The sequence below is a fragment of the Lissotriton helveticus genome, chromosome 3_2, assembly GCF_964261635.1.
Source record: "Lissotriton helveticus chromosome 3_2, aLisHel1.1, whole genome shotgun sequence".
In the NCBI taxonomy this organism is placed as follows: domain Eukaryota; kingdom Metazoa; phylum Chordata; class Amphibia; order Caudata; family Salamandridae; genus Lissotriton; species Lissotriton helveticus.
The window spans coordinates 234,763,036-234,835,124 of record NC_136062.1 but is presented as its reverse complement, the minus strand read 5'-3'; positions in this window follow the sequence as shown (position 1 = coordinate 234,835,124).

Here is a 72,089-nt window from a genome sequence, read left to right as displayed (position 1 = left end):
TAGGTGCTCCTTCATCAGATGTTATGAATCTGTACGATAAGGTAATTGTGTGGTTGAAAAACAAGATTCCCCCGAAAGAAGTAGATTGGGTTAAAATAGATAGAACAAATCAAGAGCCAAAAGAATCAGTACATTCATTTTATGAAAGATTGGTATTTAAACAATACAGTGGTTATGAAAAATTGAGTGAAAAGAATATGAGCCATTTTATATACAGATTTGTTTATGGCTTAAGACCTGAAATTGGTGAAATGATAAAATCAGGAATAGTTGGTTGGCAATCGCTCTCAGTAGATGACATTTTGAGAAAAGCAAAATACTGTAGTGATGAAATAGATGCTAAACAAAAGAAGCTAAAAGAAAAAGCTATGTGGGCACAGGTGAAAGTGGCTGAACAGCAAATAGCAACTTTAGAAAACAAAAATGTTAATCAGAATCAAGGGAAATTTAAAGGTAATTTTAATAAGCCAAGATTGATGGGGAATATTGAAGAATTAAAGCAAAAACTCCCATGTTTTGATTGCGGCGAAATTGGACACTGGAAGCGCGAATGTAAGAATCCGCCCAGAAATTTTAAAAATGCATCATTAAATCCACAGATGCAGAATGAGATAAATCTGCAGCAACAGCTACAGCGACAGGTAGTGAATCAGCAAAGTCAGATTCCACAACCGCCACTTCCAAACTGTGTAAATGTGCAGAGATACAATACAGAAACAGGATTCTGCGGAGGTGAACAGGTAAACAGATCGCCAAGAGTGAATGTGTCAAATGTTTCTCAACAGTATTGGTTAAAAGAAAATGGAGGGAGTGATTCTGAGGATTACTTATGACGGTGCCCGAGAGAGGAGGAAGAGTGTGTGCTTGGAGCCACTCTTGAAGTGGATCAGGCTGGTCCATTTGTAAATGGTAAAGTGAATGATGTAGAAATCACTTTTCTAGTGGACACTGGTGCTACCCGTTCTACTGTTAGATCAGTGGAAATAGAAAACCTGCCTCTCTCCGGGGACAAGATCCAAGTAGTTGGAGTAGCTAATCAACAAATTAAAACAGATTTAACAGAACCAGTTGAAGTTGAAATTGGTAAATTTAAGGACATGAATAGATTTGTAGTTTGTAACAACAGTCCTGTAAACCTGTTAGGAAGGGACATCCTTTGTAAGATGAATTGTAAAATATATTGTTCACCGGATGGTATTGAGCTCCAAACTCAGGAAGAAGATGTGCTTTATAAGTTAACTATGTTAATGGTTGAAGCAGAAGAAAATAAATTATTTCCTGTATTTGATAAAAATAATCTACCTGAAGAATTAAAAGAGACAGTCAATGCTAAAATTTGGGATTTCACTGGAAACAAAATGGGTTTGATGAAAAATGTAGACCCAGTAAAAATATCAGTAAAACAAGGAGTAGATTATCCAAACATTCCTCAGTATAAAATAAAAGCAGAAGTTATTGAAGGTGTTATTCCTGTAATTGATAAATTCATAAAACAAGGTGTTCTAAAAGAAATTGAGAGTAGTCCATGTAATTCACCGATCATGGGAATCAAAAAGCCAAATGGAACTTTCAGGATTGTTCAAGACCTGAGAAAGGTTAATAAAATAGTTGTTCCATGTTGCCCTGTTGTGCCAAACCCAGCGGCAATTCTTTATCAGATTCCGCATGATGCAGAATGGTACACCGTTATAGATCTTTGTAATGCATTCTTTACTGTTCCATTGCATCCAGAGAGCCAACAAATGTTTGTGTTCAGGTTCCAAGACCGTATCCTAGCATGGTGTTGTATCCCTCAAGGGTATACAGAGAGTCCATCTATTTTTAATCAGTTGCTAAAGAAATCCTTGGAAAATCTAGATTTACATGGAAAATCAACGTTAGTGCAGTATATTGATGATCTCCTTGTAGCTGCAAAAACACGAGATAACTGTGTAACAGATACCATTATTCTTTTAAATCATTTGGCAGATGAGGGACATAAAGTGTCTCCTGCAAAATTACAGTTTTGCAAACAAGAGGTAAAATACCTTGGTCACAGAATTGCAAAAGGAATCAGGCAAGTGACAACTGAGAGAATTAAAATGATTCAGGCAATGCAACCTCCAAAAACACAAAGACAGGTCAGAATGTTTCTAGGAATGGTAGGATATTGTCGCCAATGGATTAGTGGATTTTCAGTAATTGCAAAACCAGTGCAGAGACTGACAAAAGCAGACATAAAAGACCCGATTATCCTAACAGAAACAGAGTTAGAAGCTTTTGAGCAGTTAAAGAAAAGTTTGTGTGAAGCTCCAGCATTTGGAATGCCGGATTATGAGAAGGACTTTGAGCTGTATTGCAGTGAAAGAGAAGGATGTGCTTTATCAGTCCTGATTCAAAGACATGGAAGATTGAGAAAGCCAATAGCATATTTCTCAACTGTTTTTGATCCTGTTGCAAAAGCATTACCAGGCTGCTTAAAAGCAGTAGCTGCAACAAGTGTAAGCCTAGAACAAAGTGAAGGGATAATAATGGGATTCCCAGTAAAAGTATAAGTACCCCATTCAGTTGAAATTCTCCTCACTAGAAGCAAAACGCAGCATTTGACAAGTAACAGGTTAACAAAATATGAAAAGGTTATTCTTGGATCAGATAATGTATCGATTGCAAGATGTGTGAATTTAAATCCATCCACATTATTGCCTGATGGTACTGTAACAGAAATCAGAAATGAAAATGATATTGATCATGAATGCTTGGATGTATTAGAATATTGCACCAAACCCAAACAGGACATAAAAGATGTCCCACTAACTGAATCAGATTATGTTTATTTTGTTGATGGTTCATGCTTAAGAACAGATGAAGGTGTTCTGAGTGCAGCATACTCTGTCTGCACAGTTGCAGATGTAATTGAAGCCTCCTGTCTCAAAGGAATTCGTTCAGCTCAAGTAGCAGAATTGATTGCTTTGATTCGTGCATGTGAAAAAGGAAAATAATTAAAAGTTACTATAGTGACTGATAGTCAGTATGGTTATGGCGTAGTCCAAAGAGGTTATTTAACTTCTGCGGGAACTCCTATCAGGAATGCAAAATTGATCAAAAGGCTGATCGATGGTATTCAGCTACCAGAGAAAATTGCTGTTGTAAAATGCACAGCTCACAAGAAAGGTGACGATTACATGACAAAAGAAAATGCATATGCTGATGAAATTGCAAAATTTTGTGCAAAGAATAATATGTCCATTAATCGGGAAAAAGACAATGAACATGTTTTGAAATCACTTATGCTAACATCTGTAGTTGAACGAAACAAAAGCCAATGCTGGAATACCTATTCATCAAACAATATCCTTCAGAAAAAGCTGCTTTGAATTCAAGCAAAAACAACCTGTTTTGATTTAACACCATACGAATTTATTCTATTTTAGTAAAGTTCTTTTTTTCTTTTTTAAGCACACTATTTATCGTGCATGGAAAATACAAAATACAAAGTACAACAAATTTTATATACAATATATACATACACATGAATAAACAAGTTCATACACACTAGGCCATACATTCACACACAAACCATTCAAAACAGCTGGAAATAAGAAAACAATGCGTCCACGCATCGGTAAATAATTCGATGGAAAATACTTCTTTTCGTGATTTTAGAGTCTATTATAGTCGTAGTTTTCACAAAATCACTCATGAAACCACATAAATGCAAAGACTGTTCCAAGATAATAATGGTAACCAGATGCGGGACAAAAAACTGGTCGACGCGTTTCAAACCCCTTCACTTTGGTGGGGTTCTCCTCAGGACCGGATTGGTTCTGAAACAATAGAAATAGCTAGCTTAGGAAAGTTTATTCAAAACGTGAAAAAAAGGGGGAACCCCCTATGTCCTGCTGCGGCTCCCTACCTTAATCCGATAGTCAATAGTCACAATCAGTGGAAGGCGGGTGAATTCCCAAAGTGGAATTTGTATTTCCCAATAGTGGTGATCACAGAGACTATGCGGGGAAAACAACACAAAAAACGACATTCAGTGTTGTGTCAAACCATCTCAATTCATTCATACTGATCATGTACAGCAAAGGGAAGGGGGGAGCTTCCTACTCACCCGCGGGCGAACAGCTTCTAACTGACTGCTCTATCCTTCTTTACTCGTGGGCGGCCGCTCCTTTGCTGGAAATAGAAGGAAATGATTGTTAGTAGTCTTGCGTTTCAGACGCGATGGCGGTTGTTCTCAGTCTGGCGAGACAACGTACCAATGTGGGAACAAGGCGTCCGTCCTTCTCCTTAGGTGAAACTCATGATTCACGCGAATGGAGCCCTCGGTTGGAAGTGTTGTAATAGGACTTCCTGGTTCAAGACAGAAACCGGGATTTCTGGGACTTGTAGTTCTGAGACAAAATCCTCATGCAGATTTTTTAGTAAATGCCAATTGGACATAATGAGCTTCCTGTGTAAGTTTGCAGCTGGACAGAAGGTGGTGACACACACCATCCTTCTTACATCCGGTTTGATTTTTTTCTCCAGTAAAGTCTCTCGTGGAGTCCACCAGGCTCGTTTGAGGGAATTTTTTAATAGTTTTTTAGGGTAGCCTCTCTGAATGAGTCGGTTTTTTAGATGTTCAGCATGTATGAAATATTCTTCTTTACTGGAACAGTTTCGGTGAATTCTCAAAAATTGCCCATATGGCAAATTTTGTTTCAAACTGCGAGGGTGATTGCTGGTAAAATGCAAAGCTTTATTCCTGTCAGAGGGTTTCCGGAATAATGTTGTACTTAAGCCTCCCTCAAAAGGTTCCACTTTAACATCCAAGTAGTTGATGGATTCATTGGATGCTGTGACAGAGAACTGGATGTCAATCGTTCTCGAATTCAGCCAACAGACGAATTGGCCCAGGTCTTCATGTCCTCCTGTCCAAACCAGGAATATGTCGTCAATGTACCGCATGTAATGGGAAATGCTACTGCCAAAAGGGTTAGCTTGGTATATGAATTTTTCCTCAAATAGCCCCATGAACATTATGGCTAGCTCTGGGGCAAAGGGGCAACCCATCGCCACCCCTTTTATTTGATAAAAAAAATTCTGCATCAAATGTAAAAAAGTTTTTTTGCAGTGCAAACCGTGCAAGGTCAAGGATGAACTTAGTGGGAACTCTTACTGGTCTCTCTCTCTTGTCCAAGAACACAGTCAAGGTTTCCAGTGCTTGTTCTTGAGGGATTTGGGTGTATAGAGACACCACATCCAGTGTCACTAGGAGCTGTCTGTTATGATCGAATTTGATGGTGGAGATTCGATTTAGGAAGGCAGTGGTATCTTGGAGATGAGCAGGGATGGTCTGAATAAAGGGTTTCAAAAAATAATCAATATATTTAGCAATGGGTTCAAACAGAGACTCACACCCTGAAATTATGGGTCGCCCTGGTGGATTCCTTTCGTCCTTGTGCAATTTGGGGAGCACATAGAATACGGGCGTCCTGGGATTTTTATTTTGTAGGAAAACTAACTCCTTTGGTCCTATAATCCCTTCGTCAAAGCCTCTTTGGATAATGTCGAATAATTGGTTCCTTATTTCAGATGTAGGATCTTTCCCGATGCGTCTATAGCAATTCTGATCGTTAAGCTGGCGGTGTACTTCTTGTTTGTATTTATTGATGTCCCAAATTACCACTGCTCCGCCTTTATCGGCCTGTTTGACTACAATGGTATTATCATTCTTCACCGCTACTAATGCATCCTTTTCAGCTTTAGAAAGATTGAACTTCACAAATGTCTTCTTTTTTTCTATTGAAGAAATCCCAGATAAAACAGTACTTTCGAACGTTATAACTTCCTTTGGGACTTTGGGTCCTTTTGGACAGAACGTCGACTTCCTCTTAAGACCTGTAGTTTCCTCATGAATATTTTCAATAGAGTCTTGAAAAAATGTTTTTAGGCGGATCTTTCGGCAGAATTCCAATGTCTCAAGTTTCATTCTGATGAAATCTGTAGGTCTTGATGGTACGTAGTTGAGTCCTTTGGTAAGAATGGATGTTTCTGCTGCTGAGAGCGTCCTATTTGATAAATTATAAATAGGTGAAATTTCTAATTGTTGTAGGATTTCTGGCGCGTCCTCATTTGCCATGGTTGGGTGTAGCGTACTCGGCCTCTGGATTTCTGTTGGCCCCGTCCTAAAAAAGGCTGTTGGGTTTGAGGTTGTTGTTGGTACTGGTTTGATCGATTTCCTGCCCTATTTGGAAGAGGTCGATTACTGTTGTCAGGTTCACTCCCAGACGATGATGTAGTATCCGAGAAGGTTAGAAATTTTCGGCGTGATCGCCCTTGGTTATTGTAGGAGAGTAGGGTCTGCAATCCTATGATCACCCAGATTTTTGCTTTTTGCTGCACTGGTTTACGACTTTCCCTGGCTGTGGGCCTGCTAATCAGACCCACAGCCTAGCTGTTCTCTCTATCCAAATTGTACTCAGGTACTGAATTGGCACTGGGCCCTCTCCAAGTCCCTGTACTCAGGGCTGAGGTGTACCCAGGAGTCTCCCAGGGGCTGAAGCATGTATTATGCCACCCCTGGGCTGACTAACTAAACTGACACAACTGGCTGCACGACAGCTGGGGCAAGGTGGTGTACTCACCCTTTGCTTTAGATATAGTATACCTATATCTAACCCTAAAAATGGACACACAGAGCTCCTATCAGTCACTCCTATGGCAGGCCTTAACAATCCTGAAGGCAGAGTGCTTGGAATCGTGTGAGATGGTGCTCTGGCATGAGCTGAGCCTGTCTACGGCTTTCGGGATCCATCCCTTAGCCGTTTCCATGATATCGCATACCATATACTCTTAAGTGCATTATAATCCTCGCGGTTATATGCCAACTCTGGTATCGCTTTATCAAAACATGTCGAGTAAGGTGTCATACGAATTGGAATACTAACCCCTCGCCAATTCTGGCGACGGGGTTAGCATTCCACCCTTCTAGAGGGACACGACATGTACCCCGGTTAAAGTCAAACAGAGCCTCAGCTCCACAAAATGGATGCTGCCACCGAGACACAAGTCTGCCCTCCTGCTGCTGGGAGTCCTCCCAGAGCAGGAGATAAAGACAAAGGGTTTCCTGCCAGGGGCGGTGCCAGCACCGTCCCAGACAGGGTTTTGTGTATTGTAGGTAGGCAGGGCTTTAGAGGAAGGTGACTGCACGTGGCACCCCGGTGCTCACTGTGCATAGGCTGGCTGGAACCAGTTCCAGGGTCACTCCAGACCCTGTGCTGGGGAAAAGCCCGCCAAGGAAGTGGGTGTAACCACCCCCCTCCTAGTCCCACCCCTAGGGCAGGACTTAGTCGCGTGCCAGCCCCTTTTTACAGGATAAAGGTAGGAACTGGCCCCCTTCCAAATCAGATCATCTTTGAATCCTGAAACTACTTTCCACGAAAGGAACTCAAGACTTCTTCCTAAGATTTCTCCCTTGTGACTAAGGAGTAGTCACCCTGCATCCGCAGGCACCATCTTAAGAACACTGCGGTCTGCTGCAAGTCTCTCCTCCGGATCAAGACTGCCCAGCTCGACGAGAACCGGCTTCCCTGGCACCTCTGACCTCTACCTGCATCATCAGTCACGCTGAGATTCGTGGGTGTGACGAGACCTCGAGGGACCGGCCATCTTCAAGACTGCACGACTTCTTTCCAGCAAGCCCGCCGAGTAATCTCCTGGTGAGTGCTTTGGGGTCCGAGAAGCCCCGACCCTGAGCAGCTCCAGCACCGAAGTGCAGCCTCCCAGCATCGCCACGATCTGCGTGGGGCCCTTCTGCTTTTTGCTGCTCACCGCGTTGTTTGGCTACTAGCCCGCTGGCTTGTGGCCTTCTGAACGACGCCCGACGACATTTCTGCTGCTGGTCTGGTTGCTCCAGGCTGGCCCTTGCTCCCTTCCAAAAGAGGAGCACCCCGGACCCTCCTGGTCCACTCAAGACGCCATTTTGAGTCCACCGCGTGGGCTTGAATTAGCCAAGGCTTGTTGCCCAATCCTGGGTAACTTCGACGCCGACAGCTTCATCCATCGTGGGACAGCTCGCCTCTCCATCCTGGTCGCCGACAACGCCTCCTGGTCCGTGAGATCTGCAGAGCCAGCGTCGCCCACTCACCTAGTCGAGGTGACTTCGCCCGGTGCCATCCTGGTGCCCACTTAATCACTGGCTAGTGATTCAAGAACTTGGTCCCCTCTGCTTTCAGGTTTCTTCTTCCTTGATCCAGGCTTGGATCCAACGAACTTTCCTTCACTGGTCGCCTGCCAGCAACTTCCTTCTTCCAGGCTCCTGGTCCGGCAACGAGATCCCCGACGTCTTTTCAGACCTATGCAGCTGCAGCCCCTGGGCTAGGTAACTTCGGCACTTCGGTGTCCCAGCATAGCCTCACTATCCTAGGGTCAGGATCCACTGTCGTTTTCTTTCTACCAGGTCGGGTTCGCCCGTGAACACTAACTTTGCCTTTACTAGCCTCCATAGACTTTGTCCCGCATCCCGCGTGAGAGTGCACACTCTGCACCCGAGTCCCCTAGGTCTCCTAGAAGTAATCTAACGATTCTATAGTCAAGTCCTAGCGATTCCAAAGCCTATTAGTACTGTACTTACCTGCTAGTAATTTCGCATTCCACTTTTAGAATATATGGTTTTTCGTGCCCCTCGGGCATTTGTGTATAACGTGCTAACTTAAGTATTTTCGTAAGAGTTTTGTTGTGTGCCTAGCATCCTGTCCTCATAAAGAGTATAGGGTTGTTGTGATTCTAATAAATACACTGTTTATTTTCATAACACTTGTGTGGTGTCCTTTCACTGGGTGTTCAAGGGGTAATGTGATGGTAAAACAGCTGGCTTAACACGCCCTCTAGAGTCTTAGCCTTAGACTGCTCGTATCCATGCTACTAGGATAGCTGGTCTATAAGGTTGACTTACAACCAATCATCAATAAGGGTTGTTTGGACTGATATATAGTGATCACTAGAATAGTGAGCACTGCACATCAGGCCAACTTCTCACATTGGTGGGCAGCGGTTGGGATTTGAGCTTGCTGTTGTTTTACCACACATGCCCTAAGAATATCTTGTGAAAGATCACATAAGTACTAAAGGTACATATAACTTAGCTTAGAATACTCTGAGTTCTACTGAACCAGCTGTTGTAGCTCCTAGGGCCTAGCACACCCTAAACTACAACTCTAGCAAGGGATCAGTAGGCAAACACATAGTGTAGGTAAGTGCACCACTTACACCTCACTAGAAAAGCATGTCTACCCAGGGAGATTCTACTGAGACTCCCCTGGTCAGTGTTGACCCTCCACAGGTCACTTCAAGATATGCAGCTCTCAGTTTCCAGGAGATGAGACAGATCTGTGTCTCCAGAAAACTGAAGCAGGGGTCTAACCCCACCATTCCCTTTCTGATAGGTCTCTTAGAGACATATGATGCCAGAAAGCTTTCTCAGTTACATGAGAACATGCCAGCCTTAGAGGGAACCTCTGGGGATCCAGATCTCCCCAGCATTGCTACTGCAGTTGAGGAGGAGGATCAAGAGGAACTCTCTGGGGATGAGGTAGACAAAGGTCTTGAGGTAGTCAGAAGGCTAACCAGGGCCAACTTAGACTTACTTGGGCTAGGATCTGGGGGACCCCCAGTACTAACCCGAAGTGGGCCTAACCTTGGAGTTAGGAGAGATAGATCTCTTTCTAGGGACTCCAATAGATCTCTGCACTCTAATGCCTCTTCTCAGGGGAGAAGGAATCCTCCACAGAGGAGATTTACTTCCCCTCAGAGAAAAGAGCATGAAGCTAGAATGAGACAAGCTGAACGTAGGATTGAAAGGGAAGAACTTGCCCTGGCCAAAGAGAAGCTTGCCTTTGCTAGAGAGCAGCAGATGAGTGGGCTAGCTCCCACTGGTGGCAGCAATCTCCCAAGAGATAGAGAGAAGGGTTTAGATACTAAACACCTGACTAAAATAGTGCCCCCCTTTAAGCAAGGGGATGATATCCAGAAATGGATGGCTGCTCTGGAGAGGGCCTGCACTGTGCAGTGCATTCCCCAGAGTCAGTGGGCAGCTATACTGTGGCTCTCCTTTGATGGTAAAGGTAGAGATAAGCTCCTCACTACAAGAGTAGAGGATGCTAACAATTACCAGGTCCTGAAGAATACACTGGTTGATGGGTTTGGTTTAACCACTGAGCAGTACAGGTTGCTGTTCAGAGACACCCAGAAAACTCAGTCTCAGGACTGGTCTGACTTTGTGGATTGTGCCACTAAGGCTTTGGAGGGCTGGTTGCTGGGTAGCAAGGTTACAGATTACACAGGATTGTATAATCTAATGATGAGAGAACAAATTTTAAACAATTGTCAGAACCAGTTGCTGCACCAGCACCTTGTTGATTCAGATCTGACCTCTCCCCAAGAATTGGGAAAGAAGGCAGACAAATGGGTCAGGACAAGGATCAAGCAGAACCAGAACCAGAACCAGGGTGGTCAGAAGAAAGCAGACCAGAAGGGTAATGTTAAGAATGAGCAAAATGACCAGAAGTCTTCACCAGGTCCCCAACAAACCAAAGAGGGTGGGGGTCAGGCTTCCCAGAAGAAGAAGACTCAAGAAGGCCAGTCAAAAAGGTGGTGCCAGTACTGTAAAAGTAAATCTCACTGGTTTAGTGAGTGCACCAAAAGAGGAGGACAAACTCCTGCCACTACAGCCCCTAAGGCAACTGCACCCCCTAGTACAGTCAGTAGTGGTAGTGTACCTCCCAAGGCATTAGTTGGGTTAACCTTGGGTACTGAGGGGTCTGACAACTTAGTTGGCACACTCACTCAGGCTTTCCTTGTCTGTACAGGGGATATGGATATGTCCCCTGAGATAAGTCCCAATACTTTGGGCAAATACAGGCAGACACCTTTGATAAATGGCAAAATGGCTCAGGCCTATAGGGACACTTGTGCCAGTGTCACCATGGTGACACCTAACTTTGTGGACCCTGGACAGATCATGCCAGGTACTGATTTCCTGGTGACCAATGCCAGCAATGTCACTACTAGTCATAGTGTGGCAATTGTGGCTTTCTCCTGGGGTGGAGTGAAGGGACAAAAGAAAGTTGTAGTCAGCTCAGACCTCCCAGTGGATTGTTTGTTGGGCAATGATTTGGAGTCATCACAATGGTCAGAAGTGGAGCAGAGGACTCACATGGAAATGTTAGGCTTGCCAGCACATGTGCTTGCTGTGACTAGGTCACAGGCCAGAAAATGCCCCACTGAACAGGTGCTGGATCCTGAAATGATGGACCAGACACCTTCCAAGAAGAAGAGCAGTAAGGGTAAGGCTTTGCCTTCCCCCTTACCCCAGGTTGAGGATCAAGTCTCTGAGGAGGCTGATCTGGAAGAGCTGAGGGAAACTGAGCCTAAAGAGCTTGAACTTGATCAAGTTGAGTTTCTGGGCTCAGGGGGACCCTCCAGAGCAGACCTGGGGAAGGAACAGTTGAGCTGCCCTTCCCTTGAACCCCTCAGACAGCAGGCTGCTGCTGAGGCTGCAGGGAATGCCACAGGTGCCCACAGGGTATACTGGGAAGATGGACTCCTGTACTCTGAGTCAAGAGACCCCAAGCCTGGTGCAACCAGGAGGCTGGTCATCCCCTTGTCTCTGAGAGGTTTCCTTCTCACCTTGGCCCATGAGATTCCCCTTGCAGGTCACTTAGGTCAGACAAAGACTTGGGACAGGCTTGTCTCACACTTTCACTGGCCCCATATGAATGAGAATACCAAGGAGTTTTGTCGCTCCTGTGTCACTTGCCAAGCCAGTGGTAAGTCAGGTGGCACAACAAAGGCCCCCCTCATACCACTACCTGTGGTGGGGGTTCCCTTTGAAAGAGTGGGGATTGACATTGTTGGTCCAATGGAACCCCAGACAGCATCAGGGCACAAGTTTATACTGGTGGTAGTGGATCATGCCACCAGGTATCCTGAAGCTATTCCCCTTAGGACCACTACAGCCCCTGTGGTGGCAAGAGCCCTAGTTGGAGTGTTCTCCAGAGTGGGTTTCCCTAAGGAGGTCGTTTCTGACAGAGGTACAAACTTCATGTCAGGATATCTGACTGCAATGTGGAAGGAGTGTGGTGTGAACTACAAGTTCACCACACCCTACCACCCACAATGCAATGGGCTTGTTGAGAGATTCAACAGGACCCTGAAAGGGATGATTCATGGACTACCTGAAACTCTTAGGAGAAGATGGGATGTCCTGATCCCCTGCCTCTTGTTTGCTTACAGAGAGGTCCCACAGAAGGGGGTTGGCTACAGCCCTTTTGAGCTTCTGTATGGGCATCCTGTAAGAGGACCCCTGTGTTTGGTGAAGGAAGGATGGGAGAGACCTCTCAAAAAGCCTGCCACCAACATAGTGGACTATGTACTTGGTCTCCGCTCCAGGATGGCTGAGTATATGGAAAAGGCATCCAAAAACCTTGAGGCCAGCCAAGAACTTCAAAAAGCTTGGCATGACCAAAAGGCTGTTCTGACTGTGTACCAGCCAGGACAGAAGGTGTGGGTGCTGGAGCCAGTGGCCCCAGCAGCTCTGAAAGACAAATGGTCTGGGCCCCACACCATCATTGAGCAAAAGGGAGAGGTTACCTACTTGGTGGACCTTGGAACTCCCAGGAGCCCTCTCAGAGTGCTCCATGTTAACAGGCTCAAGGCATATGTTGACAGGAAGGACATGAGCTTGCTCATGGCCACAGATGAGGGACAGGAGGAAGAGAGTGACCCTCTCCCAGACCTGCTCACTCAGAATCCTGATGATGGATCAGTTGATGGTGTTGTCTTTTGTGGCAGCCTCACTGAACATCAGCAACAGGATTGCAGGCAAGTCTTGCAATCCTTCAGACATATGTTCTCTCTGACACCCAGCCAAACTGATTGGTGTACCCATGATGTTGACACTGGAGACAGTCTGCCTGTCAAGAGTAAAATCTACAGACAGCCTGATCATGTTAGAGACTGCATCAAAACTGAAGTGCAGAAAATGTTGGAGCTGGGAGTCATTGAGCCCTCAGATAGCCCTTGGGCTAGCCCAGTAGTTCTAGTGCCAAAACCTCACACCCAGGGTGGTAAGAGAGAGATGAGGTTTTGCGTAGACTACAGAGGCCTCAATGCAGTCACTAAGACTGATGCCCACCCAATACCAAGAGCAGATGAACTTATAGATAAATTGGCTTCTGCCAACTTCTTAAGTACATTTGATTTGACAGCTGGGTATTGGCAAATCAGGTTAGCTGAGGAGGCCAAACCCAAGACAGCATTTTCTACCCCTGGAGGGCATTATCAATTTGTGGTAATGCCCTTTGGACTGAAAAATGCCCCTGCCACCTTCCAAAGGTTGGTGAATCAAGTCCTCACTGGGCTGGATGACTTCTGTGCAGCTTATCTTGACGATATTGCTGTCTTTAGCTCCACCTGGGAGGATCACCTGGTCCACCTGAGGAAAGTGTTAGAGGCCCTGCAAAAGGCAGGCCTCACTATCAAGGCCACAAAGTGCCAGGTAGGGCAGACACAGGTTGTATACCTGGGCCACCTTGTAGGTGGAGGCCAGGTTCAGCCACTGGAGAGTAAGATACAGGCCATCAGGGACTGGACTCCTCCAATCACCCAGACTCAGGTTCGAGCTTTCTTGGGCCTGACTGGGTACTATAGGAAGTTTGTCAGAAATTATGGGTCCATAGTGACCCCTCTTAATGACCTGACAAGCAAAAAGATGCCAAAGAAAGTTCAGTGGACAGCAAGCTGTCAGAAAGCATTCGATGACCTAAAGCAGGCCATGTGCACAGCACCTATCCTAAAGAGTCCAGATTACTCCAAGCCATTCATTGTCCAAACAGATGCTTCTGAGTTGGGTGTGGGGGCTGTTCTGTCTCAACTGAATTTTGATGGTAATGATCAGCCTATTGCTTTCATTAGTAGGAGGTTGACACCCAGAGAGAAAAATTGGTCAGCTATTGAGAGGGAGGCCTTTGCTGTGGTCTGGGCCCTGAAGAAGCTGAGGGCCTACTTGTTTGGCACTCACTTCACCATTCAGACAGACCATACGCCCCTCTTGTGGCTAAATCAGATGAAGGGTGAAAACCCCAAACTGCTTAGGTGGTCCATTTCCCTACAGGGGATGGATTTTACAGTGGAGCATAGACCTGGTACTGATCACAGCAATGCTGATGGGCTCTCCAGGTATTTCCACTTAGAGCAAGAAGACTCACCTGGTCAAGGTTAGTTTATTGTCCCAAAGTTTGGGGGGGGGTCATGTAGGAGAGTAGGGTCTGCAATCCTATGATCACCCAGATTTTTGCTTTTTGCTGCACTGGTTTACGACTTTCCCTGGCTGTGGGCCTGCTAATCAGACCCACAGCCTAGCTGTTCTCTCTATCCAAATTGTACTCAGGTACTGAATTGGCACTGGGCCCTCTCCAAGTCCCTGTACTCAGGGCTGAGGTGTACCCAGGAGTCTCCCAGGGGCTGAAGCATGTATTATGCCACCCCTGGGCTGACTAACTAAACTGACACAACTGGCTGCACGACAGCTGGGGCAAGGTGGTGTTCTCACCCTTTGCTTTAGATATAGTATACCTATATCTAACCCTAAAAATGGACACACAGATCTCCTATCAGTCACTCCTATGGCAGGCCTTAACAATCCTGAAGGCAGAGTGCTTGGAATCGTGTGAGATGGTGCTCTGGCATGAGCTGAGCCTGTCTACGGCTTTCGGGATCCATCCCTTAGCCGTTTCCATGATATCGCATACCATATACTCTTAAGTGCATTATAATCCTCGCGGTTATATGCCAACTCTGGTATCGCTTTATCAAAACATGTCGAGTAAGGTGTCATACGAATTGGAATACTAACCCCTCGCCAATTCTGGCGACGGGGTTAGCATTCCACCCTTCTAGAGGGACACGACATGTATGTAACCCCTAACCCCGGTTAAAGTCAAACAGAGCCTCAGCTCCACAAAATGGATGCTGCCACCGAGACACAAGTCTGCCCTCCTGCTGCTGGGAGTCCTCCCAGAGCAGGAGATAAGGACAAAGGGTTTCCTGCCAGGGGCGGTGCCAGCACCGTCCCAGACAGGGTTTTGTGTATTGTAGGTAGGCAGGGCTTTAGAGGAAGGTGACTGCACGTGGCACCCCGGTGCTCACTGTGCATAGGCTGGCTGGAACCAGTTCCAGGGTCACTCCAGACCCTGTGCTGGGGAAAAGCCCGCCAAGGAAGTGGGTGTAACCACCCCCCTCCTAGTCCCACCCCTAGGGCAGGACTTAGTCGCGTGCCAGCCCCTTTTTACAGGATAACGGTAGGAACTGGCCCCCTTCCAAATCAGATCATCTTTGAATCCTGAAACTACTTTCCACGAAAGGAACTCAAGACTTCTTCCTAAGATTTCTCCCTTGTGACTAAGGAGTAGTCACCCTGCATCCGCAGGCACCATCTTAAGAACACTGCGGTCTGCTGCAAGTCTCTCCTCCGGATCAAGACTGCCCAGCTCGACGAGAACCGGCTTCCCTGGCACCTCTGACCTCTACCTGCATCATCAGTCACGCTGAGATTCGTGGGTGTGACGAGACCTCGAGGGACCGGCCATCTTCAAGACTGCACGACTTCTTTCCAGCAAGCCCGCCGAGTAATCTCCTGGTGAGTGCTTTGGGGTCCGAGAAGCCCCGACCCTGAGCAGCTCCAGCACCGAAGTGCAGCCTCCCAGCATCGCCACGATCTGCGTGGGGCCCTTCTGCTTTTTGCTGCTCACCGCGTTGTTTGGCTACTAGCCCGCTGGCTTGTGGCCTTCTGAACGACGCCCGACGACATTTCTGCTGCTGGTCTGGTTGCTCCAGGCTGGCCCTTGCTCCCTTCCAAAAGAGGAGCACCCCGGACCCTCCTGGTCCACTCAAGACGCCATTTTGAGTCCACCGCATGGGCTTGAATTAGCCAAGGCTTGTTGCCCAATCCTGGGTAACTTTGACGCCGACAGCTTCATCCATCGTGGGACAGCTCGCCTCTCCATCCTGGTCACCGACAACGCCTCCTGGTCCGTGAGATCTGCAGAGCCAGTGTCGCCCACTCACCTAGTCGAGGTGACTTCGCCCGGTGCCATCCTGGTGCCCACTTAATCACTGGCTAGTGATTCAAGAACTTGGTCCCCTCTGCTTTCAGGTTTCTTCTTCCTTGATCCAGGCTTGGATCCAACGAACTTTCCTTCACTGGTCGCCTGCCAGCAACTTCCTTCTTCCAGGCTCCTGGTCCGGCAACGAGATCCCCGACGTCTTTTCAGACCTATGCAGCTGCAGCCCCTGGGCTAGGTAACTTCGGCACTTCGGTGTCCCAGCATAGCCTCACTATCCTAGGGTCAGGATCCACTGTCGTTTTCTTTCTACCAGGTCGGGTTCGCCCGTGAACACTAACTTTGCCTTTACTAGCCTCCATAGACTTTGTCCCGCATCCCGCGTGAGAGTGCACACTCTGCACCCGAGTCCCCTAGGTCTCCTAGAAGTAATCTAACGATTCTATAGTCAAGTCCTAGCGATTCCAAAGCCTATTAGTACTGTACTTACCTGCTAGTAATTTCGCATTCCACTTTTAGAATATATGGTTTTTCGTGCCCCTCGGGCATTTGTGTATAACGTGCTAACTTAAGTATTTTCGTAAGAGTTTTGTTGTGTGCCTAGCATCCTGTCCTCATAAAGAGTACAGGGTTGTTGTGATTCTAATAAATACACTGTTTATTTTCATAACACTTGTGTGGTGTCCTTTCACTGGGTGTTCAAGGGGTAATGTGATGGTAAAACAGCTGGCTTAACACGCCCTCTAGAGTCTTAGCCTTAGACTGCTCGTATCCATGCTACTAGGATAGCTGGTCTATAAGGTTGACTTACAACCAATCATCAATAAGGGTTGTTTGGACTGATATATAGTGATCACTAGAATAGTGAGCACTGCACATCAGGCCAACTTCTCACAGTTATCCTGTAAGAAGCGTCGTGAATCGGAATGTGTATAGAAATCCTTGTTGAGATATCGATTTTGTCCAGGAGTGTTTTGGAATCTGTAATTGATTCCAAAACACTCCTGGACAAAATCGATAAAGAAATCTTGGAATTCAAGGACTTTACAGTGACTCAAAAAAACAACAAATTCGAATTGGACAAAAAAAACTTCTCCTTAGAATCAATTTATCCATATCTCAACAAGGATTTCTATACACATTCCGATTCACGACGCTTCTTACAGGATAACCAAGGGCGATCACGCCGAAAATTTCTAACCTTCTCGGATACTACATCATCGTCTGGGAGTGAACCTGACAACAGTAATCGACCTCTTCCAAATAGGGCAGGAAATCGATCAAACCAGTACCAACAACAACCTCAAACCCAACAGCCTTTTTTAGGACGGGGCCAACAGAAATCCAGAGGCCGAGTACGCTACACCCAACCATGGCAAATGAGGACGCGCCAGAAATCCTACAACAATTAGAAATTTCACCTATTTATAATTTATCAAATAGGACGCTCTCAGCAGCAGAAACATCCATTCTTACCAAAGGACTCAACTACGTACCATCAAGACCTACAGATTTCACCAGAATGAAACTTGAGACATTGGAATTCTGCCGAAAGATCCGCCTAAAAACATTTTTTCAAGACTCTATTGAAAATATTCATGAGGAAACTACAGGTCTTAAGAGGAAGTCGACGTTCTGTCCAAAAGGACCCAAAGTCCCAAAGGAAGTTATAACGTTCGAAAGTACTGTTTTATCTGGGATTTCTTCAATAGAAAAAAAGAAGACATTTGTGAAGTTCAATCTTTCTAAAGCTGAAAAGGATGCATTAGTAGCGGTGAAGAATGATAATACCATTGTAGTCAAACAGGCCGATAAAGGCGGAGCAGTGGTAATTTGGGACATCAATAAATACAAACAAGAAGTACACCGCCAGCTTAACGATCAGAATTGCTATAGACGCATCGGGAAAGATCCTACATCTGAAATAAGGAACCAATTATTCGACATTATCCAAAGAGGCTTTGACGAAGGGATTATAGGACCAAAGGAGTTAGTTTTCCTACAAAATAAAAATCCCAGGACGCCCGTATTCTATGTGCTCCCCAAATTGCACAAGGACGAAAGGAATCCACCAGGGCGACCCATAATTTCAGGGTGTGAGTCTCTGTTTGAACCCATTGCTAAATATATTGATTATTTTTTGAAACCCTTTATTCAGACCATCCCTGCTCATCTCCAAGATACCACTGCCTTCCTAAATCGAATCTCCACCATCAAATTCGATCATAACAGACAGCTCCTAGTGACACTGGATGTGGTGTCTCTATACACCCAAATCCCTCAAGAACAAGCACTGGAAAGCTTGACTGTGTTCTTGGACAAGAGAGAGAGACCAGTAAGAGTTCCCACTAAGTTCATCCTTGACCTTGCACGGTTTGCACTGCAAAAAAACTTTTTTACGTTTGATGCAGAATTTTTTTATCAAATAAAAGGGGTGGCGATGGGTTGCCCCTTTGCCCCAGAGCTAGCCATAATGTTCATGGGGCTATTTGAGGAAAAATTCATATACCAAGCTAACCCTTTTGGCAGTAGCATTTCCCATTACATGCGGTACATTGACGACATATTCCTGGTTTGGACAGGAGGACATGAAGACCTGGGCCAATTCGTCTGTTGGCTGAATTCGAGAACGATTGACATCCAGTTCTCTGTCACAGCATCCAATGAATCCATCAACTACTTGGATGTTAAAGTGGAACCTTTTGAGGGAGGCTTAAGTACAACATTATTCCGTAAACCCTCTGACAGGAATAAAGCTTTGCATTTTACCAGCAATCACCCTCGCAGTTTGAAACAAAATTTGCCATATGGGCAATTTTTGAGAATTCACCGAAACTGTTCCAGTAAAGAAGAATATTTCATACATGCTGAACATCTAAAAAACTGACTCATTCAGAGAGGCTACCCTAAAAAACTATAAAAAAATTCCCTCAAACGAGCCTGGTGGACTCCACGAGAGACTTTACTGGAGAAAAAAATCAAACCGGATGTAAGAAGGATGGTGTGTGTCACCACCTTCTGTCCAGCTGCAAACTTACACAGGAAGCTCATTATGTCCAATTGGCATTTACTAAAAAATCTGCATGAGGATTTCTCAGCACCACCACTTTTTGCTTATAAAAAGGACAAAAGCGTGGCTAATTATGTTGTAAGGGCGGCATTACCAATTGCCAAGGCACCAACATTACAGAGCCTTTTCGGATTACCTCCGCCTAAAGGACACCACAAGTGCGGCACATGCACTTGTTGTAATGAAACCATCGAGGATTCAGTTTTTACATTTGAAAATATTCATTGGAGGCACGATACCTTTACGAATTGCAAATCTAAAAACGTCGTATATGCCATCATTTGCCCATGCCCTTTAGTCTACATTGGGAAAACCACACAAGAAATCAGAAACAGGATAACGCAACACAAATCACGTATCTGCAGAGGAGTGGAGAATGCCCCATTAGTCAACCACTGGGCTAAGTGTAAGCATGAAAATACTGAATTGCGCTGGACAGTATTGTCCAAAATTGAAAAAGACCCCAGGGGCGGTGACTCCTATGCCAAACTGTCACAACGCGAAGCAATGCTTATAATGAAGTTCAATACCGCCACACGGGGATTGAATGAAATATCTGAAATTTATAAGCCTAACGCCTAAGCTGTGCTGGTTATATAGACCGAAAAGTCCAGTCCAGCCTTTTTCAATTACTCTGTGACTTTGTCTCAGAACTACAAGTCCCAGAAATCCCGGTTTCTGTCTTGAACCAGGAAGTCCTATTACAACACTTCCAACCGAGGGCTCCATTCGCGTGAATCATGAGTTTCACCTAAGGAGAAGGACGGACGCCTTGTTCCCACATTGGTACGTTGTCTCGCCAGACTGAGAACAACCGCCATCGCGTCTGAGACGCAAGACTACTAACAATCATTTCCTTCTATTTCCAGCAAAGGAGCGGCCGCCCACGAGTAAAGAAGGATAGAGCAGTCAGTTAGAAGCTGTTCGCCCGCGGGTGAGTAGGAAGCTCCCCCCTCCCCTTTGCTGTACATGATCAGTATGAATGAATTGAGATGGTTTGACACAACACTGAATGTCGTTTTTTGAGTTGTTTTCCCCGCATAGTCTCTGTGATCACCACTATTGGGAAATACAAATTCCACTTTGGGAATTCACCCGCCTTCCACTGATTGTGACTATTGACTATCGGATTAAGGTAGGGAGCCGCAGCAGGACATAGGGGGTTCCCCCTTTTTTTCACGTTTTGAATAAACTTTCCTAAGCTAGCTATTTCTATTGTTTCAGAACCAATCCGGTCCTGAGGAGAACCCCACCAAAGTGAAGGGGTTTGAAACGCGTCGACCAGTTTTTTGTCCCGCATCTGGTTACCATTATTATCTTGGAACAGTCTTTGCATTTATGTGGTTTCATGAGTGATTTTGTGAAAACTACGACTATAATAGACTCTAAAATCACGAAAAGAAGTATTTTCCATCGAATTATTTACCGATGCGTGGACGCATTGTTTTCTTATTTCCAGCTGTTTTGAATGGTTTGTGTGTGAATGTATGGCCAAGTGTGTATGAAATTGTTTATTCATGTGTATGTATATATTGTATATAAAATTTGTTGTACTTTGTATTTTGTATTTTCCATGCACGATAAATAGTGTGCTTAAAAAAGAAAAAAAGAACTTTACTAAAATAGAATAAATTCGTATGGTGTTAAATCAAAACAGGTTGTTTTTGCTTGAATTCAAAGCAGCTTTTTCTGAAGGATATTGTTTGATGAATAGGTATTCCAGCATTGGCTTTTGTTTTGTTTAATAGTATTGGTTGGACTCAGCCTTGCTGAGTTAGGAGTCAAGACCCTTTTTTGATTCTTAAACATCTGTAGTTGAGACATGGCAAGGAGTAAAAGATTTACAAGATGAGGCAAGTGATGAGGAAAAAGACATATGGTTAAAAGCAGGTTGCAGACAGAGAGAAGAAGATGAGATTTGGGTATACAAAGATGACAGACCAGTAATGCAGATAGCATGATTGCTGACATGGCTCGAATGTATCATGGTCCAGGACATATTGGAAGAGGTTCAATGATCAGATTATTTAGGCAGACATGGTACAATCCAAAGTTCAGACTAATTGCAGAATCTTTTTGTCAAAGATGCTTGATCTGTCAGCAGATTAATCCAAACAGAAAAACAGTTGTGAGCATGGGAACCATAGGACAGGAGGGTGGTCCTTTTACCAGACTACAGATGGATTTCATTGACATGTCACCCCATAACAAGTTGAGATACGTTTTGGTGATAATCTGTCTGTTTTCAAGATGGGTGGAAGCATTCCCAACACGTCACAATGATTCAGTTACTGTGGCAAAATTGCTTTTGAGAGAAATCATACCAAGGTATGGATTTCCGGTGACGGTCGAGACTGATTGTGGCACACATTTTGAAAACAGATTGCTACAAATGATTTGTGAAGCTTTAGATATAAAGCAAAAGTTACATTGTGCCTACAGACCAGAAGCATCAGGTGTTGTTGAACAAGTAAATGGTACAATCAAAAATAGAATAGCAAAAATGTGTTTAGCTACAGGAATGAAGTGGACTGATGCACTTCCACTTGTTTTGATGTCTTTGAGAAGTACTCCAGATAGAAAAACATGTTTGAGTCCTCACGAAATTGTTATGGGCAGAGTTATGAGACAGGCATTTGTTCCAGTTGGTAAACTAATGAGCATTAATGATAGCGTCATATTGGATTACTGCAAGAATCTATCTGACGTGGTGACTTCTGTGTTCCATCAGGTGGGAACTGAAGTGATAACCAAAGAGAAGGAACAAGCTCATGATTTGTTACCAGGAGATTGGGTGAGAACAAAAGTACGCCGAAGAAGAAATTGCCTAGTACCCAGATGGCAGAAGGCAAGACAGGTGATACTTGTCACAACAAATGCAGTAAAGTGTAGAGGATTGAAGAGATGGATTCATGCTAGTCACACCATACGCGTGCCAGCTCCTGAAAATCCTGACGAAGGTGACACTACAGCTGATTCAGATTCTGAAGAAGAACCTGAAAGAAATGCAGATTTTGAAGATCGACAAGGAAGTCGACGTCTGGAAAATTCAAATGCGAATGAGGCATTGAATGAAGAAATTGAAGAGATTGTGATACAAGACTCTGAAAATGATGAAGATCTGCTAGATCAAGAAGCAGAAAAAGAAGTTGAAAAAGTGGTGATTCAAGATCAGGAGAGTATTGAAAAGCAGATTGGGAGCTCTGGAAGAAGGAACAGAAATTCTGAAACTGGGAAGTTGGAAGTAATTGAAGAAGAAGAAGAAGACGAAATTCCGAGTACCAGCTGTAAGGATGATGTTCCTTACAGAGTGAAACTGCAGAGTAAAGAAGTACCTGAATCTAGAGTTGTCATTTCAGAAAGTGAATCGGACGAAAGTGATGATGAATCCAAAGTAAAAAGTTCAAGGAAAAGAGCTTGGAGAGCAGAGTGTAATCTGACTGAACCAAAGAAGAAATTATTTAGAAAAGGAGATAATTGGCCAGCTGAAAATGAGAGTCTAAAATTCAAATTAGTGAACAGATCAAAAGAGCAAGTTAATGAAGTCTCAAGCCAGAAGGGAGGAGATAAGAAAAATCAAGCAGGAAAGAAAATAGAAGTGATTAGTAATAGAGCAAAAAGTGTAATAAAGCCAAATCAGAAGTACAAGTCACATGAATGGACCTACATAATTATTCCACCAGTAGTTGAAGTGAATAGTAGTAGCCAAGAAGATTTAGATGATACAAGTGATAATGATTGATTTTGTTCTGACACAAGGTTGAAGAAATTGTGTTAGGTGACACAAGGTCGAAGAAATTGTATTAGCTGGAAAAAAACACATCAATGTAAGACATAAGGTCGAAGAAAAGCTGTTAAAAAATAGGGTTTTCTCTAAAAAAAAAAGTAAAAAAGAGGAGTATATATTGTGATTTTCAAATTTCAAATTTTTTTAATTTAGTTTTTTGTTTTGAAAGGCTCTTGTTTCAAAGTGAAGATACCTTCTTCTAATAATAATTCGATATGCTCTATTGTAAGGAGATGTTGCAAAATGTCTTCCTTTTGTGTAATCCTAATCATTTTGGTTTGGTTAATTTTAGCTGTTATTTTTCCTTTTGGAATTGACAAGGAGGAGTATAAAACTAATATGACTAGTAAAGTTGTGGTTAAACAAGATAACCATGATATAGAAGGCAAGACTAATAAAATCATTGAGCATAAACCAGAGATTCACCAAGATAGATCTGTTGGAGATTTTTCTAGTAATACCTTTTCAAGACTTTTATCTGAATATGTTAAGGTAATGGATGTGAAAGATTGTTACATTTGTGTGAAATTACCCGCTTCCGTTTCTGAGGGGGGTGACCTATAATATGCTTCCCCTTACTTATGGCATTACTTGTAGCGTAATAGCTAGTTTGTTTTATCAGACAGGTCGTTTAGAGTACTACTACTCTAATTTCGATAAAATATTTGCAAATTTAAAAGTTGATAAAAGCTTGAATAAGCATAAACATACTAAACAGATGAGGGAATTTTTCATAGTAACTAATGAACTTACTTATGAGTATGCTTTTAGAAACAATTTAACTTGTAAATTGAGGTCGGAATAAAAATCTTTCTTAAACATGGTAGAAGAGAGAAGAGCAATTTATAAGCGAAATGAGATGCTGAAACAAACCAAATCTAAGTTTTGGCAGATTGAAGATGAAAAGCTCAATGGTAGAACTGAGAATGTTGCAATTCATATAGATAAACCTGTTAGTGGAAAGCTTTGTATTAGAAGAGATAATACTCTGTTCGATAATTATTTTGTAGGTGCAAGCCAATGTGAAGATACTTATCAAATCTTAGGGGTTTGGGGATTTAAAGGAGGTAAAGATCCAATTTTTCCCGGAATTTATTTTGTCTGTGGGACCAAGGCTTATTACAATCTTCCCGATCACTGGTATGGCACTTGCTATATTGGATTAGTTTTTCCAAAGATTCTTCATGTAGATAGAAATGTAAAAGGTTCATTTGAAATCAGTAATCACATGAGTAGAATTAGAAGGGACAGTTTTTCAGAAATTTTGGGAAATATTTTTGGTGCAGTAATACCTTTGGTGGGTATAACCCTGAATGCAGATAAAATCAGAAAAATGTCTACAATTGTTGATAGATTGTCTACTGATACTGCTAGTGGATTCCAATTAGTAAATACGGAACTTATTGCTATGAGAACGATGGTAATGCAGAACCGTCTTGCACTAGACATTCTGCTAGCTAAAGAAGGAGGAGTTTGTGGAATATTACACGTCCAGCATTGCTGTACAAGAGTCAAAACATTGAGATGTATATTAAAAATATTACAGAATTACATTCTGAAGTTGTACCTTTAGAAGATGAAGATTTTACAGAACGCTTGAGCAAAAGATTTGCAGCAATCAGAAACTGTTTTTTAGAAATTGATAGTTCAATCTTAGGTAAAATACTGTGTCCTCTTATAGTCATAGTTATAGTGATATTTTTGTTAAACATTAGTTGCATGTTACACAAGAGAAAGAAATATCTAAGGGAAAAGAAAAGAATTTACAAACTCAGAAAATAAAAATAAAAATAAATAGAATTAGAAGAGTTTCGTAGATCTCAATATGAGAGTTGCAGACAAACAGCTGAATCGAAAGTTTAGAAATACTAATATTAAGAAAGTCCAAAACATGTTCAAGGGTTGAACATTTTTCTAAATTTTGGGTGTTGTTTGGTGATTTTGAAATCACCAGATGAGGGAGTTGATGGAGCGAGGTACTGAATGACATTTTGTTCAAACTCGCAAAGTTAAACTTCCATAAAAAATGTAACATTATTAACAAGTATGTGGTGAATTATTAATCAACTTAGTTCTAAAATGCATTTACACAAGAAACACGAGGGACTAACTTATGTGGTCTATGTTACAAGTATGTAGAAAATAATAAACTAACCCTGTCTATTGTCTTTGTCAGTATTAAATGCGGCTGTTTAACTAATGGCATGTGCTTATATGTGAGCTTATGTTATGTCTTTTCTGTGACAAAAGCTCGTGGAGAATCCTTGCGGCCTAAAAGAAGAAGGTAGATATAAATGCTGCTTTCTGTGCTCAGCTAGGTAACATAAATTAACGGGTTAATAATTAGCAAAGGGGGTGGGTAACAGAATGGGTCTCAATTCTTTAATTAATTGATGTCTTGTGTTTGTTTGAATAATAGTTTCCAAGTGAGGCCTGAGGCTTGCTAAGAAATGGCGCTTCTAATCTTGTCCAGAGAAGAGCCTTGCACATTTCAGAAGTGGAAAACTTTTACCACGTTGACATTCTTTTTGTCAGAAAAATGTAGTTAAATAAATTGCGCTAACCGTACTCTTGGAGAAAGGCTCAAGGACAGGAAACCAGCAAGATTGCCAAGGCAAGGAAGTTGAACTGTAACACGAGAGAAATGTTTCTTTTTCGAGGAAGCCAAATGACACGAAAGCAAAAGACAATGGGGCTTAAGAAAAGCCTGATCATGGTGTTGAAACGGTGATAACCTGAGGTGAACTGACATAAGCCAGCCAATGGGAAGTCTGGATTTGCTTGGAGAAATATAAAATGTAGACAGTTTAGCTAGATAGAAAGGTATAAAACCTGACCTCATGGGCAGGAGGGCGCTGCTCGCTTTCCGATTCCTGATTGACGTGAAACGCTGTTGGACATTTGACTCACGTAAGGACAGCAGTCTTGATTTGATTTTTCCTTTTCAGGTGGAGCAAGAATAGTCAGGGAAATAGTTTGAGGGAATGGAAACTGTTATTTTGCTTTAATTTGATTCATGTTTACTGATTTGCCTTGAAGATTTGAAGATGTCAGTCTAATAAATCATTTCCTTAAATGCAGCTTTCTTATTGCTAATAAATAAAGATTCTTAATAAAAATGCTCTTTCTTGAATAAAAAGTTATAATAAAATTAGATTTTGAAACAACAAACTGGTCTTGTTTATTCATGGTCTAGTTACCATCAGTTGATCCATTTGCCTAAGTGGCTTAATTAAAATGATATATGTTTAAAACCATGGTGAGAAATGATAAACTGCAGTTATATATAAATTTGTAAATAGTTTGTGAATAGTTCTGTTTAATTAGGTCACATGATTCAGTCGTCCAGAAATTGTCTCGATTTATGATTAATGGTAAGTATTGTGGTGTTGGGTAGTGTTGGTGAGACAGTTTTTCCTTAGAGGCGCTGGATCAGGGTCAAAGAGAGGGGAGACAGATGCAAGGAAGAAGACATTTTAAAGGCTATTACTGCGGTAACATTGGACATTTTATTACTGAATGCCGTTTTAAAAAGAGTGATGAAGCGCAGGAAAAGATAGGAATAAGCAGAGGAAGGGGAAGACAACATTTTAACACATCAGGGCCAGCACCTCAATATGATCCTTGTCAGTATGTCCCCTAGCCTCAACAACAAATAACTCCACTACCACAGGTTTATATGCCACAACAGCAATTTGCTAATGTACCTGTTCAGGGGGCACCAGCACCTGTTGCACAGACAGGAGGCAAGCATCAGGTCCAGGCTACTGCATTGGTGAGCACAGGGAGTCAAGGGGGAATGATTGTTCAAGGTGGAAACCCCTTTTATCATACAGCCTGATGGAACGCACCAGGGAATCCTAATTGTCTCTGGTAGTTAGGACTCTAGACCCATACAAAGAACCAATGGTAGAAATGATTATAATGGGAAGGAGGTATGCTTTCTTGGTTGATACAGGGGCAACAAAATCTTGCCTCTCAGAAGGAAATGTTCCATTGTCCTTTGCCACCATGGATACATAGGGCTTCTCTGGTGAAGTACAGCGCATTCCATACCCAACACATGTGCCCATAGAGGTGGCAGTAGTGCGAACGCAGGAGCGCCTCTTTAATTCACCAGAAAATGTATTAGGAAGGGATATCAGGTCAAAATTAAACATGACATTATGGTTTTCCTCTGATGGGCCCATGACATGTGAAATACAAGGGCAAGCGAAATGTGGGATACATCTGCTAAGAATACCAGAGGAAAATGTGGTTGGAAGGGCAGAGCCAGTGCATTATAAATTGCTAGCAGATGCAGTACTTGCGGTTCTGAAGACAGAGGCAGTACTTTTAGGGAGATGGATGGAATTGCAACCTCAACTAATTTTCAGGAGACAAGCTGGTGTTGATGAACTGGGACAGGTAAATACCCTTTTGCTTGAGTGCATGGAATTATCCAGTAGGTGGGGTGCTCTGGTGGCATCAGATAATGATGGAGGAATTTGGAAGGTCCTGATTATTCTTATGCCTGGTCTGAGACCATGAGATATTTCTGAATCAGAACTCTTTTCAGACGATCCCACCAGGACTGAGATAGTTTATAAACACACTGCAACCTTGTTAGTGCGTGTTTACAGTGCACAGACCACGTTACCAGTTGTGCCATCCCCCTTCCATGATATTGAAGCACTTGCAGCGGTCCCACCTTGTCTCTGGACATCAGCTCTAGATGAGGTAGGAATTATATTATCTGCAGAACCATTTAAGATAAAGTTGAAGCCAGGTACACAATTGCCACGTGCAAAACAGTATCCACTGTCTAAAGAAGCAAAAGAAGGTATTAGAGGGACAATACGAATATTGAAGGATCAGGGAATCCTGTATTCCTGTCCATCATCTTGTAACATGGCAATTTATCCTGTGAAAAAATCTATAGGTAATACTTGGAGGATGGTTCAGGATGTTCGCCCTGTAATGCTATAGCATTAGCAGAGTACCCCATTGTGTCACATCCATCTGTGATATTGACTAATATACCAAGTGGCAGCATATGGTTGTTGTAGTGGATCTAAATAATGCTTTTTGTAGCACACCTCTACAGCCTGACAATCATTATTTGAGAGACTTCAGTTTTGATGGCGAACACATCTAGTACTCTAGACTCCTACAAGGTTATTGTGAGTCTCCATCTGTGTTTAATAGAGTATTGAGAGATGGTTTGTTAAATTCCCAGTCAGACATCACAGTCTTGCAATATGTAAATGATTTACTAATATGTAGTAAAACAGAATTTGAATGTGTTCGGACACAGCCAATCTTTTAACGGTACTTGCTACTAAAGGATGCAAAGTGGACAGGAAAAAATTACAGTTTGTGCAAAAAAGAAGTGCTGTATTTGGGCCAAGGGTTGTCTACAGAAGGCAAAAAGATGGCAGGTTCTAGAATACAAACTATACGTGATCAGCCTCAGCCCAAGACAGTAAAAAATATGCAGAAATTTCCAGGTCGTAATTTTGTAAGTCAGTGGGTATTTGATTATGCTACCATCATAGCACCACTATTATACACAATGAAGCAAGCTAAAACTGACAACACATGCATACAGTGGAGTGATGACAGTGTAAGTGCATTTCAGACATTGAAAGAAGCAATGGATTCAGACCCAGTGCTAGCAAATCCAGACTATGTGACAATATTTTTTCTGTTTTCTGCTGCCACAGAGGATTCCATGATATCAGTCCTTACTCAAAAATATCCGATGGGTCACAAACCCATCACCTATTTTAGTGGACTATTAGTTCTAGTAATGACAGGTCACTTTCCTTGTGAGGGAGAGCTCTCAGGAGCCAACTTTTGCAGTAGAAAAGAGTAGTACTATTACAACAGGATGCCCTGTGACACTGTATGTTGAGCACACTCCATTCGCTGTGATGCAGAAAAGTAAAAGTACATTGGTCAATTAAAGAGCGACAGGTTATGAAGTAATACTGTCAAACCCTTCTATCTGCATTGAGAGAGTACACTCAGTCAATCCTGCAATTTTTTTAGTGCACCCACTAGAGCCCACTGAACACGACCGTAGTGTAACATTGAAGGACTACAATCACCTGGCACATGATGACTCCTTGTCTGATGGCTGACAATTGTTTATTAATGGTTCCTCATGGATAGACCAGAAGACAGGCAAAAGACATAAAGGTGCGGCTGTTGGAGAGGCTATTGGTACACCTACTGATTATACCTTACACACATTGCACCTCTAACCCTTGCCATACCAAGACTCAGCCCAAGTGGCTGAATTAAAAGCCTTGATAACAGCCCTACAGGCTCGTCAGGGTCAGCCAGTAACAATATACACTGATTTAGCATATGTGGCTTCCACCGTTCACTCAGGGCTGAAGAGATGGGAACGGCGAGGATTTCTTAAATCTGATGGGACACCAGTAGCGCACCAACATCTTTTAGCTGACCTTAGTGCTGCATTACAAATACGATGTCAAGTAGCAGTGGTTGAGTGCCAGGCACACACAAAAGGAACAGATTTGGTGTCTAAAGGAAATCAAGCTGCTGATACAGCAGCAAAGGAAGATAGTTTATATACAATGAAAACATGCAGTATGTACACTCTAGATGCAAACAATGAGGTTGAGATACAACACTAGAAAATATTTCTACAGAGGCATTATAAGACATTCAAAATGCAGCACCACAACTTGAGAAAGATCTCTGGAAATCAAAGGGGGTCGGGGTGACTGGATTTCCAGATCTCCTTCATAGATCAGCAACTTCAGGTAAAGTTATAATGCCTCAGTCACTACTTATAACAGCCCTTCGACAACTTCATTTACCAATTCACAATTCTAAAAGGGTAATGATGGATGAATTGAATAAAAGCTGGTTTATCCCTAATCTAGGACCATTAGTTGTTGCATTCCTAGCTTCATGTCGTGTGTGCTATCAGTACTCTAATAAGAGGTCACCAGAATGCCTTCATACTCCATTCCAAGACCAATAGGTCCTTTCATAGAGTTACACATAGACTTTGTAGATATAATACAAAAATATAATCGGCATAGGCATTTGTTAGTAGTGGTGTGGCCATTTTCACGATGGATTGAAGCAGGACCCTGCTGCAGGTGTGATGCTGACCAGGCAGCCAAATTCTTTGTGAGAGAGGTCATACTGAGGTGGGGGATTCCGGCGGCAATATGCAGCGATAATGGTAAACACTTTGCTAACACAGTATTTCAGCAAATTACTACACTATTAGGAGTGGAACACCAGTTTACCTCAGTTTACCACCCACAGAGTAATGAAATTGTTGAGAGGATGAATGGATTATTGAAAAGCAAAGTGTTAAAAACTTGTGAGACACTGAAAATGAATTGGCTTTACTGCCTTCCCCTTGCTCTTTATGCATTGAGAAACACCCCTTCAAGGGTTCATCATATGACCCCTCACCAAGTCGTAACAGTTAGGCATTCAAGTTTTTCTTTTAAACAACATCAAATGATTCGTTCTGATACTAAATCTGCATCAGATAGTGTTTGGCAAGAAATTAATGCATACATGTCTGCCTTAACAAAAGCTATACAGGTTTATTCTAAACAGGTTCAGCTGCAACAGGCCGACACTACTGCGCCACCCCTGCCCTTGTCTACAGCCATCAGCATCGGTTCCTGGGTCTTCGTGAGCAACTTTGTGAGAATGTGGAAATTTTCTAGGTCCCAACCAAGTAAAACAAAACACTCCAAAAGCAGTAAAAATGGAGGGGATGCGGAAGTAGGTGCACTACGAAACTTGGGTGACGTAGTGGGCAAAAGAATGATGGATTTAACCCAGATCTTTTGACTGGGGGAGAATGTTTGCATTGTCAGCGTTCCATCCATCTTTTGTTTGCTGTAACACTTTTCGCCCTAAGTGGGATTGGTATGCCCAGATGTGGGTCCCTTGCTCACTGTGCCACTGGACTCAAGCTAGCCAGGGTGAAGAAGGGTGACATACCCTAAAACCGGTCCCAGGATACTTGTTTCCGGTCCAGGGAGGACCTGGCCTGGCAGTTCGGTCTGGACTGTTCCCATGGGGCACAAGGTCAAGACTGATTTGCATATGGCTGGGTCCAAACTAGGTTGGCGTAGAGGGCAAAAGAACAATGGATTTAACCCAGATCTTTTGACTGGGGGAGAATGTTTGCATTGCCAGCATTCCGTCCATCATTTGTTTGCTGTAACACTTTTTGCGCTAAATGGGATGGGTATGCCCAGACGTGGGTCCCTTGCTCACTGTGCCACTTGATTCACGCCAGCCTGGCTGAAGAAGGGTGACATACCCTGAAACCGGTCCCAGAATGCTTTTTTCCGGTCCAGGGAGGACCTGGCCTGGCAGTTCGGTCTGGACTGTTCCTATGGGGCACAAGGTCAAGACTGATTTGCATACGGCTGGGTCCAACCTGGATTGGCGTAGAGGGCAAAATAATGATGGATTTAACCCAGATCTTTTGACTGGGGGAGAATGTTTGCATTACAAGCATTCCATCCATCATTTGTTTGCTGTAACACTTTTCGCCCTAAGTTGGATGGGTATGCCCAGACGTGGGTCCCTTGCTCACTGTGCCACTTGATTCAAGCTAGCCTGGCTGAAGAAGGATGACATACCCTGAAACCTGTCCCAGGATGCTTTTTTCCGGTCCAGGGAGGACCTGGCCTGGCAGTTCAGTCTGGACTGTTCCCATGGGGCACATGGTCAAGACTGATTTGCATATGGCTGGGTCCAAACTGGGGTGGCGTAGTGGGCAAAAGAACAATGGATTTAACCCACAACTTTTGACTACCGGAGAATGTTTGCATTGTCAGCATTCCGTCCATCATTTGTTTGCTGTAAAACTTTTTGCCCTAAGTGGGAGGGGTATGCCCAGACGTGGGTCCCTTGCTCACTGTGCCACTGGATTCAAGCTAGCTTGGCTGAAGAACGGTGACATACCCTGAAACCGGTTCCAGGATGCTTGTTTCTGGTCCAGGGAGGACCTGGGGTGGCAGTTCCGTCTGGACTGTTCCCAGGGGGCGCAGGGTCAGAACGGATTTGCATATGGCTGGTTCCAAACTGGGGTGGCGTACTGGGCAAAAGAACAATGGATTTAACCTGCATCTTTTGACTGGGGATAATGTTTGCATTGTCAGCATTCCTTCCATCATTTGTTTGGTGTACACGTAACCAACCATATTCCATTTTTGGCCTCACTCCCACAGAGAGGGGAGGAAGCAATGGTCCAAGAATAAATGATAAAATGAAGAGACAGTTGAATGATATTTTTCATAGTATGATAATGAGTTCAGGGTTATGATTATTACTCTGATAATTTCCTTTTGTATTATGTGTTATGTAGATGCAAAAGATCCCACCCATAGGTAAGAAATATTACGCTTTCATAGAGCTGTTTTCAATGAAACAGATATACATCCTCTGCATGATTCTTTATTTGATAATTTGTGGTATAAAAGCATGTATGATATAGGTACCAATACACAAAATGATAGTTGTTATGTAGGTTCTCTTATTCCCCATGCCACAGAAACACCACCTTTAGTGTATCCTAAAGAAGTGCCTGTTAATATGACAAAGTGTTTATTGCACCTTTTCTTGTGTAGGATAAATGCACAGTTACAGCCAACTCATGTTAGTTCTTTGACTGCTAGAGTTAATAAAACAAGATTTGATACACCCCCTGAAATCTTGCAAATTCTGACAGATAAAACAGAGATAATGAAAGAGATGTCCAGAATGAAGTGAGCAGGGCAGTAATATTGGGGCATATGTAGGTAATTTTCATTTTGCGATTCTCAAATTGCGATTTTTAGGGAATCGCAATTAGAGAATCGCAAAATGAAATGTTGGTAGGATTAGCACATTTTATTGCGAATCCCACTTATTCCTTATTTGCAAATCGCAAATTGCGTTTCGCAAATAAGGAATACCTTCTCATTCATTCCTATGGGCTAGAAGGCCCATAGGAATGAGTGGGAAGACATTCTCAATTTGCGATTCTCAATTAGAGAATCGCAAATTGAGAATGCAATTTCAGGGTTGTAAGGGTGTCAATAGGACACCCTTTTACACCCCCCCTGAAATTGACATGTGTGCACATGTGGCCCACATACATGGCACTTTGAAAAATGCCGTAAAGTGCATTTTCAAAGAAATTGCAAAATACCACCAACCTGAAGTTGGTGGTACTTTGCGATTGATTAAGCCAAAAGTCGCACAACTTGGGTGCTTCCTACATTGCATTTAAGGAATCGCAATTTGCTATTCCTTAAATGCAATAGCGAAATCAGGAATCGCAAATTTTGCTCTGGCCGGGGTGTTGGTGAGGATCCGGGCCGCCGCATTCTGGATTTTCTGAAGTTTATTTAAGGTTGCTTCAGGTGCACCCAGGTAGATTGCATTACTATAGTCGAGCCTGGAAAGTATGAGACCTTGGATAAGAAGTCTTTGTGATATGGGTGGAAGTAGGGGCAGGATCTTTCTAATAGATTTCAGTAGCCCGAAACAGATACCGGCTACTTTTTTGGCCTGCGTGGTGAATGAAAGATTAGTTTCGATCCATACTCCCAGGCTTTTTACTTCCTGTTTTGGGTCTGGGGGAGGACCACGGCAGGGTGGCCAGGTGTCCAGGGGGAGAGTGAGTCCTTTCTGACCCAGAAGGAGGATGTCCGTCTTTGATCCATTCAGCTTTAAATCTGAATTATTCATCCACCCTTGTATCTGCGTCAAGCAGTTGAATAAGTCCGCCGGTTGTTTACTAGGGTGGGATAGGGAGACGACTAGTTGTGTGTCGTCCGCATAACTGACGATGCTCACTCCGAACGGGGTGACGACCTCCTCCAATGGAGCCATGTAAATGTTAAACAATGCTGCATAGCACACTGCCCTAATTGCGATCGCAAATGCTGAAAATTCTGCGAATTTCAGCATTTGTGAGCGCAATTAGGCTTCCTACATATGTCCCATAGTTATGTAAATTGGGAGGAAGCAGTATTGGAACGAGGTATTCTAGGGAGATCTAATCCACCATCAACCTGTAATAATTATTCTGCCAAACCACTGCCCCCATATTGGGCAGCCAGGCCACTATTAAGTATTGAAGCATCAATATTTGCCAATAATAAATGGTGTACTGGAGCTAGGTTTTCATGTAGGGCCTTATCTTTATGGAACGGCACAGAAACAAAAAGTAATTTGAGATTTGATGATGTAAAAGCATCATGTCAGCAAGTATGGTATGAAAACATACAGAGATGTACATGGACTGGAACTAAACATCATAGTAAGCTGGCTGTGAAACTAATGAGATTTTCTCTTTGCTTTCAGGGAAATTAGATTGTTAAAGTGGAACGGAATCTCAATTGCAGCGCAACTATTTACAATGCCGATATGCAGGGCGGTACCTCCATCCCTTATGGATTTTTTCTGGCAGTGTGGAGCTAGAATATATACTCAATTACCCCCGACTGGAGGGGAATCTGCTCTCTGGTGACTATTCATACCCCATCTATGATAATACCAACAAAAGAAATTAAAGATTTGCATTTGCATTCCATGAGTAAAGCATCAACGTTGCTGCATCATCACAGAAGAAAAAGGATGGCTGAGTACTTTGGAACTTCAATCTGGCAGGATTTGCCCAAAGAGTATAGGTTGTTCAATGACGCCCAAACATTTTTTGGGAGTCTGATACCTATGTTTCAAGCAAAAGCAACTGCTCGCTGGGTTCAAATCACCCTGTGGGAATTAATGAAAGCAATAAATGCTACTGAATATGGCTTTAATGCAATTAAAGAAGAGCTGCGTTCAATCAGACTTATGGTGATGGCAAACAGATATGTCTTGGACTTAATGACAGCAATCGAAGGAGGAGAATGTAGAACAATTTATTCAGTGTGCTGTACTTTCATACCGGCAAATGATGAAGATGAAGGAAATCTAACTCAGGCCATATTGACTTTGCATTTGGATACACAGATGAAGAAAGAAGGGGGTGCTCCAAATGAGTAGTTCACTGGCTGGTTTGATTGGGTGCCGTCCTGGATGTCTGGGTTGTCTAAGGCCTTGTTGCCTATTATAGGTTTTTTTGCTATTGAAGTGCCTATAGTATTTAAGGTTATCTTAGCATGTTGCAAGAGGGTTACAGCTAAAGTGGGAGGTATGTTTCCTATAATAAGAAATAAAGAGATGCAAAATACAGAATTGGAAGAAATGCACAGGGGTAGTGAGGAAGTAGCCGAAGAATCGACTAGAGAGTGGAATGAAAGGAATCAAAACCCTAATTTAGATGTAGGCCCTAATTATTGTGTTCATTATTCTGTTTTACCTCTCACTTGCCCATAAACTGTAAAATATTATGTAAAAAAGGAAAACAGTATAATGTGTGTCACGTGACAAATGACACAGAAGCCTCAGGTGGATAGAAAAGGCTAAGCCTTTATTGAATACTGGCTGGTACGGTGGGTGGTGCGGCAAAGGGAGGTGTCTGTTCCGTGGCCACTCCTGCTGCATTGACTCCGTTCGCTGGGCCGTCTGTGACGTCAGTCTTCCCCTCGGGTAAAAGACAAGAGAAAGTAGATTAATAACCCATCCGGTAATCCCTGTTAGTCCTTAACTGCTCCCTTCCCAATTCACGCACCAGTGTTATCGCTGCTATGAACCGTGTTCTCTCACATGGTATAAGGGTCTGTTGGTTGTGCTGCAGGAAACGGTGTTACCTCAGATGGCATGGGGGTCTGCAGGGAGCGCTGTGGTGAGCCGTGTTACTACCCACCGTACAGGGGTCTGCTGGGAGAGCTGTGGTTAGCCGTGTTACTACACATGGTATAGGGGTCTGTGGGGTGAGTACTTAGTGTAGGGTGATATATCCCCTCCTCTTCTTGTTAACTCCTGTCCCTTCAATGCCTCGCTCTTGTCCTGTAGAAAGGGAAGGGGAGAAAACCCCAAAACGTGGGTATTACGGGTTACGTTAGTGGCCGTAATTACACACTTGGGTAAAAACCCATCCCCTCATCACTCTTCTGACTGCACTGGTGACTTGCCTGTAGCCGTGGCCCTGTGAAGGAACCACGGCTGCCTCATCCCGAAAGTCTTCCCTCAGGTTGACATCCGTCTCGACGCAGCAGTTCCAGTCTCCCTCGTCTCCTGTCCTTGGGGATGCTCCTGGTCCTCTCGTTCTTGACCTCCTCTTCTGGTCTTTGGTCCCCCCCCTCACCGGACGTCAACAAGATCTGCATGGTGCCCCCGGGGTCATCATGGGTCGCCTTCAAGGACACCCTGTCACAGTGCCTCCCCACCTGGCATTGCCGATCGGATAATGTGACGGCTGTGGAACAGGAGAGTTTGTCCACATTGGTCTGCAGCACTCCGGGACGATGAGACACCTGGAAAGAGAAAGGTTGGAGAGACAAAAACCAACACAAAACGCAAGCATTGGTGTCCTTGTTCCTGGCCAACCACACGATATGAGCATGATCAGTGAGAAGGAGAAACGGGCACCCCAACAGGTAATACTGGAGCACCTGGACGACCCATTTTATAGCCAAGTGCTCCTTTTCCACAGTAGAGTAACGTGTCTCCCGGGGTAGTAATTTGTCACTCAAAGACCACGGGGTGTACGTCTCCAGACTCATCAGGCTGTGACAAGACCCCCCCTAGACCCCTGTCAGAGGCATCGGTCTGCAGGGAGAAGTCTTTGGCAAAATCCAGACAGTGAAGCACCGGATCGTGGCACAACCACTCCTTAAGTAGTGCGAAGCTTTGTTGCTGCTCACGTGTCCATTCCCTGAAGATATTAGGACAGGCCTTCGTCAACATGTCATTGAGAGGAGCAACGACGTTGGAAAAGTGGGGTATGAACCATGGATAATAACCCACCAGGTCCAAGAATGTCCATATCATCTCCTTTGTGGTGGGAGGGGCCAGGGTCATGACGGCCTCTACTTTGTCCACATGCGGCCGTATGCGCCTCTCCTGTATGTGGTAACCCCGAAAACGAATAGAGTCAGTGGCAAGCAGGCACTTGGCTGAGTTCGCGGTGAGTCCTGCTTGTCTTAGACTGTCTAGTACTGCTTGTACATGGGTGACATGTTGATCGTAGGTGTGGCTAAAGACCACAATGTTATCTAAATAGGCGGCAGCGTACCCACTGTGAGTCCGTAACACCACGTTCATCAGCCACTGAAACGTGGCTGGTGCTCTGTGAAGGCCTTGAACTGATAGAGCCCTGAAGGAGTGGAAAACGCCGTTACTCTCTGGCAGATGGTGTAAAGGCTGTCTGCCAATACCCCTTGGTTAGGTCCAGGGTGGAGAGATATCTGGACGACCCCAGCTGTTCTGTCATCTCATCCTTCAGTGGCATCGGGCATGAGTCAAAGTGGGAGAGTATGTTCAGCTTTCAGAAATCCACACAAAACCTCACCGAGCCATTCGGTTTAGTCACCAAACCGATTGGGGAACACCAGGGACTGTGGGACGGTTCGATTATGCCTTCTGTAGTATCTCCTCCACTTCTTTCTCCACTCCTTTTCGCCTAGCCTCAGGGATGCGATAGGGTCTTAACCGAACATGCTTAGCCCCATTGGTTTTAATGTTGTGTTGTACAAGGTTTGTCCTACCAGGACCGGGGGAAACCATGTCCAGATAGCTTCCCACCAATGTGAGGAAAGTCACACTTTGTACCGTGTCCAACTGGGTGCCCAGGGGGACTTCTTCTATGCCCGAGTTCTTATTACCAGGAGGGAAAGGTATGACCAGGGGATGGGTGTCGGTTACCAACAGGGCAGTGGACGACTCAACCTCCTCATTAGTGTCTTCCTCCCATTTCTTTAATAGATTAACGTGATAGATCTGACCTGCCGACCCTGTATGGGGAACTGCCACCCTATATGTGACCGGGGTGACCTGGTCCTTGATGCTAAAGGGGCCCGCCATTTGGCTAGTAGTCTGTTGTCTGAGGAGGGAAGTAGGAGAAGGACCTTATCACCCACCGGGAATGTCCTCAACACTGACTGACGGTCATAGGCTTTTTACTGTTTCTCTTGGGCCACCTCTAGGTTCTGTCACACGTCCTCCCATAGAGTGTCCTTAGGTTGGGTGGCGTATTCCAAGAGGCCTTTCCCTTCATCCTCTCCATCTTCCCAACGCTCTGCTTCCATTCTGCCAGCTATTAAGTCAAATGGACTATAGCCGGTCGAAGACTGTGTATGCGTTCGGCTGGCAAAAAGAGTGAGGGGAAGCTGTTTGTCGCAATCCCTTCCTGATTCAGACACCATCTTCTTTAGTATGCTCTTGATGGTACGGTTATACCGTTCCACCAAGTCGTCCATCTGAGGGTGGTACACCAAGGTCTGTATCTGTCGGACTCCCAGTAGCCTACATATTTGAGCCATAAGTTTGGACATGAAGGGAGTGCCCTGATCCGTCAGTAGCTCGTTTGGAAAGCCCACCTGACTAAAGAAACCAAACATGACCTGGGCTACGCTGCTGGTCGTTCTGCTGGATAGTGGTATGGCCTTAGGATATCTTGTTGCTTGTTGCTTAATCCACTAACAATAGTGTGTACTGATACCCCCAAGTGGAGGTGAGCAGAGGACTCACAAGGTCCATACCAACCCTGGAAAAGGGAGTGTCAATTATGGGAAGAGGACATAGGGGTGCTGTGGGTATATGGGAGGGATTGACCCATTGACACAGGGGACATTTCGCTCAAAAGCACCTTATTTCTGTGAAAACACCAGGCCCATAAAACCGGCGGAGGAAGTACTCCTCTGTCTTTTCCCGGCCATAATGACCCCCCCTGCCTGGTTATCTGCTAAGTGAAAGACCAGACTTCGGAATGGAAGGGGGACTGATAGTTCCCTTACCGTTTTGGCGGCCTTCTTTACCTTTCTATACAACAAACCCTTTGACACATAGAAACAGGGGCCTACCTCCTCATCTTTCTATCGTACTGTCTGGGCCCTGGAGTTTTCCAAAGAGGGATCTTCCTTTTGTGCTGCCCTGAAGCTGCGTGAGGTCTCCATTTCTCCATCTGTAACAGAGGAAGTAGAAGGGATGTTGACCTGCCCATTCAGCACCGTTAGCTGGTTGTGCATTCTCTTTTCGTTGTGTGTTTTTCTCTCTTTGTACCTACCCCTGTGTACGTTCTCCGTGTAGAAGGCTGCTCCTAGCAACCAGCTGTGTTCTTCCTTGGCCCTGATGGCCCTGTGAAGAAGGGAGGAGAAGTCCTCGACAAGAGCCGGTATAACCCCCACTTGTATAAATTTCTCATCCCCCTTCTCCCCAAACCCCACTTCGGCCACGGGGTAGATTTTCTGATTCCCGTGGACACAGGTGATGGCTACTCTCTTGCCTTCTCTCCACTAGTAGGCCTGAACCCGTTCCCGGGTGAGCACAGAATGGCGACATCCCGAGTCAAAAAAAGGATGTTGGTGGGACTACCGTTCAGAAACAGGTTCAAATAATACGCCTCGTTCCTTTCACCAACCGAGAGCACCCGCCCTTTGGTATACCCCACCTCCATTGGTTAGGTCGGATTGGGCTTCTGTGAGCAGTTGCGCGCGATGTGGGCCCATTCCGCGCAGTGGAAACATCGTGGTCCTTGTCCTCCCTCTCTTGTACTAGGACATGGTGAGAACCTGGGATCGATAAGGGGCCGGGTTGGGGAAGCAGAGGGACCTAGTGCGGAGAATCTCCACCTCCCTGCCACAGGGGTGGGCATTCAGGGTATAAGCGATCGGACTTCTGGGACTATTTGGGGGGCACAGGCTAACTCATTGGCGCTGGAGACAGTGATGTTGGGGTGTTGTTTTACCCATGCCCTTGTGGCACTTGGAAGCCCCTCCAAGTACTGCTCAAGCAGTATTCTAGCCATCACTTCCTCCATTGTGGAGGAATGGGATTGCAGCCAGCCAGTGACCAAGTCCTGTACTTGGTAAAACAGGACACAGGGATTGTCCTGGGGTAGCCACTTTCCTTACTTAACTTTGTCCTGAAATGTTCCTGATCATACCCAAGCCTCTCCAGTATCGTTTTTTGATGGTTCCATAGGGGTAGTAACTGCTGGGCTTGCGGCCTGGTAGGCCGTCTGTAGCTCGCCAGATGAAAGAGGAGCTATGTATTGTCCCCAGCGCTCAACAGGCCCTTGGCCGGTACCAGTGACGCGTTTGAAATTGATGAAAAAGAAGGCCGGGTTATCTCCTGGTTGATACTTTTGAAGCACCGAACATGGTACATTGGGGTGTACCTTGCCACTGGCGATGGTATCGGCTAGTCGCTGGATAGCGGTGTCCTGCACCATTTGGCTCTGTGCTATGAGACCTGCTTGTGCCTGAAGGACCTCCTGTAGATGTTCCCGGTCCTTTCACTTCAGTGGTCTGGCCTTCCACCACCAACTGGAGGTGTCTCTGTCTTTCTGCCAGCTGTTTAAGCATCTCGTCCAGACCAATCGTTTGTGTCATGGTGTTGTAACGTGATGGGATTGCACGGGTGATCCAACTTCTGACACCACTTACACCACTTATCACTTGACAAATGACACAGGAGCCTCAAAGATAGAAAAGGGTAAGCCTTTATAGAATACTGGCTGGTACAGAGGGTGGTGCGGCACTGGGAGGTGTCTGTTCCGTCGTTACTCCTGCTGCCTTGACTCCGTTCGCTGGGCTGTCTGTTACGTCAGTCTACCCCTCCGGTAAAAGATAAGGGAAAGTAGATTAATAACCCATCCGGTAATCCCTGTTAGTCCCTAACTGGTCCTAGTCCCTAACTGCTCCCTTCCCAGTAAATGTACCAGTGTTATCGCTTCTATGAACCGTGTTCTCTCACATGGTATAAGGGACTGTGGGTTGTGCTGTGGGGAACCGTGTTACCTTACACTGCATGGGGTCCGCGGGGAGCGCTGTGGCGAGCCGTGTTCCTACACATGGTACAGGGGTCTGCCGGGAGTGCTGTGGCGAGCCGTGTTCCTGAGTACTTAGTGTAGGGAGACCTATCCACTTCTCTTCTTGGTTACTTCTGCCTCTTCAATGCCCGGCTCTTGTCCCGTAGAAAGGGAAGGGGAGAAAACCCCAAAATGCGGGTATTACGGGTTACGTTAGTGGGCGTAATTACACACATGGGTAAAAACCCACCCCCTCAACACTCTTCCGAGCGCACCAGCGACTTCCCTGTAGCCATGGCCCTCTGAAGGAACCACGGCTGCCTCGTCCCGAACATCTTCCCTCGGGTCGACTTCCGTCTCGACGCGGCAGTTCCTATAATAACCCTCCAGGCCCAGGAAGGTCTGTGTATCTCCTTCTTTGTGGTGGGAGGGGCCAGGGTCCTGATGGCCTCTACTTTGTCCACCTGTGGCTGAATGCGCCGCTCCTGGGTCTGGTAACCCAGAAAACGAATAGAGTCAGTGGCAAGCAGGCGCTTGGTTTGCGGTACGCCCTGCTTGGTTAGCAGTTTGTTGTTCGAGGAAGGAAAGAGGAGAAGGCCCTTATCACACACCCGGAATGTCTCCAACACTGACTGATGGTCATAGGCTTTTTTCTGCTTCTCTTGGGCCACCTCTAGGTTCTGTCGCACGCCCTCCCATAGAGTGGCCAACTTGTCCTTAAGTTGGGGGGCGCATTCCAAGAGGCCTTTCCCTTCATCCTCTTCGTCTTCCTAACGCTCTGCTTCCATATCCAATAGGGTACGGAGTTTTCTGCCAAATACTAACTCAAACGGGTTATAGCCGGTCAAAGACTGGGTACGCGTTTGGATGGCATAAAGAGTGAGGGGAAGCTGTTTGTCGCAGTCCCTTCCTGATTCAGACACCATCTTCTTTAGTATGCTCTTGATGGTACGGTTATACCGTTCCACCAAGCCGTCCATCTGATGGTGGGACACCGAGGTGCGTATCTGTCGCACTCCCAGTAGCCTACATATTTGGGCCATAAGTTTGGACATGAAGGGAGTACGCTGATCCATCAGTGGCTCTTTTGGAAAGCCCACCCAATTAAAGAAACCCAACAAGGCCTGGGCTACGCTGCTGGTTGTCATGCTGGGTAGTGGTATGGCCTCAGGATACCTTGTTGCATAATCCACCAACAATAGTATGTACTGATACCCCCGAGTGGAGGTGAGCAGAGACCCACAAGGTCCATATCAACCCTAGAGAAGGGAGTGTCGATTATTGGAAGAGGACGTAGGGGTGCTCTGGGTATGTGGGAGGGATTGACCCATTGACACAGGGGACATTTCGCGCAAAAGCGGCTTATTTCTGTGAAAAACCTGGCCAATAAAACCGGCAGGTACTTCTCTGTCTTTTCCCGGTCATAATGACCCCCCTGCCTGGTTATGTGCTAAGTGAAGGACCAGACTTCAGAATGGAAGGGGGACCAATAGTTGCCTCACCGTTACGGTGGCCTTCTTTACCCTTCTATACAACAAACTCTTTGACACATAGAAACAGGGGCCTTCCTGCTGATCTTCCTCTCGTATCGTCTGGGCCCGGGCGTTCCCCAAAGAGGGATCTTCCTTTTGTGCTGCCCTGAAGCTATGTGAGCTCTCCGTTTCTCCGTCTGCAACAGAAGAAGTAGAAGGGATGTTGGCCAGCCCGTTCAGCACCGTTAGCCAGTTGTGCTTTCTCTTTTCGTTGTGTGTTCTTCTCTCTTTGTACCTACCCCCATGTACGTTCTCTGTGTGGAAAACTGCTCCCTTCAACAAGGTGTGCTTCCTAGGCCCTGATGGCCCTTTGAAGGAGGGAGGAGAAGTCGGCGTAGTCCGTACCTATGATCATCTCCTCGACATGAGCTGGTATAACCCCTGCTCGTATACTTTTCTCATCCCCCTTCTCCCCAAACCCCACCTGGGCCACGGGGTAGGTTTTCTAAACCCCGTGGACACAGGTGATGGCTACTCTCTAGTCTTCTCTCCACTGGTGGGCCAGAATCTGTTCCCGGGTGAGCATGGAATGGCGGCATCCCGAGTCGATAAGGACGTTGGTGGGAATACCGTTCACAAACCGGTTCAAATGATACACCTCGTTCCTGTCACCAACCGAGAGAACCTGCCCTTTGGTATGCCCCACCTCAATTGGTTCAGTCGGATTGGGCTTCTGTGGGCAGTTGTGCGCGATGTGGCCCCGTTCTGTGCTGTGGAAACACTGTGGCCCTTGTCCTCCCTCTCTTGAACTAGGACGTGGTAAGAACCTGGGATCAATAAGGGGCCAGGTTGGGGAATCAGAGGGACCTAGTGCGGAGAATCTCCACCTCCCTGCCACAGGGATGGGCATTCAGGGCAGGGCCGGCGCTAGGCATGGGCAGTGTGGGCAGCCGCCCAGGGCCTCGCGCTCAGCAAAACACAGGGGGCCTCGCGCCCCTGTGAAAGGTCACACTTTCACAGCTCACTTCAGGGCCCCCGGCAGCGCCTCGGGCGCCTTGGTTAAGTACCGGCCATTCTCGACTCTGTTTGGGCATTTTGTATCCAAGCAACAGAGGCCCCTTTGTTTCTTTCGAGCACCAGCCGGACACAGGTAAGAGAAGGTGGGTGAGGGGAGGAGGGAGCAGCCAGATCAACTGGCTTTTGTAATACTTCGAATCTTGGTAGGGCAGTGTCTTGTATCTTAAAATGTATGCATAAGCAATATTTGACTTGTACTGATCTGACAGGGGGGGCAATATTACATACACATCGAAAATATATTTACTGTTGCCATCTAAGCTAGGTACACCTACAATTGAAGCACACCCCTTCAGCTGACGTTTTTTTTTTTTTTGCTCTCTGATGAGCTCTCTGCAGTGTCTTGGGAAGTGCCTTGTTACGGTTTGAAGGCCCAGGGGAGGGGGGCCCCCTCCCAGTGCCTCATAGCACTGTGTCGAGCTGGAAGGTCATGGTGTGGGGGCCCCCTTCCCTGGGCCTTGTAGCCTTCGGTGTCTGTTTCAGAAAGCGCAGAAAGAGTGTAGGTTTTAAGCAGGACTCATTTATATATTGGTGATACATTTGGCAAGTTAGTGAAGGTGGCAATGTATGCCTCCAATGAGCCTGTCCTGGACTACAAAATTGTTATCATCTTTGTAATGTGGGCATTGTAGCCATCGGTGGCTATTGGGCAGGAAGCAGAGACGTGAAAAAGTAAGTGAAGCAAAATCAGTTGCAGTGGAAACCACGTTCATAAATTACTAGTAGAACAGCACCTTGCCGTTTAAGTATAGTGGACCTTTTAAACAAGCATTTGCAATGCAATAGGTCTCGCATTAGGAAAGTTTGAGCTATTGGTCTTGTAAATGACAATTTTATTATTTATGTGTTGGTTTTGAAAATAGCTAAATTAATAGCTTTGTCATTTACAATGCCAATAGTTATAACTTTCGCAAATGTGACACCTATAGCATTTGTAAAGCAACATGTTTTGTATTTACGTGACTTAGATGTATTGATATTACAAATAACAATGGCTTTTAATTTTTTAATTAAGTGATGCTGTGGTGGTGCTGAGTGATGCTGTGGTGGTGCTGAGGGATGCTGTGGTGGTGCTGAGTGGTGCTGTGGTGGTGCTGACTGATGCTGTGGTGGTGCTGAGTGATGCTGTGGTGGTGCTGAGTGATGCTGTGGTGGTGCTGAGTGGTGCTGTGGTGGTGCTGAGTGACTTCTTGCAGTGATCATTTCGATGGCCATGCTACCACATCTCAACCATATTGCTTCAAAATGCATTTTATCCTCTAGTCCTGAAGTACGGCATAGACCAGAAGATGCTCTTTATGCGTTACTGGCAAGATGTGTCAGTAAATCAGATGCTCACTCCTGACCTGCGGTTCCTACATGTAAATCGTGCCTAGGCAAGCTAACACTTTTAACCTTCCAAGGTCGGTATATTACACACCCTTAAAGATTACGTAATAGTAACGCTCGCCACTGCACAAAAAGTCTGCTCTACATTGCTGTTCACTACCGGTAGGTGAGGTGGCCTCCTCTAGAATTCTCTGCGCTTCAACACTCGCCAGTCCTCTTATAGCTCCTTACTCATCTCAAGCACCTATGACCTAGGATACTAAGATTAAATGTTACTATGTTATGTTACGTCATGATGGTACCTTGACTCTACAACTTGATAGCAAAGCATGCTGTTCCGTCTCACAGTCCTCATACCCCACTATGCGATTGCTCCTCTTTCTTCTATACTGTGCCTGTACTCTTTGTTTGAAAAATCTCAATTAAAAAGATGCTGAAGCCCTTTGAGCCCAATGGGCAACGTGCCTGATCCTGAGTAATCACTGTTGTAGGTGCTAAGCTTCCTGGTGCAAGGTCGGCGATCTTTGGACCAATCTATGTAATTTTCACTTTCAAACTAAAACCAGCAGAATCAAAAAGTTTTAACTTGTCAGCTAGAAGAGCCATGGGCCAGATGTTCAAACATTTTTGTGGTTACAAGCGATCTGGTTTGGAGTTTGTGACCTCACTGCATTTTGCAACAAGCATTGTGTTCATTCTCTCAACCTTGTTTCATTGCAATATTTAATTTTATCTACTTTTTATAATAAATTGATATTTGCTCACGTGTTTTCAATCCCCTCTACTTTTTGTCCATGTTACTGATATCCACATTAGTTAGCTTCAGTGATGCCAAATAAGATCAATAGTACTGCGATGTCGCTTTCTGTGATGTCACTTCTTGTGACGCAATATGCAACAAGGGGGGCCTCGCATCTTCCCTTTCGCCCGGGGCCTCAGAAGGCCTAGGACCGGCCCTGATTCAGGGCCTAAGCGATCGGGCTTCTGGGACTCTTTGGTGGGCACAGGCTAACTCAATGGCGCTGGTGACAGTGATGCTGGGGAGTTTTTTTTACCCATGCCCTTGTGGCACTTGGAAGCCCCTCCAAGTATTGATCAAGCAGTATTCTGTCCATCACTTCCTCCATTGTTGAGGTATGGGGTTGCAGCCAGTGAGTGCCCAAGTCCTGTTCTCAGTAAAACATGGCAAGGGGATTGTCCTGGGTTAGCCTCTTTTCCTTCCTGAACTTTGTCCTGTAATGTTCCTGATCATACCCCGTTCTCTCCAGTATCATTTTTTTGATGGTTCCATAAGGGGTAGTATCTGCTGGGTTGGTGGCCTGGTAGGCTCTCTGTAGCTTGCCAGATAAAAGAGGAGTTATGTATTGTCCCCAGTGCTTAATGGGCCATTGGGTGGTGCAAGCGACGCACTCGAAATTGGTGAAAAAGAAGTCCGGGTCATCTCCTGTTGATACTTTTGTAGCAACAAACTCGGTACATTGGGGTGTACCTTGCTACTGGCGATGGTATCGGCTAGTTGCTGGATAGCGGTGTCCTGCAATACTTGGTTCTGTGCTATGAGACCTGCTTGTGCCTGAAGGGCCTCCTGTAGATGTGCCCGGTCCTTTTTCGCCTCAGTGGTCTGCCCTTCCACCACCAACTGGAGGTGTCTCTGTCCTTCTGCCAGCTGTTAAGCATGTCGTCCAGACCAATCGTTTGTGTCATGGTGTTGTCACGTGATGGGATTGCACGGGCGATACCACTTATGACACCACTTGTCACTGCAAACGACACGAGCGCCTCAGGAGGATAGAAAAGGGTAAGCATTTATAGAATACTGGCTGGTACGGTGGGTGGTGCGGCAATGGGAGGTGTCTGTTCCGTTTTACTCCTGCTGCCTTGACTCCGTTCGCTGGGCCATCTGTGACGTCAGTCTTCCCCTTGGGTAAAAGATAAGGGAAAGTAGATTAATAACCCATCTGGTAATCCCTGTTAGTCCCTAACTGCTCCCTTCCCCTTCACGCACCAGTGTTATCGCTGCTATGAACCCTTTTTCTCTCACATGGTATAAGGGACTGTGGGTTGTGCTGCCGGGAACCGTGTTAATTTACACGGCATGGGGGTTTGTGGGGAGTGCTGTGGTGAGCCTTGTTCCTACACGGTGCAGGGGTCTGCGGGGAGCACTGTGTCAAGCAGTGTTCCTACACAGTAAACAGTCTAAATATCGATTTTTTTACTTTGACCTACAAGAATATCAAGTTGGAAATATCGTAGGGACAGAATATCAAAATCAAGAATATCGACAACCAGAATATCGACCTGAAGGTATGAAATATCGATTTTGTTAATATTGAAGTTAGTAATATCGATAGCAAAATATTGATGTTACTAATATCGATATTAATATTAGTATTATGTATTTTATATGTTTGTGTTTATATTTTTTGTTAATTATTGTACTAGTTTTAGAATATATGTATTACATTTTTAGAAGTTAGTAATATTTCTTGAAAGTAAATTATGCATTTTAGTACCATAGCGGGTTGTGGGTTTATAGGGCAATAGAGTGGGAAGTAATTTAATTATAGTAAATTAATTAAAAAAAATTAGGAATTAGTAATTATTTTTTAATAAATGTAGCGTTTTAGTTCTGTAGAGGGTTGTGGGTTTATAGGGGAATAGGGTGGGAAGTAATTTAATTGTAATTAAGTCTTTTTTTTATTGGCATTGATAATTAATTTTATGTTAAATAATTATTAATTAATTTTTTTGGATTAATTGGTAATTATACTAAGTGTACTTAGGATACTCCTGAGTAATTGAGCGCGCTACAAAACCACCAATAACATAACATAACATTAATGTATTATTGAAGAATAATATGAGGTTGTAGGGCAATAGGGTGTGAAGTAATTTAATTGTAATTAAGTATTTATTTTTTGTTGATTATTGATCATTAATGGATTGTTAATTAATTATTAATTGGTAATAACTTTTTAATAATTACATTTTTTTGGGGAAATTAATTTATTGTTAATTAATTAATAATTGGTAAATAAATTTACTTAATTATAATTTATTGGTATTTATCAATCATTTATTGTTAATTATTTGCTAAATATTTTTTTACAATTATTGTTTTTTAGTTTTGTAAATTAATTATTTTTTATTTCATTATTATTCGGTAATTAATTTTTAATAATTATTATTTAATTGTATTTATCATCAATTTAATTGTTAATGAATTATTAATTGGTAATTATGTATAAGGAAATATTTTTGGGTATTGTTAATTAATGTATTGTTATTTAATAATTAAATGATTTTTTTTTATTATTAATAAGTTATTTTAACTAAGTATGGGTGAATTTTGCGGATCTGCGTTCCGCGAATTCGAAAAATCCGCAAGTTCGCGGGAAAATCCGCGAATTCGCGGATTTTTTTGCGATTTCCATCTACTCAACTGGAGTACTTTCTACTGGCTAATCAGTAAGTGCTACCTCGTTGGGTAAATGCATAGTGCTTTTCCTACACTGCAGCTGCGTAAAGGGCCAGAAGATTTGTCTCCACTGACCATGTGTGCCTGTAACTTTGCCACCGCGCCAAAAGCCGCCGAGGTCCCTTGAGTGAGCTGCCCATCATAGTTGGGAAAGGGCGGGAAGACGTTTGATACCGCTAGTGAGTGATGCGGGGCTTCTATGCATGTCAACATGCCTCTTGTGTATAAAGGGTCAGAGAGCGAGCAGGGCAGCAGGTGACGAGAAAGCAGCCTCCTGGTAACAGGAACTACACGGGGATTGCGCTCAAGAAACTCATGGATTCAAAGACCTCCCTCGAGTATTACAGCTAATTTTCGACGGCAGGTATGGGGTTAAAGCACACTTGCCCAGCCGCGACCGTGCTCACTAATGTTTTGGGCTGATTAAAACGTTACTGAATTTGAGCTTCAACTCGGGCACCTGCTTTATTTATATCTGTAAGTGCTTCCTGTTAAGGTTTAATTTTTGTGACTGGAGCCTCGTGCCAGAATGAATCCTACCCTGCATAGTTATCCACAAAGATGCCACCGTTTTGTGCTATACCTCTACTCAACTTGAATACTTTCTACTGGCTAGTGGCTAAACAGTAAGTGCTACCTCGTTGGGTAAATGTATAGTGCTTTTCCTACACTGCAGTGAGCTGTCCAACATAGTTGGGAAAGGGCGGGAAGACGTTTGATACCGCTAGTGTGTGGTGCGGGGCTTCTATGCGTGTCAACATGCCTCTTGTGTATAAAGGGTCAGAGAGCGAGCAGGGCAGCAGGTGAGGAGAAAGCAGCCTCCTGCATCCTGTTGAGGTTATATTTTTGGCCCACAGGAAGCACTTACAGAGTTAAGGCAGGTGCCCGAGTTGAAGCTAACTTTGTAACCATTTTAGAATGGTGCCGGCAAGCTGCCAGAGTTGCTTACTTGCAAGTTGCAACTCTGGCAGCTTGCCGTCGCCATTCTAAAATGGTTACAAAGTTAGCTTCTTCAACTCGAGCACCTGCCTTAACTGAAATCCGCCCGCGAACGGATTTGCGGATCTTTCTGCAATTTTGCGTGATTGCCGAAAATCCGCAAAGTCCGCGAGCGGAACATATTTTCCGCCCATAGTTAATTTTAACCCATACGCTATCCAACACTTTCCCTACTGTTGCACCCTATGGAGTTGGAATACTAATTTCTAACCCTACTCTATCCAACACTTTCCCTACTGTTGCACCCTCTGGAGTTAGAATAGTAATTTTAACCCCTACGCCAGTGGTTCCCAAACTGGGGTCCGTGGACCCCACGGGGTCCGTGTCACATTCCCAGGGGGTCCGCAGGCAGCAGTTGTTTTAAAAGCACTGCAAAGTTTATTGTATAATCAGCAGGTTTCTGGCAACAATAAAAGTGTCAAGATACCTCTGATGATTAATGTACTTTCTGGAGAAAGATGGGAGTTTTGTCTAGGGGCAGCTTTGAGTCATCTAAGGTAGCGCAGTGGGTGAATATGCCTGCTGCAAAGAACGTATACCATTCATTTAAAAAACAATATTTTATGTGCATAGCTCAGTGGTTAACTGCTTTTGTCATTGAGAACCAGTTGGAAATTTGAAGTTCATAAGTTACAATCATAATCTAGCATAGTATGCTATGAACTGCCATCAAAGAGCTGCATGCAAATTGCATGGTACAAGTTAGTAAGTTATGTTTTTTCCCAGTCTTTTATTATCCTGATGCTGCTAAAAAAGGTTTGTTTGGGTATAAATAAAATTTTATTATTAAAATCCATGCTAAACACTGTGTTATGTTCTGAATCCTGAGTTTGTACTTCTCTAGATCAAGCACTATTAAGGAATGCCTACCAGTATGTATGATTTGTGAATCATACACCTTGAAGTCCTCTTTACCTTATGTAACATTCTCTATACACTGATTTACACACTTATGATTCATTGTTTCTTTATGTATGTGGTGAAAAGCGCAATACCCTACCCTGGTTTGAGAGGTGCTATGAAACAAATGAAATATATTTGACACAGGGGCTGTGGAGAGATAAAAGGCACAGTTGGAGGGTGATAGTGAGGGAATCTTTGTAGAGCCCCAGCAAAGATTGCCATATCCTGGTGCCCAGTAAGGTCATCATTTACTATGCTTTGAAAGCTAATACAATTCAATATATGATGGCAAATGTGTTGTAAAATGTACCCTTTTCCCTAATGTTCTTGAGAGGAGGGGCCCCATAAAGCCCCATTTGTAATGGCCAGGCTCACTCACTGCACTTGGCATGCACCCTATGGGGACTGGTCTTACAACATTTGTCAGGGCTGCTTTGGATTTCCAGTCTGGCCACGCAGGAGTAGGAGCCCCATACCGCGAAATAAAATCAAACATTGAAAAGTTAGTTGCTAAGATGTAGCACCAACCTTCCCATTAAAATGTTGTGATTTTTGCAAATTTCTTTCAATATAAAATCGTTAGTAATTCGAGTATTTGTTTGGTGTGCACTTCTTTGTATATTTTGCTTGCGACTGACTGTGTAAATGTTTGAAATTTAAATGGTAACATTTGCTTGGGGGTCCCAGCTTCCAGTAGTGACTCAATGGGGGTCCTCAGGAGTCAAAAGTTTGGGAACCACTGACCTACGCTATCCAACACTTTCCCTACTGTTGCACCCTCTGGAGTTGGAATAGTAATTTTTACCCCTACGCTATCCAACACTTTCCCTACTGTTGCACTCTATGGAGATGGAATAGTAATTTTAACCCCTACACTATCCAACACTTTCCCTTCTGTTGCACCCTCTGGAGTTTGAATAACATTTTTAACCCCTACGCTATCCAACACTTTCCCCCTCTGGAGTTGGAATAGTAATTTTAACCCTTATGCTATCCAAAACTTTCCCTACTGTTGCACCCTCTGGAGTTGGAATAGTAATTTTTACCCCTACGCTATCCATGACTTTCCCTACTCTTGCACCCTCTGGAGTTGGAATAGTAATTTTAACCCCTACGCTATCCAACACTTCCCCTACTGTTGCACCCTCTAGAGTTGAAATAGTAATTTTTACCCCTACGTTATACAACACTTTCCCTACTGTTGCACTCTCTGGAGTTGGAATAGTAATTTTAACCCCTAAGCTATCCAACACTTTCCCTGCTTTTGCACTCTCTGGAGTGGGAATAGTAATTTTTACCCCTACACTATCCAATATTTCCTGTTTTAGTTAATGTAGTGTATCATTTTTTTTTAAAAATTTGTTATATATAGGTTTGATTTTGATTTGATAAAAATTTATAATGCGCAAAACAATAACCCGCAGGTATCAAGGCACCTAACAATCACATCAAAATTGGAACGTACATCCTTACACATAGGCTTGCAGGAAGAGGCGAGTTTTAAGAGCCCTTTGAAATTTCTGAAGGGAAGGTAGGGATCTGAGATCCAGAGGAAGATCATTCCACCATTTGGGGGCCAGGGTGGAGAAAGCCCTGCCACCCCACTTGGCTCTTCGAATCCGGGGGACTGTCAGGAGCAATTTCCCGGAGGAACACAAGTTCCTTCCAGGAATATAGTGGGAGATGATGGACCCAACTCCCGTGTCACTATTTTTTGCAATGGCTCTATAGGTCATGCATAAAACCTTAAATCGAACTCGATGTTCTACCGGTAGCCAATGCAACGCTTTCCTGGCCAACGTGGCCGAAGAGCGTCTAGGAGCATCCAGGGCAAATCTGGCTGTGGCATTCTGAACTACCTGTAAGCGCTGCAGGAGGCTCCTATTAAGCCCCGCGTAAAGCGCATTACAGTAGTCCAGACGTGAGTCAATGAGTGCGACAGCTATTTGCTTTCTGGACTGCAAGGAGAGGTATTTCCTAATCCTTCGTAGGGTGTGAATTAGGCCCCAGCAGGTGGAAATGGTTTTACTCACCTGGTTTCCCATATCCAGGGCAGGGTCTATCATCACCCCAAGGTTCTTAGCCGATGTTGTGGGAGAAGGACACACTCCTAGCGAGTCAGGCCACCAGCTGGCTGACCAGATGTTCTCTTTCCCTCCAAACACCATCACCTCGGTCTTCTCCCCATTCAGCTTAAGTGAATTCATAATCATCCACTGACCGACCGCCTCCATACAAGATCTAAATTTGGAGGCAGTATGTACATCTGAATGGGAGAGAGAGACGAGGATTTGGGTGTCATCCGCGTAAGAGACTACCTCCATCCCGAAAGATCTTATTAGTCTGGCTAGTGGGGTCACATAAATGTTAAATAGGGTCGGACTGAGGGCCGACCCCTGTGGGACCCCACATCGCACAGGTCGGGATGGAGATAGAAACTTCCCCAGCTTGACTCTTTGTACCCTACCATCGAGGAAGGAAGTCAGAAGGTCCAGAGCTGCGTCCCTCACCCCCACTTCCCTCAGCCGAGATGTAAGTACTGAGGGGGAGAGGGTATCAAAGGCTGCAGTTAGATCCAGCAGGACCAGGAGGGTGGTCTGACCCCCATCCACTGTCGTGCGGATCTTATCAAGCACGATGGTGAGGGCCGACTCGGTGCTGTGTTCCCTCCTGAATCCATGCTGGGAAAAATCCAGACAGCCCGAACCTTCCACAAAGGCAGCGAGATGCTTGTTTAGATGTATCTCAAGCATCTTCGCTGGGGCTGGGAGCAGCGAGATTGGATGGAAGTTTTTTAGGACCTCCGGGTCAAGGGAGGCCTTCTTTAGCAAAGGTTTCACAACTGCGCTCTTCCACTCCAGGGGGAAGATACCGTCTCTCATAGCTAGGTTCATTATTTCTAGCAGAGGAGGTAGAAAGGTCACCCTACACTGCTTGATGATTTTCAGTGGGCAGATATCCAGGGGGGAGCCGGATTTGGTCTTATTAAGCAAGATCTCCAGATCTTGCAAAGTCAGCGGAGGAAAAGAGTCCAGAGTGCTCGATAGGGGGATGCTAGGGGAGATCGTAATCATCTCAACCTGAGCAAAAGGCGCACTGATACATGCTCTTTGTTCCTCAAGAGCCATGTGGATATCCTGAATTTTGGTGTGAAAGAAGGAAGCGATCCGATCACATAGATCTTGCGAAGGAACAACAGAATCAGGAGTTTGTAGATTAACTAAAGAGTCTACAATTTTGAAAAGCTCCTTCGGTGAGGAAAGCAAAGTTGTTAGGGCCACAAAATGATCTAGTTTGGTCTGAATAATCTCGACTTTGTATTTCCTGACCAGAGCTTTGTGGGCTTCCTTATTTTTAAAGTCCCAACTGGAGTGCCAAAGCCTCTCCTTCCTCCTCACTTCTTGCCTGAGGAGTCTGAGGGAGTCTGAGAACCATGGGGCGGATGGTCTCTTTCTTGCTCGGCGACGGGTCTGTACTGGGGCCAGTTCATTCAAGGCCTCAGTAGTGACCTGTTCAAAATGGCCAACCGCAGTCTGTACAGTGTCCAGGCCAGTGATAGACAGACTGGCAGCCCAGGGCGCAAAGGAGTCACTACTAATGTTCCTGAAATTTCTGGCAGTTTCCATTATATGGTTCACTTTTATACTTCCCTCCGCCCTATGGTATTCTAAGAGGAATGGAACTGCAAGGTGATCAGACCATGACAGATGTACTGGATCCAAGGTGGTTAAACGATGGTCATTGGAAAAAATTCCATCTAGAGTATGGCCTGCACGATGTGTAACTCCGCTGACTCGCTGCGTGAGTCCGCAGGACCCCAAAGCCTCTATGAGACATGAGGTGTCGGATGAGTCATACCGTTCTAAATGGTAATTGAAATCACCTAGGATGGAAAAGTTTTCACGACCAAAGTATGGTTCCAGGGACTGTAGAAAGTTGTGTGTAAAATCAGTCCTCGGACCAGGAGGTCGATATAATAAGATTCCATTGAAAAAGGGGCATTGTGCTTCCTTTATTGTGAAATAAAAAGCTTGGAAACAATCCGGGAAATCAGGTATGGGCACAGTATGACATTGCATATAGTCTCTGTGAAGGATCGCTATCCCCCCACCCACTCGTTCCTGTCTGTCCAATCTAACCAGGCAGTACCCTTCAGGGACCGCTTCGATTAGGTCAGGGCCAGATGAGTCCTTCGCCCAGGTTTCAGTGATAAACACTAAAGCAGGCAGTCTATCTAGGACCATCTCCCTGAACATGGTCTTGTTTTTGACAAGGGAGCGGGCATTGATCAAAATGCCTTCTACTCCCACTGTCTTAGGACTGATATCATCAGGGAGGCCAGACGATAGGTGACTGGGGGCAGGGATTGAAAGCCTACCCATATGTTGACAACCGCATCGTAAAGGGAAGTGAAACGCATCAGGCTCACAAGAATGCGAACACTCTAATCTTCGCGGTTTCAGGCGTAACATATCCTGGTGAGAATAGCTATGAAAGGAAGCAATAGCTACGTTTAGATCCAGAGTCCAGCCGTCCAGTGCGTCCTCAGGTTTGATATTTTTATTTATATTATTGCTGTATGTACATGTATATATTAATATGTAAAATGTTTTTAACAATGTATAAGTTATAATAATTAATTGTATATATATTATTAAGTAAACACTCACTCCTCTTCGTTTCAGAAAAAAGAAAGGCACTGCACACTGGACTTTCAGGTAAGCAGAGGTTTTAATCTTCATACAACACTGTGGCTGAGTAATCCTTTAAGTTCTTCCTGACGCGTTTCAGCCGTCTCAGCAGCCTTGTTCACAGGTAAATGGATTGTGGGGTGCTCTGCTCACTAGCACGCTTTTAAAGACTGCCCGTGTGCCGAGTAGTCCTTGGATACAACAATCCCCAAAATGCATTGCACCACCTTTCAATCCCCATTCCTCGTAAGTGCAATTCGTTTTCCACCTTTAAAGTTCAATTCAGGGACATCGCACATAAGGAAACCTGGGCATGGTTTTGCAGTGCATGTTTTCAAATGTTAATGTCCAAGCCACACCTTCAAGTTTTAAAAGAAACCTTCGTGCACCTTCCAGTCCTTGGTGAAAGAAAAAAAAAAAAACCAATCCATTTACCTGTGAACAAGGCTGCTGAGACGGCTGAAACGCGTCAGGAAGAACTTAAAGGATTACTCAGCCACAGTGTTGTATGAAGATTAAAACCTCTGCTTACCTGAAAGTCCAGTGTGCAGTGCCTTTCTTTTTTCTGAAACGAAGAGGAGTGAGTGTTTGCTGTTTAAAGGGGTGTTCCGCTACCCTGCACTGCCTGCCCTGTTGGAGAGAGGCTCCTTAGCGGGAAACATGTTGATATATTATTAAGTATATATATTATATTTTATATGTATATGTTTAATTTTTTTTTAAATTAAGGGGTCGATTCCGATTCGATAAAATCCCCTACGAATAGCCGTACGGAGCATTTTTTCCTTACGAATCGTACACCTTCAACGTCCCCGTACGTACGATGAAGTACGATCCGAACCCAAAGCAGATCTACATACGCATCGTACGAAAGACAATACGACTCATAAATATGTACAAATCGCATTCGGAACACGCAGTACACGACGTCCGTACGGATCGAAGCAGCTTTTTCCGACCCAGCAAGTACGAATCGTTACGACAACACTCCGTACGACTCTTTTTTTACAGGAGTATAAAACGTCCGTAAAAGCAGATTTCAACTCGAACCGCGTGCAAAACGGACCCCCCTGGTATGCGAGTACACCCCATGATTGCAGGGGTACGGTGCGTAGGGGTACGGTACATCGGGGTACGGTGCATCGGGGTACGGTGCATAGGTGTACAGTGCATAGGTGTACGGTGTACGGTGCGTAGGTGTACGGAGCATAGGGGTATGGTGCGTACCCCCATGATTGCAGGGTTATGGTGCGTATGTGAATGTGTGGCTCTCCGTACGAATTGCTCATATGACGTTTTCTGTTAGAATTGCGTTCTCGGTTCCCGGTCTGGATCATACTTGTCGGGTCGTACAGCATGTTTACGATTCGTATGGTTCTCCATGAGGGTTCTGTGTCGTACAGATTTTACCTTGGATTTCGTACGGTTCGCAAAGATTCGGACGGAACGTACTACACATTTTGGATGGATTTGTACTATTCGTACGGAAACGCCTACGAATTCGAATCGTCATACGGATTAGTTTCCCGAATTGGAATCGACCCCTATATGTGTTACTTATAATTTTAAACGTATTTTAACTATGTTTATTTTAAATATATGTTTTATTTATTTTATTTAAATTATTTGTAAACATTTAAAAAAACGGATATTTTTAAAAATAACACTTTTGACGATATTTTTTTCTCGATATATTTGTACTTACCATGATGTAGATAGGATTTTGATATTTTTGACATTGCTATTCTGCCTCTGATATTTTTTTTTATTTTTTTTAAAATCTTTATTAACATGAAGGCATAAGTTACATATACAATACTGTATTCAAAGTTCAATCTTGTTGTTCGCGTAGTTACGTTTCGGCAGAACAGTATAAGTAACGTGCACATAGATATAAGTTAATCACAGTCCCAAAATTGACATGGATGAATGCTATCAGTTGTCCTTAATACAATTCTTTGAGGCATAATGTCGCTGTCTCACTTTGTTTGCGGTACACCATTCTAACCTTCAAAACATATATACTAATTTGCGGAGAAAGTAATGAAGAAAAAAGAAAAGAAAACCCAACTGTTGTCATCACTTTCCCATTATTCTTCACACGCCCATAGCCAACCATCAGTCACCCTGCTTGTTATCAATGTGGTTTATAATAGAGCTGCAGCAACGCAGCATTTTGTAGTACATATTAACCTAGCAACCAATCACCCATCCCCATACTCCTCCTCCCCTTCAGAGTCCAGGTTCTCGTCTTCTGGCAAGGGTTCGCAAATTTCCCCTCTATAGATATTCCATGGCGCCCAGATCTTGTTCCACTTACGGGGGCAAGCCCTAAGCACATACACGGCCCTTTCCGTCACCATCAGCATGTCCATATTTTTAGTCCATCTAGTCACTGTAGGCAGTTCCGGAGCACCCCACTTCTGCGCAATGTCTCGCTTAGCCACTGTCATGGCTAGTGTGGCCCATATCAGTCCATATCTGTCCAGATCATTGGGTCCCCAGATGTTCAACAGGCATTTGCGGGGTTCAGGCAAAATAGAGATCTTAAGGGTTTGGGAGACAGTGCGCATAATTTGCCTCCAGAATTCTTGTAGCTTTGGGCAGTCCCATAGTGTGTGAAATAGTGTCCCCTCCTCCCCGCATCCCCTAAGACAGAAGGGATGTGGTGCCCTGTGTATCCTGTGAAGGAGTGTCCTAGTGTAGTAGATGCGGTGCAGAATTTTGAGTTGCACTAATCTGAATTTTGCCGAAATGCCTACTTCTCTCGGGGAGGCAAGCGCTTCGTTCCATTCCGACTCATCTACCTGGCCTATCTCCCCCACCCATTTCTCTTTAAGTTTCAGTGTAGGGTCTTCCAGATTATTAACCAGCTTTTTATATGTGAGCGAAGTTGCACTTTGTGGCATAAAGTCCGTCAGCAGTCTATCCTCTAACGGTGAGGACTCTGGTACTTCAGTATCAGCAGTGATTGCTCGGAGCAGTGCGTGACGTATCTGCACGTATCTGAACGTCTCGGTGGGGTTTAGGTTGTACTGTTGTTGGAGTTGTGAGAACGCAATCACTGGCCCTTGTGCCACAAGTCCCCCACCGTGGAGATCCCCATGCGGTCCCACTGAGCGAAACCTTTGCATGCTCTGAGGTTTCCCAATGAATTTGTGTCCCACAGTGGCGTCATTTTGGTGATTCTCCCTTTCCAGCCCAGTCTTGTTTGTGCTACGTGCCACAGGGCCGCCGTGTGCTGTGTCGGGCCTATCAGCTTTTTAACCTGTGATTTGTTGTATAGAACGGAGAGCATGCTGTCCGTCCCCAGTTGAGACCAGTCCGCCTTGTACGCTGGGTCCTCTCGCGGGGTGTGGACCCATTGATTAATAATTTTAAGTTGGGACGCCCAATAATAGAGTTGAACGTTGGGCAGGGCAATCCCACCCTCATACCAACTTTTTACCAATTTATCATGCACTATTCGCGCCGGGCCGTTGTTCCAGAGTAGGCTGGTAACCAGTGCTGCAATTCGTTTGAAATAGTGTGGTGCTACCATATATGGGGTATTTTCCAGCACATAAAGGAACCTGGGAAGGGCCATCATTTTATATAAAGCAGCCCGCCCAAGAAGGGTCAGGGGCAAGGTTGCCCAGTGTTTAGCGTCCGTACGCAGGCGATCCATAGGTAGCTGTAAATTATTTTCAAAGAAGTCAGCGGCATTATTTGTGATGACAATACCCAAGTACTTAAAGGAGGTTGTTGTCAGTGTCAGGGGGCAATCCTCTTGTAACAATGGTTCCGGGCCCTTAAGCACGTACCCCACCGACTTGGACCAGTTCAAGGTATAACCAGACGATTTCCCATGTGTGTTACAGAGATGTAATAGGGCAGGGATCCTGACTGATCAGGGTGTATCAGTGTGTGTAGGTGTTGTGTCAGACGGCTGGCCAGGAGCTTCGCCAGAATTTTGGCTTCTACGTTAAGTAAGGATATCGGGCGGTATGAGGTACATGCGGTCGGCGGCCTAGTAGATGAGCGTATCGTCTGCATATAGGGAGATCTTATCCTCCCAGCCAGCCTCCGATGCGATACCACGAATCAGTGGCGTCGTTCTAATCAGGATCGCCAGCGGTTCCAGCACCAGGCAAAGAGCAGAGGTGACAGCGGGCACCCCTGTCTAGTCCCCCGTCCCAATGGGAACGTCGGTGAAATGTGGCCATTTGCTACTACTTGTGCCACCGGTGACGTGTATAGTAGTCGCACCCATGCTATATATTTCGCTCCGAAGCCCATACGTGCAAGTACTGTAAATAGATATTCCCATTCTACTAGATCGAATGCCATTTTGGCATCAAGTGAGAGGATCACCGCCTGTTCCCCATGAACCCTCCTGAGATTCAGTGCTGTACTCCTGTGGGGCATAAAGCCTGACTGATCAGGGTGTATCAGTGTGTGTAGGTGTTGTGTCAGACGGCTGGCCAGGAGCTTCGCCAGAATTTTGGCTTCTACGTTAAGTAAGGATATCGGGCGGTATGAGGTACATGCGGTCGGCGGCCTATTCGGTTTTGGTATGGCCACTATCGTGGCTGTACGCTGGTCGAGTGGTAGCTCCCCCCTTTGCAGGCTGTCCGTGTACATGTCCAGCAGTGGCTTACTTAGTGTCGAAGCCATCGCTTTATACCATTCCACGGGTAGCCCGTTGGGACCCAGCTCCCTGCCGGACTGCAATGCCTGTATGACCAATTGAATTTCATCTTCTGTCAGGTCAATCTCTAGCTCTAGCTGTGCCTCCTGTGTGAGTCTGGGAACGGCAATGTTTTCTAGTGAATTTGCCGCCGCCTGTGCAGTGACGACCTGTTCCGGGGTGTATATCGCTTGAAAGTGGCGGGCCAGGGTGCGCACTATGTGTTCAGGGTGTGTCTGCAGCTGCCCGTCATGTGTGCAAAGTCTCCGTATACCTCTGGTACTGCCTCCTCTCCTATCCAACCATGCCAGCATTTTCCCAGCCTTGTCACCTACATCATATATTCTATGTGCTGTTCCTGCGATGTAGCCTTGAACTGTTGTTTTAAGGTGCGCCTGGTATTGTTGTTAACGGAGCTGTAGCAGGTGTGATGTTTCCGGGGTGGGATCGGACATGTGAGTAGTGTTTGCGCTATGGAGTGCCAGTTCCAATTCAGTGAGTTCACGCCGGGAGTCCTGTTTGTGCCCCGTTATTGCTGCTATTGCAGCACCTCGGAGGACCGCTTTGTAAGCTTCCCACAGGACCGAGGGTGAGGACACCGTCCCAACGTTTTCTTGAAAGTATTGTGTGGTTACCAATTTAAGTTTCTTCCTGATCTTAGGGATTTTCAGATAGTTCGGATAAACAGGGTATATTCTAGCGCATTTCCTCTCTTTGGTAGTGAGCGATTTAGACACTGGTGAATGGTCAGATACGCCTCTAGGCAGGATATCTATCTTATCCACTGAACCCAGTCCCACCCCCAGAAACAAAAAATAGTCTATTCGGGAAAGGCTATTATGTGCAGCGGAGTAGTACGTGTACTGGGTCGCCTCTGGGTTTAGCTGTCGCCACACGTCCATAAGGCCCATCGCTTCCAGAAAACCAGGAAGCGTGGCATTCCCCCTGGGGCGGTCTCTCACGGGAAAGGTGTCTAGCGTGGGGTCCACTATAGCATTGAAATCCCCCCCAATGACCGTGTCACCCTCTGGGAGGTCTAGGAGGAATCTACCAAGCGCCGGCAATGCCGTAGAGTGGAGTGCCGGGGGAATGTACACGGAGACCACATTAAGAGGTCTCCCTTCCCATTGGCCATGTATTGCGGCGAAACGACCCTGATCATCCGCCCTGCCGCTTTCCACCAGAAAGGGTGATGTCTTTTTCACGAGTATCCCAGTCCCTCTGGAGCCTGATGTGAATTCAGCATGCGTTGCCATCACATACCCTCGTCTATCAAGCACCTTGCATGTTGTCCCTGCGAGGTGCGTCTCTTGGAGCAGCACTAGATCAGGTCCCTGGCGTTTAATGGCCTGCAAAACCAGACCCCGCTTAATTTTATCCCCTAAGCCTCTAACGTTCCAAGTAAGCATACGCAGGGGGGGTACTACAGTTGTGGTAGGGGTGCCCTCAACTGGTGCAGCGTTTAGTCCTTGTGCCATTGGTTCGTGTTAGCAGTGTTGCAGGTGATCGGTCGCCGATCTCCTTTCAGATGCAGCGCCGTGTGTTGGTGTTTCGGAATAGGTCGGCATGTGGCGTGTTCGCGTATCACAGAACATGAGTGATGACTATTGTCAATAACATTAACATTATAACTCCCCCACCCTGCTTCCCTGCCCCACGGACCATCTCCCCGCCCGCTTCCCCAACTTGGCAGAGTGCTTTGTCCCACTCCCAACTATCTTACTTGCTCGTGGGGTTGGTGAGTCCCCTACAGGCACCGGCTATTGCCCACCCTACTCAGCTTCACGAGCTCCAGGTTCCCTCATGCCGCACCCGCTCCGTCCCAGAGGCAGTCCACCTCTACGCCAGGGCCGGCCGCCCCGAGGCAAGCGGGTCCTGTTCCAAATCAGACTCCATCCCCGCAGTGTCGTCCTGGTTTGCAGGAGGACTGGTCGGCACATCTGTGTGCACGTCGTTACGATGGTTCGTCCGATCTCTGTGTGGATGCCGACGTTGTCCCACCTGTTTCCAGCCGTCAAGCCAGTCCTGCGCCACTTCTGGCTTGTCAAAAAACCATGCCTTCCCATTGGCCACAATTCTTAGTTTGGCAGGGAACAACATCGAGTATGGCAGGCCTTTTTCTCGGAGCGCCTTCTTTACTTCAGTTAATGATTTCCGGCGTCTGGCCACTTCCGCTGTGTAATCCGGAAAGAAGGCCAAGGTCGAATTTTGAAGCTTGACAGGTGGTGAAACTCTCGCCGCTTGCAGGATTGCATCCCTGTCTCTAAAATTAAAAAGTCTGGCCAGCACAGGCCGCGGTGCTGCTCCTGGTTTGGGCGTTCCTCCAGGCACCCTGTGCGCCCTTTCGACTGAGAAGAAGTGAGATAGGCCTTTAGGTTGCAGTTTATTCTTTATGAGGTCCTCGACGTATAGGTCCATTGCTCTTTTTCCTTCTGTTTCTGGTAGGCCAAGGATGCGTATGTTGTTTCTTCGGGAACGTCCTTCTTGGTCGTCCAGCTTGTCTTGCAGCATCCTGGTGACTTTCTCCATGCGTTCCATTGCTACTTGCAGTTCCGAAGTGTCCTCTACCAGTGACTTTGTAACCACTTCAACCTGAGACACCCTTTCGGTCATTTTCTGAAAGTCCGCTCGCAGCAGAGTAACCTCGGAGGAGATGGAACCTACTGTCATCTTCACCTCTGAGAGGGTCTTCATAATGTCCTCCAAAGTCACCCTCTTGGTTCCTTCCGTATCTGGAGTAGCGCCCGCGGAATTTCTCCCATTGACTTGGGAGTGTCCGTGCTGGCTGTAGGCAAATTTATCTAGTTTGGCCTGCGTCGAAGCACTCCTGGTCCCTTTTCCCGCCATGATTGGAGGCGCGTCGATCTCGTACCCCACTCCGGGCAGCACCGCGGTGTCCGTGCGGCGATGGGCTGTGCACCTTATATGTGGGTCAGGGGGGATCGTGAATCGGCTTTCGTTCTGTCAGTCTTCAGACCCCGGGTGGACCCCGTACTGGTGAGTCTAATGTTTGCTGGCAGCGTGTCCGCACCGGTTCCCAGTACAAATAACCTTTGTGGCGTGGTCCAGATCAGCAGGCTGTTTGATTGTGTAGGGGAGATGCTGGCTTGTTGTGCAGTCCACCTGCGTCTGCCGCGCAGCGACGCGCCCCGCCGCCCGGTGACCTCAGCGGCAACGACCCCTTCGTTTTTCCCACTGCACCGATTGGAATAACCCAGGGCCGGTTCTGCGTCCCTGCCAGCTCAGCAGGTGGGCCTCTCACGGCTAAAATGGTGGGAGGCAGCCCGGGGCCCGACCAGAGCGTTGTTTATCGGGGTCCCCCCTGTTACTCTGTCCTCGGGTGTAGCCAGCGCCTTCAATGGCTCCCCATGTGTTTTCCCATACGTGTCAGGTCGGTGTGCAAGGGTCCAGGGCACTTACTGGTATCGCCGATAACCTCACGAGTGGTCCCGATTTCTGCTGCCGCAGTGAGGGGGGTATCTTTCACTCCTGGAGCGTCGGCTCCCTTCCCAAGTCACTCGCGCTGACCACGTCGCACCTCCAATATGGCGTCCAACGGTAACCTGTGGTGTTGCCCGGAGACTTGCACTATATAGCCACCTCCGTGGGTCTTCTTCGATGTCTCGCAGCCTCCGGCGGTCGCTTCCGCCTACTCACGTCCCGCTGGGTCCTCCGGAGCTCCCACCTTCACCTTTCGTGGTGGATCGTCTTCCGTTTCGCTCCTGCCGGGGGAGCGGCAGTCGCCACCAAGGTCAGGCCGGCCAGGCCACACTTCCGCCGGGGCTCAGTAGGTACGCAAGGCCGATGCCGCTCCGCAGCCGCAGGCCCAATGACTCCAGTGCGGGATGGTGCAGTGTCCGGCTCACGTTGCTCGCCGGAGTCGGATCGAGCGATGCCGCCTGGGTCCCCGAGCCGGTTCCGCTTCTTCGGGCGGGCGGTGTGTCGGATTAATTCATCGGATTGTATCTAAGGCCGTTATGCCGTGGGGAGCTCCCTCTTCACGCTGCCGCCATGCTCGGCTGCTAGCCACACCCCCCGCCTCTGATATTTTTGACGTCGATATTCTGTCAGTAATTCGTTCCTACACACTGTACAAAGTCTGTGGGATGAGTACTTAGGGGCCCATTAGGAAACAGGACCGTCCACCATAAGGGCGGCGGTCCCGTGGGGGCCATTAGGATGCGCCCGCAACACTGGCGGGCGCATCCCGCATTTTTAACATTGCGGCTGGCGGTGCTGAAAGCACCGCCCGCCGAAATGCAAAAAATGCACATTGTGCACTTCAATGCACAACGTGACAGGAACCGTGCAGTGCCCCCCCCCCTGGAGTCCCTGGGGGCCCGCAACAGGCCCCCACAAGACATTCCCGCATGCCTTTCCGTGGCGGCGTTGCCGCCACAGAAAAGCATGTCCCCGCCTTCACCCAAATATGGATGGCGGTGTGTAAGAGACACCGCCACCATATGAAATCGTTTTCCGCCCGGTCAACTCCTTGACCGGGCAGAAAAGCGGCGGACGGTCTTTCTGTCCGCTGTGGTCCCCCCACCATAGTAATATGGCGGGGGGAAATGGGTGGCGGGCGTGGTAGGATGTCGGGCGGATAGGTGGCGATCCGCCCGACATCCTAATGGGCCCCTTAGTGTAGGGCGACCTAGCCACTTGTCTTCTTGTTTACCCCTGCCCCTTCAATGCCCCGCTCCTGTCCTGTAGAAAGGGGAGTGGAGAAAAACCCAAAATGCGGGCATTACGGATTACTTTAGTGGGCGTAATTACACACTTGGGTAACAACCCATCCCCTCACCACTCTTGTACGGTGCGTCATACGCTCGCGTATATCACCATTGCAATAGTGCTATGAGCCGCACACACGCCATGAATGTTGGGGTACATTGCGTCACATGCTCGCGTATATCACCATTGCAATAGTGCTACGAGCCGCACACACGCCATGAATGTTGGGGTAGGGTGCATCACACGCTCACGTATATCACCATTGTGATAGTGCTACAAGCCGCACACACGCCATGAATGTTGGGGTACGGTACGTGACATCTGAGGGGTGGGTGGATATGACTCCCAGCAGTGCCCAACAGTATGGGGGGGTGGATATGACTCCCAGCAATGCCCAACAGTATGGGGGTAGGTGCAGAGGACTCCTAGCAGTGCCCAGACATAAGAGGGGTGGGTGGATATGACTCCCAGCAGTGCCCAGACATAAGAGGGGTAGGTGTATAGGACTCCCAGCAGTGCCCAGACATAAGAGTGGTGGGTGGATATGACTCCCAGCAGTGCCCAGACATAAGAGGGGTGGGTGGGTATGACTCCCAGCAGTGCCCAGACATACGAGGGGTTGGTGTATATGACTCCCAGCAGTGCCCAGACATAAGAGGGTTGGGTGTATATGACTCCCAGCAGTGCCCAGACATAAGAGGGATGGGTGGATATGACTCCCAGCAGTGCCCAGACACAAGAGGGGTGGGTGTATATGACTCCTAGCAGTGCCCAGACATAAGAGGGGTGGGTGCAGAGGACTCCCAGCAGTGCCCAGACATATGAGGGGTGGGTGCAGAGGACTCCCAGCAGTGCCCAGACATAAGAGGGATGGATGCAGAGGACTCCCAGCAGTGCCCAGACATAAGAGGGGTGGGTGGATATGACTCCCAGCAGTGCCTAGACGTAAGAGGGGTGGGTGTATATGACTCCCAGCAGTGCCCAGACATATGAGGGGTGGGTGTATATGACTGCCAGCAGTGCCTAGACATAAGAGGGGTGGGTGTATATGACTCCCAGCAGTGCCCAGAGATATGAGGGGTGGGTGCAGAGGACTCCCAGCAGTGCTCAGTTATAGGGGGGGCATTATCATCATCATACCACAACTACATGGGGGTATATTTACATCCCTAACCTGTGAGATTCCGGATAGTGCCATAGCAACTCATCACTTACAGCAGTGTCCCACTACACAGAGGATGGATTTCTGTCACACACTGCATGACACACCACATGTGGGTGTGATGTCAGATCCCACATGAATACCCACCCATGGAGGTTGCAGGCAACCTACACACCCTACCATCATGACACAATAGTGTATAGTCATGTAACAGGCCACCAAACAAATAGAACAAAACGGAACACACACTGTCATGTACATCCCTGGCCTGATATGAATGTCCAGGTGGTGGCCAGATCACCAACATGTACTCTCTCATGGAAGGAATAGGGTTGAAATCCTTAGATACAAAGCACAGAATTGTGAGTCATGTGCACAAATACCCTGCATAACAAATCCAAAAATAAGGGTAAGGCTGTGATTATACATCTGCATAGTGGGAAAAAGTGTGAATGTGTCCATGAAGGCATTTCTACATACTAAAAACACAAGTACAGTGGGTAGCATGGATGGCACAGACTAATGAGCAGTACTCATCTGTGAGCAGGCATAGCCATTGCTGAAGGGAACGTTCAACAAAATATGAATTCTGCACACGTCAGCACAACAATTGTGCAACTGTCTGTAGTGAAGATCTCATATGTCACTGTGGAAGGGACACTCCTTGGGACAATGTCTTTAGGCAAACTGAACACACACAAACAAAGAATAATAGCTGCAACATTGTGATGGCACCTCATTACCATCAGAAAATAGACATCTTTCATAATCCCTAAACATTACCATGCCACCAACTCCTAGGCACACAGCACCTAAAGCAAGTACCTGAAATACAATAGTTTAGAATGAAAAATAAAATGCTTTATTCAGCTCCAAAGGAAAATTAATCAAAAAATCAGTCCCGGCTCAAACAAGGCCAAAGGCCAGTCCACATGAAAGTCTAGTTGGGGGACGTTGGGGAGGTTGTCGACCCCAAACTTGCCTGCACATGATGGAGCTAAAGGGTTGTTGACCCGTGGGGGGCATCATCTGGGTCAGGGACCGGCACCGCAGGGACAGTAGAGGGAAGGGTAGGTGCTGTGGGTGCAGTGGGCAAGGAATCCTCCTCAGTGGCTTGTGCAGCGCCAAAGGTGGAAATAAATTCAGCGCTGTACACTGCTGCCAGTTCAGACAGACCACCACCTGCACCCGGGGACACAATGGGAGTGGAAGTAGTGGGCTGTGAGTCTTGCAGACTCTGTCTGTGGCTGCGTGCCTGCCGTCTGACCCCAGTACCTGTGGGTGTTCCTGCATCCCTCTGAGATTGCGTGCCAGGAGATCTGCGCTTACACTTTGGTGGTGGTGTGCTGGTTGTGTCTGTTGGTGTGCATGATCTTGTGTGTCTGCGTGTGCTCTGGACAGGTATGGGAGAGAGGGTGTGGATGGGTCAGAAGGAGGTGGGGGGACGGACTGCTGCAGGAGGGCAACTGCTGCCGTCAGCGAGGAGTCCATGGACGATAGAATTCGATGTTGGTCAGACATCGTAGCTGACATGCCCTCCATGAATGACAACAACCGTGTTAGTATTGTAGTGTGGCCATGGAGGACAGTCAGCATTGATCTGACCAAGATGAATCTGCTGGAGTAGGTCCACAGACTCGGCACTGAGGACAGCAGGGGAGACAGGGGCAGGGGCTGCGGTGCCGGGGACGAAGGAGACATGGGGGCAGCACGGACGGAAGGGACTCTAGCAACTGGGAGGGTGGAGATGGGTCTGGAGGAGGCGATGACAGACACCGTGATGGTAGAAGGTGTCGCCGCGTATTCCCCCTCCTCCTGGGAGTCAGAAGCCGAGCCGTCCGCATGGTAAGAAGTGTCGCCTTCCAAAGGTCTGGCCGCCTAACTCCCCTCACCCTCCGTGCCACTGCCTCCTGGTTCATGCTCATGTCTCCTCCTGTGTCAGTTGATGATACTGTTGGCAAGGAGAAGAAACAGAAATGCATCAGTCACCTGTACACATCTGACACATGAGCACAAAATCAGTTGGTCCCACTGCAAATCATGGCATGTATCATGAGTAACAGCCAGATAGCTCAGCACATATTAGAGACTAGTACTGCCCACTTGGTATAGACACAATGCTACTTGGACACAAGGATCCAAAGAACAGACCAGGCCACAACTTGAATGAGAGTCACACTGAGGAGCTTTAGTTTGTTTACAGGAGAGCAGATCTATACAATGAAGTGATGCCACCTCAGGTTCACAAAGAAATAAACAGTTGTGTTGCCCCTCAGGGAAAACTAACACACCTCACTCCCCAAGGTGACACCACACTCAGAGCCCTGTAAGTACATTTTGGTGAAAACTAATGTCACGAATTGTTGGCATATTTGGACTCACCATACTTCACACATTCAACATGTATTGAATGTGTAAATTAGCCATCTTGTGAAGATAACAGGTATGTGCCTGCATGAAAGATCTCTCACAAGGAAATGCGCACCAAAAACATAGACACATTAATTGAAACAGCTGGCACACTAAGATGAAACACTGTTAGAAACAAATGGCGTGGACCATATACCATATACATGGTCCAACGGAGGTCTTGATAGCTTGACACACATTAGTCTGTACAATTGACACCAAAGGAGTCTTAAGCACTCAAGATCACTGTGGGGACATGTCTATGGAGATCAAAGCACACCATTAATCACTAACACTGGCCTCCTTCAAAAGCTGCCTGCTTATTCCAAAACATTGCAAATGTTGTTTGGTGTGCACTACCTTGTGAGACAACTATAATACAGACACATAAGTGTAACCTACACAATTTGTCATATGAACACATTCAAAACATAAACAACTCTCAACAAGTGTTGGGAGTGCCAAGGTACATTCATCAATATGAGACAATTTCAAATGTGTCAGCATGATGACTACTCTAGCATTTACTGCAGAGAGATTACAATTCTCGTTGCGGGTGTCCCAACTTTCTAACAATATCGGCAGAGTACAAGGAACCGGGATTAGCCTAATACGACGGCCCTTCTTACCCTGAAAATATACTCCGGCCTCCCTGCTCCTCTTGTGTCTCTGGTTTCGAATGAATTCGGAGCACTAAACTCGCGAGGCTATATATCACCCCGGGGCCGTGCTCACCTGACGTCCATTGTGTTTAATTAGCTTTTGCGCGTCACTCTGTGGTAAAGACTACACGGGTAGTTTTTATGGGTTGGCCTATAGTTATCGCGTCCTTCCTGCGCCTCTGTCGATGGTAGAAACTACACTGGTAGTTTTTAGGAAACAATTCCTTGTATTTTGCTCGTCTAGCAAGGAAAAACGCTTACTGTTTGCTAGAAGCAAAAAGTTCCTATGCTTTGGGAATAAGGGTCAATTTCGGACAATGTCCGATTTTGTTAAATTCACGACACCATACTGTCCCCTTTTTTTTTAAATTATGCATGTGGTATGTTCATTGTTATATCATTTCCTGCGTGTCACTCGATAGAAAAGACTACTCAGGTAGATCTTATAAATTGGCCTATTGTTATCGCGTCATTTCCTGTGCGCCTCTAGATGGTAAAGACTACCCGGGTAGTTTAGAGGAGTAGTTCTTGATCTTATAATCCTCAAAGGGGGAAAGCGCTTATTCTATTGCCAGTTTAAGGGGTATTTCTATTTTATAGACACGTATGTATACAAATTTATCTTTTACTAGTGTTCATACTCCACTTAGATGTCAGTTAGTTATGTTACAATCTACAACAGTATTTGCGAGCAGGCAGTCTCCCGTAATTTCCTAGTATGCATATCATTCGCTGCAATTATTCATACCATCCTAACTAGATCAATGTTCAAATATTTTCTTTATAGGATGCGTTCCCAATCCTCTTTAGTATTTAATCCTTTCCTTACAGTATTGAAACAGGACATAAAAAATTGTTCTCGTTTCTTGCGTTTAAGTTCTATGTTGCCTCCTCTAGCGTGCATGTGGATTTATAAAAACTACCTGAGTAGTCTTTTCTATCGAGTGACACGCAGGAAATGATATAACAATGAACATACCACATGCATAATTTAAAAAAAAAGGGGACAGTATGGTGTCGTGAATTTAACAAAATCGGACATTGTCCGAAATTGACCCTTATTCCCAAAGCATAGGAACTTTTTGCTTCTAGCAAACAGTAAGCGTTTTTCCTTGCTAGACGAGCAAAATACAAGGAATTGTTTCCTAAAAACTACCAGTGTAGTCTCTACCATCGACAGACGCGCAGGAAGTGATGCGATAACTATAGGCCAACCCATAAAAACTACCCGTGTAGTCTTTACCACAGAGTGACGCGCAAAAGCTAATTAAACACAATGGACGTCAGGTGAGCACGGCCCCGGGGTGATATATAGCCACGCGAGTTTAGTGCTCCGAATTCATTTGAAACCAGAGACACAAGAGGAGCAGGGAGGCCGGAGTATATTTTCAAGGTAAGAAGGGCCGTCGTATTAGGCTAATCCCGGTTCCTTGTACTCTGCCGATATTGTTAGAAAGTTGGGACACCCGCAACGAGAATTGTAATCTCTCTGCAGTAAATGCTAGAGTAGTCATCATGCTAGTAAGATTTACGCACTTTGTTGAGATTAGAGAAACCCGTGTTTTAAATTGTTCATTGTTTTTTCCGTAGAACTGAACGGGTGAATAATATTGCGTTTTTCTTGCTATTTGATACCGCATCTTGAGACATAGCAATAAGTACTGACGATCAACCATGGCTGTAATAAGTACTAACGATCAACCATGGTGGTAATAAAGGGACTAGTGTCATTTAACGCATGGCATGTACAAAAATGATATATATTCCATTTGAGCAGTGAAATCCGGAGCTAATATTGATAATAATTTAGACGCCCGATAATCTCTTTAATTGACAACTTTGACTATAATATTAGTGGCTAAACAGAATAATAAATTTTTCTCTCTAGAGCTTGATAAATAATTAAATCAGTTCTGGTGGAAACAGAGAAGGTCGCGACAATTAAACTAAGCGACGTACGAACAACAGAAGTACCATAGTATCTAGTCAACTGTTATTAATTTTGCCTAGATTCCCATATCATTGGGTAAGTGGTATTCTTGATTTCTCCAATTCTCATACTAGAATATTATGATTAGGTCACTAAGAACCATTATGTCTTCCTTTCTTTTCTTTTCTTTCCTGTTGCCTCAAATCAGGATACCTTGACTATCATCATAATAAACGGTGGCTCCCTTGACTCTCAAACACTGTTCCTAACGGACAAGGTAAATGCAGAATGATCAAGGAACTAAATTTAAGTAGTGTATCCAGCTATGGATTTGTCCATTGAATAACAAATGTATTGTTTTTTCTGCCAAATAGGATATCATGAATCCATAACCAAATTACCAATTGAGAAGGTAGTTGTTACTATCAGCAAACAAAGCTATAGTGAAGTTTCGAACGACTAAATAAAATATATTGAGTTTTTAAGGTAAATACTGCTCAAATCAAGACAAATCTATAAGGTAATTTAAAAAAACTGCCTAAAGGGTAACACTACACCTTACTTTTAATCATTTAGAAGTTCTCAATCATCCAGAGACACTATACCATCTTATAACAAGGTGACTGAAAGGATCAACGAAGAATCCATGAATTACACAAAAAGGATTGATCCATTCCCCTCATAAGGTACTATTAACTTTCTATTGAGGTGCTCTTTATCAAACCCCATAGACTAAGTAATAAGCTCTTACCAGATATCTCCATCGAGGGAAATACAAGTTCATAAGTAATTCCTTAACAACCATTATCCTTTACTTGTCCCGCATTACCAAGTCCATACCACATGCATAATAAAAAGAGGATAGGAATGTGCCCTTAGTTTAATAAAAACTGGATATTGTCTTATATCGTCCACTATTTGATGTTACTGCTGTACCATGTAAAAAAGGAAAAGAGTGTAAACTTTGTCTAATTGAATGTTTCTTTTTTAAACTAGAATTTTGTCCTGATGAAGGTCGCATCATAACACCGAAACGCTGCGTCGACAACTTTTGTTCATGACTTTTTTAAATGTTTGCTCTGTGTATATGTGTACATTTTAACTGTTTTTATGGCACCTAAAAGTTTTTTATGAATGTGTAACTGCTTGAATAAATTGTACAATTTTCTATACATCATCTTATAGTTGTTTCATGATTATTTTCCTCTACTATTGTGATTTATTATACGTGTGGTTATGGCATCTAAGGGCTAGCGATGTCTCCCCTTTGTATTAATTTGTAGCAAGCACTTTTCTCCAATTCATTGGTTAACTAGGGACCTTTGTATCTTTTTCTAACACAGTAGTGTGCACACTAAGACAAAACACTGTTGCACCAGAACTACATACATGTTGCAAAACATATAGAGGCACAATCATCTCTTGAAGCAAACGACATAGCCTGTAAAGCCCCTAATGAAAGCACTGTCCACCATCACAGGGGAAGTGCATGGTGAAAAATCTACCACCTAATTTACATCCACAGCTCACAACTGCCAAGGCCAAACAGGCAGCCCCATCACACCTCTCCTGCACAACACCCCCATCACTCAGTCAATCTGATTGATACAGCTCAAGAAGTGAAAACTCAGAATCAGGGTAACAAAAACAGTGCAGCAACTTTTTGAAAAGTAAACCAAGGTCACCTCGTGGGGCTGGCAATACAGATTAGTCACAAACTACCAACAACA